Source organism: Notamacropus eugenii, chromosome 5, assembly GCF_028372415.1.
Source record: "Notamacropus eugenii isolate mMacEug1 chromosome 5, mMacEug1.pri_v2, whole genome shotgun sequence".
Lineage (NCBI taxonomy): Eukaryota > Metazoa > Chordata > Mammalia > Diprotodontia > Macropodidae > Notamacropus > Notamacropus eugenii.
The window spans coordinates 393,940,902-394,012,990 of NC_092876.1; the positions used below are offsets into that span (position 1 = coordinate 393,940,902).

General features: G+C 36.6%; 1 protein-coding gene across 3 annotated transcripts; it reads left to right on the forward strand.

The window, feature by feature from the left end:
- Positions 1-2,271: 2,271 nt before the first annotated feature.
- Positions 2,272-40,972, forward strand: MXRA5 (matrix remodeling associated 5). 3 transcript variants are annotated; one of them, XM_072614465.1, is made up of 7 exons: positions 2,272-3,029; positions 5,908-6,119; positions 15,223-15,352; positions 15,572-15,962; positions 19,750-24,867; positions 29,774-30,674; positions 37,907-40,972. In XM_072614465.1, the coding sequence occupies exons 2-7, from the start codon at positions 5,920-5,922 to the stop codon at positions 39,813-39,815; spliced, it is 8,649 nt and encodes a 2,882-aa protein (XP_072470566.1). In that variant the 5' UTR covers positions 2,272-3,029; positions 5,908-5,919; the 3' UTR covers positions 39,816-40,972. The 3 variants fall into 3 exon arrangements, with proteins under 3 accessions (XP_072470566.1, XP_072470568.1, XP_072470569.1); XM_072614467.1 differs by lacking the exon at positions 2,272-3,029 and adding an exon at positions 3,964-4,351; XM_072614468.1 differs by lacking the exon at positions 2,272-3,029 and adding an exon at positions 3,964-4,275.
- The last annotated feature ends 31,117 nt before the right edge of the window (positions 40,973-72,089 follow it).

Sequence of the window (72,089 nt, forward strand, 5' to 3'; positions counted from 1 at the left end):
TTTCTCCATAAGACATGCAAGTGGAGATGTCCAGTAAGCCAATTGAGATGGGAGCCTGGGGTTCAGCCAGTATATAGATCTGTGTGGTATAGTAAACAAAGCAATAGATCTTGAGTCATGAAAACCTAATTGGAATTCTGCTTCAATACTTAATAACTGTGTAATCCTAGGGAAGTCACCTTGTCTCTGTTTCCCCCTCCTTCCCTCAAATGTAAAATAAGTATAATAATATGAACCTCCCAGGTTTATTGTGAGGATCAAACAAAGCCATATCTGTAAAATATCTCATAAATCTTAAAGATATAAATGCAAAATATATTTATATATACATATGTTAGCTATTATTACTATCATCATGGACGTAGAGACAATAATTCAATTAATGAGATTTGATGAGATTACCTCAAGAAATAGTGTGGTAGGAGAAAAGAAGAGGGATCAGGACAAAATATTGAAGGGTAGCCACAATTAGAATGAATGACTTGGATAATGATCAAACAAAAAAGAATGAGAAAGAATAGTCCGAGAGAAAAAACAATATTTTAAACTGAAAGGCTGTTTCAAATATTATATCCTTTTCTAAGTAAACCTATAGCAGTGTAAGGTCAAAAAAATGTTAACTACCTTGGTCAATGGATTCATGGATTTAAAGCTGGAGAAATCTTACAGATCATTAAGTTCAAATCCTCATAAGTGAGGGAACTAAGCTGCAGGACATTTTTATGATTGCTAAATGACTAATCGAAGGTCACAAAGGTAGCAGAGCAGATGTTTGAATTTAGATTCTCCAAATTTAAATTCACTGTTGTTTTTGAAAGCGTTGGAAGTTTGAGAGATGAATCATATGTCAGCCTTGCAGATATATTTTGCTTCATAGATTGTAGCAATACAAAGAGATAAAATGGCAACAGAAATGTCCAAAAGTACCATTTACTTCTGACAATCAGGGATCAGTGATATTTATTTCTGTAGTAGATATAATTAAGGTATCTGCCTGTCTCCGATGCTGTTTGTTTAATTTCATCTATGATTAAAATCAGTTCTGCTATTTTGCTACCTTTTTCCCATCCTGAATCACAGGAGCTTTGTACCTCTCCTTCATTCTATCCTCAGACAGCATAAAACTATATACATTGTTTTGCTTTCTCAGGTACCTGGGTAAAAACTACATCAGGAACTCCTGAGAGAAATCAAAGGGAAAATAAGGTATCTCTCCCCACAGACCTCACACAAGATAGGAGCAGATTTCTACTTAAAAAAAAAAACGAAACAAAAAAAAAACTTGTCAGATTATTTGACTTTTACAAAAATCTCATGAGATGGGAATTAAGTTAATTATTTCCACCTTTTGGGCAAAGACACTAAGGCTCAGAGGAATGTTAAGTGACTCACAGCTAGCAAGTATAAGGAGTGAAGTTCAAATCCACATCCTCTCAAGACCATCAAATGATCAATTACACTGTGATACCTCTCTTCAAAAGGGCAATCCAATTATATACACACATTTTTGATCCATTGACTATACCAACAATGAGGAATTGCACGGAAAAATGTGCCATAAAAATGTCAGCAGAGTGAAAAATGACCAGCAACAGCACAGAATAACGTGAGGCGTCTCCATTGAGATAGTCACAATGTTGAGACATAGGAGGCTCCTGCACATACAAGGGGAATCACTTGTTGAGAGTTTACTTGAGGACCTGGACAAGACTGCATAGGAAAAGAATATATGTGTACAGATTGTGACCTGCACCAGTGAAGGGACTACCTACTGGACCAGATCACAGAGCCACTGAGATCATCAAATTATGGAAACAAAAGAAGCACTCAGTAAATATTTGTTTATTGATTGATTTCTGTGGACACCATAAAGGAAACAAATCGTGACTTTTCCTTTTACCCACCTTTTACCCACTTCCTCCTTTTTCCTGAACTTCACTCTTTCCTGTAGAAGATAAGCTCTCTTAGTGACAGATTCCACCTCTTACTTCTTTTGTCTCTTCTGTACTCTTTTTCCCAGAAATTATACCTGTAGCCACCTTTATTCCCTTGGGGACTGGGACAATGGGCACAAAGTACATCTTTTTTTTTTTTCTATTTTTTCCTCCCTTCTTCTCTCCCAAAGTTATCTCACCTACTCCCCATAGGAAACTCAGTTTCCTTGCAGATAATTCCCTCAATGCCAGTAGAATCATCCCTAGGATTCTCCTACCCTAGGAGAAGAGATCAGGACTAGCGTACTCCTACTTCAACCTCACCAGCAGAGAAAATGGGAGGGGGAAGTAAGAAGAAGAGGAGGAGGGAGGAAAGGAGGGAGGGCCAGTCTCATATTGCAAGACTTCAGTCTTGCTCTCTTTATGCTAGTTTGGAGGAGTCTGATCCTGCCTGCACACGGGCTCTGAGCTGTCTGCCAGACAAAACTCACTCCTTCACGGAGGAGTGAAAACTTTGTTACTTCTTTCTGCCCTTAAAGGAAAAAAAGAAAAGTTTCCAACACTTCTGGGAAAAGAGCTCTGGGCAAAGCAGCAGACTTTCTGAACGGACTCCGATTGAATTCCTCTCATTTCTCCTTCCCCGGCTGGGATTTCTGGATTTTCTCTGGGAAAAAAAAAAAGGAATACACTTCAAAAGGGCATCTTTGTTGTTGTCATTGCCACTTGTTGATGTTCCTTCAGCTGTGTAAGTTAAACTTTAGAGCAGGGATGCTTGCATTCTTCTCCCTTCTGGATGTGGCAAGATGAAGAGGGGTTCAGAAGGGTGACCTCAGACCCCAGCCAAGGAAAGGGACCCTGACGTTTGGCTCGTGGCATTGTCTCCCCCTTGGGTGGGGCAGGGTGGAGGTGGTGGTGAGGCGTGGACTTTGGAAAACGCTGGTGCTGTGGAATAAAAAGCCCAGGAGCCCAGAATTCGTGGAAAACACTCATTCCACAAGTCTTTCCCATGAGTTCCTAGCTTTTGCCTCCTGGCACCGTTTGAAGAAGATGGGGTCTGCAGACTGATGTGTGGGACGTCGCTTTTCCAAACTGCAGGTAAATGTAACTGTTGGGGGCTTTCCTCATACCTCCTTCTCCAATCCTCACACACATTTTCCAGCTGGTTAGGAAAGGAGAAATGCATAAGTACAGTGATCAAAGTGGCTTAATCTTGATAGTGAAAGGAAGATAAAAAGGAAGAGAGGGAAGAAAGTCTTGGGGTGGCCCATGTATTATCCCTAGAAGAAATCTGGGAGGGAAGAAATCTAGGGAGAAGACTCAGTTTTAACTGCTTCCAGCTATTTTTCTTTTACAACCTTAGGGGCTAGTTAAAATCCTCAAACTCTGCAGGGTATATGCTGACTGCAGCAGAGAACAGTTGTGTCTACAGAGACGTTGGATTTGAATCAGGTCCTCTTACAAAGCTCTGTAGCTTCCAAGATCCCTTTGCGCACTGACTATATACATACACATGCAAATAGATATAGCTGTATCTATATGCATATGTGTGTATAAACGTGCCTGTGTGTGTGAGTGACTTTAAACACACTTTTGTTTAGACATATATAATGCTCTCTTGCTCTGAGATGCTAGAGAATCGTCAATGGGGTTTCCAGGTGGGGCAGAATTTACCCTTGAAATGGCCAAGAGAGGGAGAAAGGAAGGAAGATACAACTCGCCCACTTTCCACTGCGCTCTCCAAACACCGAGAGCATCCCCACCTCCCACCCCCACCCTCAATCTCCGTTCTCTTCCCACCGAGGTCAAAATTTCAACCCTAGAGAGGAAAGTAAGCTAAAACCCAGACTATGAGTTCCGCGACGCAGAAACTAAAGCTCCAGCGATTATTCTCGCTTCAGCGAAGGAAGCTGGGGAAGTCATCAGCATGCCCTAAAGGGAGGATGAGACCTGGCGTCAATCCGGGAGAGAAGCTGCTGGAGAGCCCGCTTCAGGCTGCCCCTGTTATTAGTATTAGCGTAATTTATGGCGCTGCGCTCCTTGCGCACGAGAGTATAGGATCTGGAGCTCGTCCAGAAAGAGAGAGAGCAGGCCGACCCAAATAAATTGTTCGCCTCCCTGAGAGAAAGGAAGTTTGACTCATTCCCTCCCCGCCCCAATTTGTCTCTGGTTAGTGGTGCAGTCTGGAACAGCCTCCAGAGAACCACCAAGAGGCTTTGGAAACTGGCTGAAGACCCAGGATGTGCAGCTACTGCTCTGGGTCCTGAGTTCTTCCCCTACAACCCCAACCCCCGCCTGGAACCGAAGCCCAGTGAGATCCCTGTGGATTCTAGCTAGCCAGACGGTCGGTTTCCCTTGAGTTCTCCAAAGGGGGAAAGAGGATTGGGAGGAAAGACAGGCAGAAGAGAGGAGAAAAATAGGTAAAGTGTGGGAGTCACTGCTGTAGGAAGCTTGAAATGAGCAACAATTGCCTTGCCTTCATCTTTTGATCAGACAGCCAGCGGATTAGAGAAACGTTGAATGTATTAACAGTACGCTTTCAAAAAAGGCTACTACTACTTATGTCAGATGTGAGTAGCAAAGGGACTTACAGAAGTAAAGTACTCTGGTCAGAGTAGAAACTCTTCCCCTGACGTGGTGCCAAAGTTCACCTCTAAAGAACCAGATCTAACTATTCCCTCTGTATAGAACAGCCTTTCTTGTTCCTCATCATGCCTAAGATGGGAAACAGTTTGGAGCAAAAGTGGTTTCCTGGATCATGTAATACTTCTCTCCCCCTTCTAATTTCTGTATTGTTTTGTTTCCTTTTGTTCCAAGTGGTAAGGGTGGGTGGGGAGAGTCATTTATCTGCTGTGGATTTTACAGTTTTCAAGGAGACTGGGGAATATAGCGATATATATATATATATATATATGTATATATATATATATATATATATACATACATATATATATATATATATATACATATATATATATATATGTATATATATAGTTTTCATTCCGTATGAAGTAGAACTATTTTAACTTAAAGCAACACCTATCTTAAAAGAAATAGGAACATTAATTTAAAAAATTCAGTGTAATGATCCTTAGACCACCGTTATAATATTCTTATTTCCAAAAGGTGCATCGTTGAGTGAAAGATGAAAAGTAACTCCCTGAGTATTTCTATTAATGCTTTTTTTTAATGTCTCCAGTCCTGTTGCTCTTTTAAGTGTCCTTGGTCTCTGAAGACCCTTCCACTCCTGAAATTCTGGGAAAGATAGCTCTTTGCTATTCTGCTCATAAAAGTTTCCATAGAGGAACTCGAACAGTCAGCCACACTATGATGTCCCTTGACAAGCAACCTCTGATATGAAATAGTGCATATGGTTCTTTTAATGAAAAGAACGGTCTTATTCAAACAAAAATCTTGTGAAAATAATGTCTTTCCACATCCTAGCAAGGCTTTTATTGGTTCATAGCTGGAAATGTCATGAAAGGATGAAAATAGCAGCAGATGTTTAAGAAACTCTTTGACGGAAGAACTTGCCCCTGGGTAACTTTATCAATTATCACAAATGATGTTGAAAATTTTAAAAATATATCAGTGAAATCACTAGTGAGTAGAAGAAATGAAATTTCTTTTGTAAAGATGAGGGTTGTAGTAGTAAATCACTTTTTGTGTAAGAGAGAATCATAGTTAAATTTGAGGATTATAAACAGAAATTTAAAAAGTAACTAACTACTCTGAATTTGTGGGATATAAAACAAAATGTAAGGAGAAAGTTAAAATATATGTTGCTTTTCTGAAATGACATAAGGGTGCTAAACACCCAGTTACTATTTGAAGTCTAGGAAAGTATTTTAGTTTAATATAGCTTTAGAAAACAGTTTTAGAAAAAGAAACCAATCGCATTTCAAAACTAAAAGCATATTTTATTGTTGTTGTTGTTAATATTATCGTCATCACCATCATCATTGTTATAAAACAGGTACCAAAAACAATGAAGTTTGACAAGATGCAGAAGGCAACTTTGGAGGCACTATCCGTGGTGCTGATCCTGTTTTGGGGACATCCTCAGGATTCACTTGCATGCCCTCACCCATGTGCATGCTATGTTCCTACAGAAGTTCACTGCACATTTCGATCTTTAGCTTCAGTGCCAGCAAGAATTTCTAAGCATGTGGAAAGAATCAATTTGGGGTTTGTACCACAATTTTCTAAGAACTTTAAAAATATGTATATTTTTGTTCTTAATAACATCTTAATGATTAAATATACGTGGGGAATAGAGGGAAGGTTTTATGTTAAATGCTGTGCTTTCATAAAATCAACCGTAATTACTTCTCATATGAAACTTGGTTTTACAAAGTCTAAAAACAAGGATGTTTCTTACCAACCTCAATTTGGTAAGACGTTTTATTGCCAATATCAATTATAAAGATTTGGTTTTGTCTTAAAGATTCTGAGAAATTAAAGTAGATTCTGCCAATTTCTTTAAATATGGGATGACATAAGTAACCTTTTGAAAATATTTTAGCAGAGTGAAAAGAATGAGTGCAACACTGTGACTTTTTAAAATTCATCTAGGTGCTTGGTACTGACATAAAAAATGTTGATATTAATTTATAACTATTTGAAAAAATCCTCTTTTATGAGTATTTCTATGTATTACACCAAATTGAACTCTTATTTTTTCCTTCTTTTGAATTTTGCTGTTGTGATTTTACTTTTATTATTTTTGCTTATGAGTTGTCTCCAGCATAAATTCTGGGATCCTTTTAACTATGGAAAAGTAGCAGATAATTCAGAAATTTCAGAAAATAGGAAAATAAATGCCTGAGAAACTTCCTTGTTGGATTATTTTCTTGGAAATGAAATGCTGTAATTTTTTTAAAGGAAGTAATAACCTTTATAATTATAGAAGTAAAATTTAAATATGCAATAATGTTAAAGAGAGTATAATTAGATTCAGCGGTCATAGGTGAAACAGTAGAGTGAGACAGTAAAAGAAAGTCAAGCTAATTAGGAAAAGTTTCCAAGTCTAAGGCAATAGATCATGTAATACTATTCTTAATAACGGTGTAGGAACCCCTCATGGTTTGATTCACCTGAAAATCAGACAGGAGTAGTGGTAACATACTCTGGGAAATATTTCCATTTCTATGGATCTGACATTTGTTCATGTTTCTCACTTTTCCCATAGGGGAGATAAAGCTTGTTTAATGCCATGGAATACGAGTTCCATAATTTGGTTTACATAGATGAAAAAGAGACTTAGATTCCTTGTCCCTTCCCTCCGCTTCTCATCTACACATGATCTGCTTGTCTGCCCTTCTTATTTAGGAGATATTCCATCCATGTATGTAACTGGAAATATAACTAGTAAACATTTATGAATGCCCATTCTGCATGTTACCCAGTAAAGGATAAAACTAAGCAATTCTCTTGTGAACAATGATTGAAAGGTAGAATTATATGATTTTCCTTCTGACTCAATTGAGAAGAAGTAAGGAGAAATGTGATTTGAATCTTTTCAAACAATTAAAGAAGTATTGGATATGACTCCTTTAATGGAATACTATCTTTGCATGTGCTAGAGTTCTTGGAAAATCAGATAATAATAGTGATGACAGCTGAGTTGACCCTTTGCAACCCTTTATAGTTTACAAAAGTCTGTTCTCACAACTGCCCTTGGAAAGTCAAAAGGACAAGGATTCAACCTATTACAAACACAAGCTTCAATTTCCTTTTCACATGTATCCATAAGTTCAGTTTTCTCATTGTCAAACTTTTATTTACCTTTCCTGTAGAAAGCAATGATTACTTTTATTGAACACCACAGATAAAGATTTAGAAATGGAAAGGAGGGAGCAGTTAAAAAAATATTGAATAAAGGCAGTATATTATGAATGCTTTTCCACATAAAATAGCAAAGATAACAAAGTGGAAGCTCACTGCTGGGTTTGTTTGTGTGTTTGTTTGTTTGTTTGTTTTGAAAGTGAATTGCAACCTGATTTTTTTAATCCTATGTTAATATTGTAGAAATGCGAACATTTAATTCAAGAAATGAATTGCTTCAAAATGTATTGCTTCTAGATGTAAAATTCTGGGGAAAAAAAGGATGAATATAATTCTGTTCTACCATAACTAAGTTTAACCACTATATTGTTATCTTGACGGGAGGAATACCCCAAAAGAGAAAAAATGGCATCGTGCAATGTAACAAACAAGAGGAAAGGAGAGATGCATATCTACTGAATACAAAACTTAGAATCTGAGTTGTCTTTTTAGTAGTTTGGAAAGGCTTTAAAACTTTCAAGAGGAAGCTGAAGTTATTGGCAGGATACTGAGGAAAGGTCATATTACTACACAGCTGCACACAACATACCCAAGCAGTGTGTAATGAGACATCTTCTATTTCTATACAAGATGCTCTGGAAGACTCTCCTGTAAATTACTTTCCAAATATAAGGGAAAAAAAGGGACTCTTGTCTCCCTGACTAGCCATTTTTATTTTTCAGAAGTGGTTTCATTAAACTTTTTTTGATACCTTTCTAGAATTTTTTAAGTGCCCCATAAATAATAAATTATGCATATGATTTCCCATGTAGACAACATTGCCCTGCCAGTCATAAACAATTATATCCTTTTTATATCAGGAAAAGAGAAAATTTGCCCCACCCTCCTTATTCACAGATTGCTTTCTAGGCAATTTTTATCTTTCTAGAATTTGAATACATCTTCCCATCCATCACTTCAACCTGGAAGCTTCTTCAGCTTTCTGCTTCCTCATGAAAATAGTTTCTGGAAAATTATATAGGAGTCATCAAGGTTGTTCTTGACATGTCCCATTTTAGCACAATTAGTGGGATCATATATTGAAATTTGGAAGAGATCCTAGAGGTTGTCTGATCCAACTCCCTTATTTTAAGAGGAAATTAGAACTCACAGGGGGGCAAAATGACTTTCTCCAGATTTTACAGGTTGTAAGTGACAGAGTCTTGACCCTTGATTCCATGACTGTGAATGAATCCAGTCCCTTAGAATACATTGTCTTTCAGGCCAAGGCAAATGGACTCACTCTTGCATTGAGCCACTGTACTTGTGAATAAAGGTGATTCACTCTAGCTTATATATCTATGTTGCCTATTGAAATCCTTGATCTTCTGCTTCTTGGGGGCCAGAATGTGAATTATCAAAAATTAATGTTTGGTTAGGTCCTTCAAAATAGGTTCATACACTGACAGAAGAAAGTAGATGAAGGAGGGGAGGACCACAGGAATTGAACCTAACATTTCTGGAAAACAATGTACTTCCAATTCATACTAAAGGTGCATTCTCTACTCCAATATAGCATTCTTTACTGCATTCCTGACCTCTTTCCTTCTAAAATGACTTCTTTCAAATATAGTGTCTTCTGGAACAGTTATTCTCTCTGTTGTTCCTTTAATTCCCTCTCTATAGGATTAAAACTAAGGAGAAGGTGTCTCATAGTGGAAAGAACATTTTATTATCATGTCAGATGGGGTTGATACCTCTGCTAATGTGGGTCAGATCAATGATCCTCATGTTCATTGCATATAAATGAAGACCTAAGATGATTTCTAAGATACCTTCTATCTTTTGTTGCAAAGAGGTCCTAAGTTTGCAAGGACATGTATGGCTAAAAGACCCACGGGGAAATATAACTTAGAAGTAACAAGTTATGGCAATTTTCCTTTGATGATATTTCTGTTGTTATTATAATAAGAAAACATGTACAGTGTTATATCTAATTTATATCCGACAAAGAGATACAGAAAATATTATTTTAGAGATGAATAAATGAAGGCTTTATGAAGTTAAGCAATTTACTCTTTTTTTTGTTGTTGTTGTTCTGTCATGTCCAGGCCTTTGTGGTCCCACTTGGGGTTTTCTTAGTAAAGATACTGGAATGGTTTTCCACTTCCTTCTCCAGCTCTTTTTATAGATGAGGAAACTCAGGAAAATAGAGAATTTGCCCAGGGTTACACAGCTAGTAGGTATCTGAGGCCAGATTTGACCTCAGCGAGTTGAGTACACATGAAGAGAAGTCTTTTGAATTTAGGTCCAGTACTCTATCCACTGCACCACCTAGTTGCCCCTTAATTTATGCAGTCACACACTTATTATTAGCTATGACTTCCTATATTTATTATATCCAGGTCTTCTGACAAAACATCCCAAACTTGCTATATGACAGATAAACAAACAGAAGCCTGAAAGGTACAGTAAATAGTCAAGAGGAATTTAAGCATGCCTTTAAAAACTTTATTTCAAAAACAAAACTTGATAAATCATGGAGCAAGAATTAAGTGCCACATATTCAGATACTAATGAGCAGATGTAGTAATATAAATTATTGATAAAGTCTATTAAAATGATCATCTGGCAGATGTGATTGAATGATTAGTTAATTGTCACAGAATCATAAAAATCTGTGCTTAATTCTTGTTCTTATACATGCTACCTATGTGACCTTGAGGAAAGTCCATTGACCTCTCAGTTCTCCTAGGCAACTCTGGCAGAGCAGATGCCAACCCAAATCCATAGAGAGAGTTTTATTACTGGGAGTTCCTACATGCATGAAATCACAGATCTAGTCTCAGCCTTCCCTACCCCTCCAAAAAGAAAATCCTTTTCATTTTAAATCCTGTATAACTCCTACTTGTATAATTACATATATGGTCTCACATATGTCCTCTGTTCTTCTAAAATTCATAATGCCAAGAATGACTTTGTCTATCAGGAAGAAAAAGTAAAAGAGTTTAATGGGCACAATAAGATAATAAGCTGTTGACACAAGTCAAGTTTCTTGATATTTCTAAATCTCACTAATTATTTATAAGATATATATATATATATGTGTATATATATATACATATATTTAAAGTAATCAGTATCCTTCTGCATAACACCTTACAGGACCTTAACATGTCTGAAGCAGAAGGGATCTGGAAAGTATTTATTCTAACCCTATGATTTTACAGATGAGGAGAATAAATGTTATCTAAGTGGTTCAGTGGATTAATCATGGGGCCTGAAGTCAGGAAGACTTGAGTTCAAATCTGCCCTCAAGCACTTAACACTGTTTGCCTTAGTTCCTCATCTTTTAAAAAGAAATTGAACTGGAGAAGGAAATGGCAAACTATTCCAGTATTTTTGCCAAAAAAAAATTCCAGATGGATAACAAAGAGTCATACAAGACTGAAATAACTAACCAACAACAGCAGAAATAAATAGTATCTAAAATGCTAAGTGACTTGCCACAGATCAGAAGACTAGTAAATGGTGAACTCAGGTATTCTGACAACTGCACCAGCCACAAGGATCTCCTTGCCTTTTACTTCTAATTTTGTTATTCTTCTGTTTCCTTATGTTTATTTATCATCTATCTTGATTATAACACCCTGCCTTCTTTGATCATACTTTTTTTTCTTGCCCATAGAAAGACCTGGATTCCAAGGAAAAAACATACACACCTATGATGTCATCTAGAAAAGAAACTTACCTATAATCCTGTGATCCTACTGATCACAGCTAGTTATAGATGTTAGATCTGGAGCAGAATTTAGAAGCTATGAATCCCACTTCTTCTCTTTAGAGATAAGGAAACTAAGACCTGGCGAGGTTAAGTGATTTGTTCAAGTGGAATAGATAGTGGCAGAACCAAGATATGAACTCACCTCCTCTGACTTCAAATCCAGCATGCTGTTTTTCTATTATACAATGCTATATTCAGCCTGCTTGAATTTACTTAGCTTAGCAAAAAAAAAAAAATAGTTCAAGAAAAATGTGTTATGGGGTAATCTACCTCTCTCATTTGAGTTGAGTTATGTTTTAGAATTACGATCATAGGTTTTAGAACAGGATGTTGTAGTTGTCAAGTTTGTTTATATTTCAACCTACAGCAATACTATAAGTTCTCAAGTGTGGACCTTTGTCTGAATCTAAACTTCACAGAAAAATATTTCCTTAATAAAAGGATTTGTTTTTTAAAACTTGGACTCAAAAGGCTACACTGAAGGACCTAGAAGGTCACATGTAGCCTTAGGGCCAAGGGTTCTCCATTCCTGCATAGGATTTCTAGTGTAAAACCATAATTTAGAAGGTGACTTTTTTGGGCAGGGGAGGAGTGGGCTTGGTTTCTTATTGGTACTATCTTACTTAAGCTTCGTGATATTGAGTTTCATACAAACTGCTAGTTCATTGATTTCCTGGGCATTTCATTGAAATCTCCATACTGCAGAACAGATATAAAAGACAAGGTAGTCCCAAGACAAACATTAGGAATCTGTGGATCTGAATTCATCAAGTAGGTGATATTATTTAAATAAATCTTGAAAGGCATCAGGGTGTAGTGACCGTAGAGCTGGCCTTTGAAACACAATAGCCTAAATTCAGAACCCACCTCATTCGTATATAGATTGTGTGGTTCTGGGCAAGGCATTTGATTTCACAATGACTCTAGGCATTCCCTAAGTTTATATATTATAGGAAAGTTGCCTCTCTGAACTGGTTAGAGGAGTTTCCTTCTAAGCATCTCCCTTCAACAGTAAAATTGTGGGTCCAGGCCCCTAAAATGTTTGCTACTCTTTCTACCAGAATGAAATATGTCTTTATGAACAGTACATTGAAAATAATATGAAACTGAAAGTCAGACACTAAGGCTCCACTGAAGTCATTGACTAACTGAAAGGAGATGTTCAATAGATAGAAAATAGTTGAGTGTCATAGTACTTGTGTATCAAAGGCATAATTCTATTGGAAGGAGGTAGAAATCCAGGATCTCAGTTTCTGTAGTCTCATATAGAAATAACCTGTAATACTATCTGGCAACCACTCTTTCAAGCGAATTGTGAACCAATATTTATTCCCCATGTGTCTGAGTTAAATGAGGCCATCAGAGAGGTATAGAAGCATTCGTATTAAGACAGAGAATCCCAGACTTCTAAGAACAGGGAAGACACTTGTACATACATTTTCCTGACCTCTGACTTCATTACCTTTCACTGCCTCCTTCATTCTTAGCTTACTCAGATTCAACTTGGAGCTCAGAGAGCAAGATTAGCCTTTCCATTAGCAGCAGCAATCCTTTGTGGCTGACTTCCCTGTTATATACTCTGCACATATGGCAGGAATTATCTATAGGTGCATCTGCTTCTGCCAACTACTATGTGTTAATATCCTTCCCACCATACTTGCCTGACTACTTTCAGTCCTAGACTATTAGTCTAATAGTCAGGAGACCAAGCATTAGACTTGGAGTCAGAAAGAACTGGATTTAAGCCTTCCTCAGATACTTGCTTGTGATCTGGGCAAGTCACAACCTTTCTGTGCCTCAGTTCTCTCATTTGTAAAATGAAGGGGTTAGACTCAGTGGCCACTAAAATCTCTTTCAGCTCTAAATCTCTGATCCCATGATTTTGGTTCTACTACTGACTAGTTGTATATTCTAACTAGAGTTTATTTGCCTAATTAGAAAACTGTGGACATTAGAGTAGATGATTTTTAAAGTCCCTCCAATCTCCAACATTCTACAAATATAGTACTTAACTGGCATGGATTTAGTTCTGGCTGAACCAGTTCTTTCTATCTGCAACATATTCAGGAAAATTCAATAGAAGCTCATAATGGGAATAGAGAACTTAGTGAATTCAGGACATTCAAGACCAGTGTGTGAAATGTGACTAAAAATGGAGGCTTTGATATATATGCACACACACACACACATATATATATACATATATATATATTCTCTGTGTGTGTGTATGCTTGTAAGAAACACACATATATATTCATATTTATTGTATGCATTGTTTTGACTGTTCCTGCCTTTGTTAGAGAACAGTTTTAGGTTGAGATAACTAAGAAAGGAATGTTTGAAAACCTTGTCCATTCAGATATTTAATAATGCCATCTTTTTTTTCTTTTTCTTTTGGTAAGTGTGTATTATATAATAATGTGAACATTAAAGTGATCCTCTGAAATCATTGAAGTTATAGCACAGAATGGTTTTGTTGCTAGGGATTATGTCTCCTGTACTCATAATTTTATAGCTAGAAGTTTCTTTCTAATGTTGACTATAAGAAGAAATACTATGTATGCTTGAACCTATTGATTTAAAGATTAGTAGCCTAGTACTAAACACATCTGTTTCCAGGAAAATGGGGCAAGTTGTAAACAAAGCCTTGAGGAACTTAGTACCTAGCTATTCTCTCTCTCTCTCTCTCTCTTTCTCTCTCTCTCTCTCTCTCTCTCTCTCTCTCTCTCTCTCTGTGTGTGTGTGTCTGTCTCTTTCTCTCTCTCTGTCTCTCTCTTTTCCTCTCCCTCCTCCTCCTCTCTCTCTCTTTATAGACACACATGCACATATGCACACACACATACACACACACATTTTTCCGGAGTTTCAACATTTAGACAGTCACCACATGTCCCTTCTTAGCCAAATAGCTCTATAGCTCTACGAAGTAAAATCAGAAAATTTTTGGTCTGTTGACTTAAAGCAAGTCTGCAATGTTTTCAAAACAGGTTCTCTTGAAGCAGAATAGTTTGGCATTGTCTTCCCCCAAGTTGATATATATTGTTCCAGTTTCTGCCCCCTTTCATTTCAAAACTGAGTCTTTAGTGACTGAATTTTAAAGTTTTCAGAAGTGGGAATAAACTATGATATGGATTGTCTAGCCTAAGAAAATGTTGCTGGTAAATATATTTTCAGATTCTGAATTTTTGTAAGTACCAATGACTATGATCTTTGATCAGGGCATCCTGTGATGCATCATGAAATGAGATTTTCTAAGGCTGCTTCTTTAGTCTCTTTTTCTGCTGACTACATGTTACTACCTGAAAGGAGGCAGCATGGTGCTTCTGAAAGCCTCTCTTGTCAATCCAGAATTGGTCAGATGTCATTCATTACTGCCACTTCTGAGAAGCATTTTAATGAGGAAACATATGGATCAGTAACAATCAAAATTTTGGTCACATTTATTGCTTTTTTAATTTAAAAGCAAAACAACAACAAAGAACAATGACTGGTTAATTGAAATGGTAAACGTTAAAGTAAAAATTCCAGTGACTAGCCTCCAATCGAATATAGCCTCATAAAGAATGCTTCATTTAGCTTTTGGACCCTGCATTTCATTGAAACAAAGGTAGACTGGTGTTCTTTAGGATCTGAGCCAATATAACTTTAAAATTTCCAGCTAGTTAACTTGCACCTGGGCAAGCAGACTGGTGGATATTACATGTGTGCATTCTAACAATGTACTGTTTCTTTATTCTCTAGGTTTAATAGCATACAGTCCATATCAGAAAACTCATTTGCAGGCCTTACCAAACTGGAGCTGCTCATGATTCATGGCAATGACATCCCAAGCATACCTAATGGAGCTTTAAAAGATCTAATCTCCCTTCAGGTAAAACTCGGAATTTATGAATACAACTAATTACAGCCTATGCAATCCATTAACAAGGACTGAAAAAAAATAGCTTTCTTTAATGATCAATAAAATGGCCATTTCTTGGCATTTAAAGAGGAGGTGCAAAACAATTACTTCACCATTCTTTATTCTTGCTCCATATTCTTTTCTGTGATATTTAAACATGAACAGTAACATTCTTTCCTGTCATTGTAGGTCTTCAAGTTCAGCTACAATAAATTAAGAGTCATAACAGCACAGACCCTCCAGGGTCTTTCAAGTTTAATGAGACTACACATTGACCACAATAAGATTGAATTCATCCATCCACAAGCCTTTAATGGTTTAACTTCCTTGAGGTTACTCCATTTAGAAGGAAACTTGCTTCATCAGCTTCATCCTAGCACGTTTTCCACATTTGCCTTTCTGGATTATTTTAGACTCTCTACAATAAGACACCTTTACTTATCTGAAAATGTCATCAGAACTCTGCCAGTTGGGATGCTATCAAACATGCCACTTCTGGAAAATCTTTATCTCCATGGAAATCCATGGGCTTGTGACTGTGGGTTAAAATGGTTCCTTGAGTGGGATGCAAAATCTAAAGGTAAGACTTCAATATATTTTAGCCAACATTTAATAAGTGCCTACTTCTCATACTATTATTTGATTAGACTCAATAGATATTTATTAAGTACCTACTACATGCAGGGCTATATTCTGATTGTCTGCTGGTAAGATATTACAGTATTCAAATTATGCTATCTAGGCATCCACAAATCAAGCTCCATACACAGAAGTCAAGTTTATGCATCCATACTTGAGTGAAGCAAACACACACACAAACACACACACTCTGCTCAATATGAGATGGATAGATGAAATGTTTATTAAGTTGTGCTAAGCATTGGAGATACAAATAAAAGCAACCAAGAATGTTCATTCCAAGAGCTTATATACTAACGGATGAGTGCCATACATAAAGGCAAGCTGGAGTGCAAGGCGTAGAGATGGTCAGAAGTGATGTAGAGGCGTTGTTCTAGGGAAGATTAGAAAATACTTGCTTTAAGAGAGCTTGGAATCTCAGGGAACAATGAAAGGTTCATATTGGAGGGGACTGAGAAATGGCTGGAAAGCAGTTGAATTTAGGGAATGTAAATTAGAATTTTTCATTCCCCCCCCCAAATCAAATGGATTGATTCCCAAAATAGTGGCTCCTCATCACAAACCATGTTTGTCCTACACTGAATAGGAATTCTCACTAAATTGTAATTTTTCAGTTTTGTGATTTTAACTAGATCCTTGACTGCCAAATAGTTATGCTCTCAAAAGCTCAAAAGATGCTGAGATGGCATCTATCAAACAATTCTTACATACTAGAGAATTACATGGGATTCTACTTAGGAAGAAATATACAGCAAATGTTATGATAGGAGGAAGGTAGCATGGAAGAGTAAGAAAGTTAAAGAAAAGTTGAAGAAAATTGTGCAAAGCTGGAGCATATGTATATTTTTGAATCTGTGGCAGCTAAGGTGGGAGGTCAGAGATAGACTGTCTTCCTGGTTTTCAGTTTCAAAACACTTCATTTTACAGGAAAGCTTTACGATTGCTTTGTCTTAAAGGAAGGCCACGATTGAAGACTTTCTGTAAGCATAGAAAAGAATTTATGCATCATTGCAATGGGGTTAGCCTCATTTTGTGTTTAAGTCACATGATGAAAGTGCCTGAAACACATTTACATGTTCACTTTTGAGATGAGAGTGGTAATATTTAATTAACTGATGCAATTAAGTATCTTCACACTGATTCTGAAGGTATCAGAGTTTAAACTGCTATAAATATTCAGGGGGAAATAGCAATAATAGACTTTAATGATTTAAGATTTGAATTTAAATAAATTACCTCATTTGATCCTCTCAATAACTCTGTTGAGGTAAGTACTAAAGTTATTATCCCCATTTTACAGATAAGAAAACTGAGGTTGAGGTGAAATTACTTGACCTGCATTACACAGCTACTAGGTGGCTAAGACAGAATTCATATCCAGGTTTTCCTGATTTCAAGTCCAGAACTTCATCAGCTATATCCCATGTTGCACTGTGGCATCCAAGTCAATTAAAATCAGCAAATATTTTTAATCACTTACTCCATGCATGGTGCTACAAAGATGAAATTGGCACAGACTTCAACGACCTCACAATCTAAATAGATGCAAGACAACGTGAACATGTAGAATATGGAAAAGTCAAGGGAGAATACTTCAGTTATTAATCTGAGTGGGTGAAATCTTTATCATATCTTTACAGTATGATTTAATTTTCTACTTACTATGTCAACAGAAATATCTAACTTTCCAGATTATTTAAGATGAAAATAACTCTAGCTAAAAGACACGAAAAAAGTTAAATCTGACATATTTCTCACTAGGACTTTCTCCTTTGAACTTAACATTGTTTTAATGACTTTGTCAGATTGCAATAATTTGTGCAGCTACCTTGATATCATATTCCTACTTCCCTACGGATATTGAATGCATAACGGGTTGATCTTAGAATCACAGATGATGGACTGGTAAGGAACCCAGAGTCATCTGACCCACACCTTTTTGTTAGAGACATCTTAATGCATTCATTTTGTTGGTTATATAGCCTTTTCTTTAAACTTCTGCCTTTCTAAATAAAGAAGGTTCAGGGTTTAAATTGCCCAGGTGAACATGAATTGTCTGCCCCTCCCCTATATCTAACTTTTGTTAATGTAATTATTATTTCCTCATTCATACATTTATCTAACTGGCCTGAAGAAGTAATGACCTCTAATATGGCCATCTACATATAATGAGAAAATATTCAATACCTTCACACATTCTAACTTTTGTACCTAAGTGCAAATATTGATTTCATACTAATTGCATTGACTTCTTAGATTTGCTAGCTATTTTTATTAATTTGACTATAACATATTAATGCATATTCTGCTTCTACTTGTTTAAATAAGCAATGCTGTACTATATTTGGAAATATGATAGACCCAAGTGATACCACTATCTATATCTATATGTTATGGATAAAATACTATCTCTTGCAACAGACACTAAACTTTTAATTTAGTTTTTGGTTGTCAGCATTTGTCCTACTTTAATTTTTCCTAGAAGGATTTACTCTCTTTTTAACTTTCTTAATTTCCCAACTGGTACTAAACTACACACACACACACACACACACACACACACACACACACACACACAGATTGAGCGTAGGAGTATTTTATTTTTGTCTTTCTGTCCACAGTGCATATCATAGTGCCCTGAATATATTATATTTAATAAATGCTTGTTAAAATTAATTTACAATAATTATTGGTCTGAAAGACAAATCATAATTGCCTAACTGTCCTAATAAGTGTTTTCTTGTAGCTGAGTCCTCAAAATATACATTAATTCAGCAGTATATAATTTAGCAGTAATAATCATTTCACTTGGAAATTGTACAATGGCTTCAGATCTCTCCCTTGTCACCTGGACCACTTATCTTTTAGACTCTTTTCTGCTCATTAACATTTATTATTCTGTTCTGTAAAGTGGAAAGGAAAGTACGAAAGCATCAGTTTTCTAAACAGTCAGTTTAGTGACTGTTCTGTTTCTGGCTTAGTGAAGACAGAGGCTGAAATATTAACAAAATTTTGTTTTGGATTATCCATGTTTTTCAATTATTTGTTTTACTTTTTCATAAATAGTCTTTTGATAGATCACCATCCTTTCCATAGCCAAATTGGAAATTATACAGGAAATAAAGGAATTTTACCGATGGAAGTGATGTTAAATATTGTCTAATCTAATGCTATTTGCAATGTAATCTTGTCTCTCAGTTTAGTTCTTGCACTATTTCTTTAATCCTTCATTGGATTCATGATCTTATCAATATGCATTCCCATTTATGCCTTCCAAATGTATATAATTTTTATTCATGTCCCGTGAAACACTTTTCAATACATGATGCATTTATTTTAATTTGTGTGTAGCCACCAAGATGAAGATTATTCTAATACTCAAAGTCTCAGAGGCATTGTAACACAGTGAATAGTTTGCTGTGTAGTGAATAGTTGGCTGGACTTGAAATTAGGAAATCATTGTTCTGAATTCCAGTGTAAATACTCACTAGCCATATGCTCATAGGTAATCATCTAGAGATTCATTTCCCTCAACCTCTAAAATAGAGATATGAGTATTTGTACTACCTGACACACAGAGTTGCAATGCAGAATGTGATTTGCAAAACTTAATATTTAAATGTGAATTATTATTCTTACCAGACTGCCTCTGTGAATTACCATTCTTTGTGGAATAAACTGATTATCATTATTTAGTTCATTAAATTGATTCAATTGCTTAATTTTAGGGATTTTGAAATGTAAAAAGGACAAAGCATATGAAGGCGGCCAGCTGTGTTCCATGTGTTCCAGCCCTAAGCAGCTGAACAAGCAAGAGATTCACAATTTGAAAGACATTCTTTGTACTAAGCCCATCATACAGTCTCCTCTCAAACAGAACTTCAGTAGCAGCAGCAATGAGGAGGAGGGTGAAGAGGAGGAGGAGGAGGAGGACAGCTTATTCTCTCTGGAAGAGGTTCAGTTCTCTCCCTGGAACATCACTTTAAATATGACTGATGAGCATGGAAATACAGTGAATTTGGCTTGTGAAATCAAGAAACCCACAGATGTTTCAAAAATCCAACTAAACCAAAGTGATCCCCAGGAAATTGATATTAATGCTACTATTGCCTTGGAATTACAGTGCCCAATGAATCGAGAAAATTATGAGAAACTGTGGAAATTGATAGCTTACTATAGTGAGGTCCCAGTAACATTACAACGGGAGATTCTGCTCAGCAAAGATCCCAAAGTGAGTTATCAATACAGACAAGATACAAATGATGATGCCCTCTACTACACAGGGGTGAAAGCCCAGATTCTTGCTGAACCATCATGGGTGATGCAACCATCTGTAGATATTCAACTGAATCGGCGCCAGAGTACTGCCAAAAAAGTATTGCTATCATTGTACACCCAGTTTTCACAAATAATCCCAACTAAAGACCTGAGGCAGCAGAGGAGCAAAACCTGGGTAATGATTGAACAGGGTGAAAAAGTGAAAACAGCTCAAACTGTGGTTGAAGGGTCTGTCTGCCACTTAAGCTGCAACGTGAAAGCCTCTGAAAGCCCTGTTCTCCTGTGGGTGCTTCCCAACGGCTCCATGTTGAAGGCTCCATTTAGTGAACAAGACAGCAGATATTCTGTCCTTAGCAGTGGTCAGCTCATCATAAAATCTGTGGGTCGTTCTGACTCTGGTTTGTACCAGTGTGTTGCTCAAGTGAGGGATGAAATGGACAGAATGATATACAGAGTTTCTGTCCAACCCTCTCTCATCCAACCAACCAAAAGACACATAGCAACAATCGAAAAAAATCCTGAGGAACCAGTAATGTTGCCCTGTAATGCTCTAGCAATACCTGATGCTGAGCTTAGCTGGCTCCTGCCAAATAAACAAATATTGAATGGATTTTCTAATTCAACACGTGCCTATATGTTAGAAAATGGAACTTTATTCATCCCTAGTAGCCAAAGCAGTGACAGTGGTTACTATAAATGTATAGCTATCAATCAACAAGGAGTGGACCATTTTATTGTGAAGGTGACAGTGCATAAGAAAGGAGCAAACAAGACATCGAAAAGAGGCCAACTAAGAAAGCGCCTAGGTTCTAAGACTGCTTCCAAAATAAGAGACAATGTAATAGAGGATGAAGGGGCTTCAGGCATGGAAGAGACAGATTATTCTGCCAGGAGAATGCTGACTCCAAAAGACCAAGAAATATCTAGTAAGCCAAAGAACGATGCTGTCTTTAGGACACAGAATAAAAAAAATAAAAAAGGCAGGAGAAAAATGAAACATTGGAAAGATTTAGAGAGAACCCCAGAGAGTAATGTTGCAGAAGGTCGAAGAGTGTTTGAATCCCGAAGGAGAATAAACATGGCAAACAAACAGATTAATCCCCAGCACTGGGCAGATATTTTGGCCAAGGTACGTGGAAAAAATCTTTCCAAGAGTACAGCAGCACCTGATCCTGATTCTGTCATTAAAACAACAATGGCTTCGTCCGTGAGACAGAAGACTACACTTCCACCTCCTATTAGCAGCCCCCCATTGAAAAATACTGTGCAGATAGCACCTAATACAGAAGGGTCCTCAGCATCAGAATTTCTCTTCAGTGAAGATGAGCTAGTTTCAGTCACAGTTTCTTCAGTAAGTACTGAGAAGAGTGATTCTAGAACACTTTTTGCTGAACCAAAAATAACACACACTTATGTGGAAGAATCAATAGCGTATGGGGCTCTGGGAACTCCTAAAACTCCGTATGTTGCAGAAACTCCCTCTAAATGGGCTGAACCCACAGCAACAACCTTTTTACCTTCTCAGTCAACTTATTCTCTACCACATCTGGATGTTTTTTCTGAGGACTCAAACAATGAGGAAATAACACAAAGTTGGTCTACAATAGATAATATTGATTTCACGGCAGGTTCTGTATCAAATCAGGATGAGTTGCCATTGGATACCATTATCTTGGCAGAGTCTGAGGCTGTGACATACCTTTACCCAGACTTGAAAACAGATCCACAGCTCAGTGAAGGTCATGGTGAAGATCCCTCCTCCATTCAATTCATTCCAATTCACCCAGCAGGAGTCAGTGAGCCAAAGAATGGCTCAAATGCCTTAGATCCTCCAGCCTTGCCATTTGAAGACCTACTATCTGGGGACCACAAGATCCCAACACATCAACATCCAAAGGTAAAAGTCAAGAAAGTTCAAACAACTGGCAATGGGACAGACATTCATGACAACTCCTTAGTTCACCAGGATACTGATGAGAAATATGAGATCACACAAGAAGGACAAAAACTGGAAAAAATGTCCATGAGTAACACAATTTCTGAAAGGTCTAGACAAGATGCTGTATCCACAACAGCAGTATCTGAATTCTCATCTAATGTTGTAAGTACTGTTATTCCCCTTATGGAGCCTGAGCAGATGACATCTATTACTACTGATGAAAAGCTTACCACAACAGCAGCCATTGCAACTGTCTATACAAAGAACATTCCCACTAGTTCATCAGTAACACAACATCCCCGGAGAAGGCCTAATGGGAGAAAAAGATTAAGACCTCACAAACTGCATCGGAAAAAGCCAATTCGGCCAACTACTTTTGCTCCAGGAGAGACATCGTTTAGTCCAAGAATTCTTGTAACTGAACCAAATATTCTAGACAAAGTAGATATTTCACGTGTTTCTGCTCCTTGGATTGAAAACAAAACTACTCTTTCAAAACAGTTAGAAAGGAAGAAATATGTAGAGACAGTTACAAAGGGAGTATCACGTAGAAAATTTTCAAAGAGACCAAAATTAAATCAGGCCCCAACTACCCTAGTAACCTCTTTTGGTACTGAAACAGAAACAACCAATTATCCTACAAGTAAACTCACTGTACCTATGACAGCCACTATGCAAACTACAGACCTCCTTGCTACTGCTCCTCTGACAACTGAGGCCTTACATAAGAAAAGACCAAAAGAGTATATAACTACCACTTCTTCTACCACAGAAATACATCTATCCCACCATCCAGTACAGGAAACAAATTCATACACGTATAAGAATTTGTTTGATGTGGATTCCGACAATGAAGAAATTGAAAATGATAATAGAGTCACAGATAGCAATGGCTATGAAACCAGAACTGTAGCCCGCAGTGAATTATTCCATGGTGTTGTATCACCTTCTGATTCAGTTCACTCAGAGATTATTAAATTTCAAAAAGAATCCCTTGGTCTGGGGTCTTCAAGTATACCAAGTTGGGTGCCTAAAACAATAGTTCAAACCACACTTTCTCCAGTAGTATATCCAGATGTTCCTGTAACTAACTCTCAGGAAACTAGTAAAGATTTATCAGTTTTCAAAGAATCACAGAGATCAGATTTTCCTTCCAAATTTGTAGCATTAACTGAAGTCCCTGAGCCATCTCAGCAGGAAGAACAATATACCTCCTCTGTTCCCTCAAGCAGGAAGAAAGAATATCCTTCAAGTCAAGTAGAAATCACTGCCCAAGAAAGTCATGTTGGACAAGATCCTGAGAAGACTGCATCAGCTGTTACCCATTCCATGAGATCAGACAATCATGTTGTCACACCTAAAACATCTAAGGAGGTGATATCTAGTATTCCACCATCTCCATCTCCAGTGGAACAGATGCCATCTCCAATTGCTTTGGTACCTTTTACAGAATCTATAACAGTACCATCATTACATTTTTCAAGCACTTCTACTACATCTACCCAAATACTGATGGAGTCCAAAGAAAACATCATATTTAATCATGTTGGGGCCCCAGAAAGCAAAACACCTCAAATAGAAGAAAAGAAAACAAAGTTAATTTTCAGTCCTAATGAATTTCCCACACCCAATTTTAACCAAAATCGAATTAATTTGCCTTCCAAAGAAGAACACTTCAAGGAAATACAAGGCAGTAGTTCCAACAATCGCTTACTCCAAGGTTCAGATCCTCCTTATCATCCAGGAAGGATGCCTGTCTTCCACCAGCGACCTGTCATAGTGCCTGAAAAGCATGAGCTGCCAAGAGTGACTATAAGACCATCTCCTGTAACAACACAAGGATTTTCTAGACACTTTATAACTTTACAACCACCACTTTCTTTTACTAACAAACCAGAGATAACATCCTACCCTTCACAGAATAGTCCTGAGAAAAGACTCTCTGGAATGACCACAATGACCATCCCATTGCTGAGGCCCAATCCAATCATTCCTAGTAGATCTGGTCATCCAGGGACCAACCAGTTTAATACCAGCCCCACAGTGTTTGGAAATAATTATATTCCTGAACAAAAAGTTTCAGTTACAAAGATGCCAAGTCCTAGAATGCCTTACAAAGCAAATGAAAGATTTCCTTTTCTGTTTAATAGGAATCTTACCTTCACACAAGTAGGAGTCACTCCTAAACCACCAGCAACTATTCTGCCAGTCTCAGTGACTACAAGAGAGAAACAAATAACACCAGGTTCACGCAGTCAGATTACAACACAGAATACCATTCACAATGTCATAGGTATTGCTGGAGCACCTTCGATATTCCATGGTCCTACTACTAGATCACCACCTTTGATTAATTTAAAAAATACTCCTCCAGTGTTTCCTACTAGGAGGACTATTCCTCATACAGCATCTACCATTCATTCCTACAGAAATGTCCATCATAGTAATTCTAAAATCACATTTAGTGGAGGACCTCCTGCTCCTAGTTTCTGGGCACTTGGAGAGAAGCCCCACATCATTACCAAGTCCCCTCATACTTTATCCATCATTGCTGAAACGGATGTTATCCTTCCATGTGATGCAACTGGAGAACCCAAGCCTTTTGTTACTTGGACAAAGGTTTCTACAGGTAAGATATTTAAATATTTCAATTCAACCATCTCTAATGATGGATGAATCCCAAAGGGGAGCCTATTAGAGAGCTTCCTGTAAATAAAAATATCTAGGTCTATTCAGAAAAAGAAATGATTAGGCTAGATTGAGGAGATCAGATGACCTGCTTTCTAGACATCCCATGAGTCTGGGGACTCAGAAAGCATCTCACTGGCAATTAATACCCTCTAAGAAGAATAAAATTAGTGTAGCCAGGGAAAAGATGTGATTTACCAAAAATACTCTGGACAAATAATCACAAAATGCTGGAACTGTTCTAGAAAGGATGCCCCCTCTTTCTGCTTAGTGTTGTGAAATTTCTTCTACTAAAGTCTTACGCCCGTGTGTCATCACAACATGGAAATGACTCTTAATTCTCCAAGGATATGCCAGAAGTAAGACTCTTAGGATTAGAGTGGAAAAGGAACCACAGAGGTCATCTATTCCAATCTCTTCCTAATTTCACAGTAAAAGAAACTGAGACCTCAGAAGTTTAATTGACTTGCTCAAGGTCAAACAGAAGGTAAATATCAAAATCAGGACTTAAACCCAGGACTGTTATATTGCATGTTACACACACACACACACACACACATGCATGCACATGCACATGCACACACACAAACACACAAGCTTGGACTGTTGGCTCTTGCTAGGGTTTACTATTCTATGAGGACAAATTCAGTAATGAGCCGTGTTTCTCTCAGTTAAGAATCAGCCTAACTACATGTGGATACACTTGTCACTAGAAGATAGGCCACCAGGTGATTTACTTTTTTCAGCTATAGAAACTCATGAGAAATATCAGGTGTAGATTAATTGCAATCTGGATCAGTAGATAAGATACCTAGTCAATCAAATATTGGATCCTCAGGAAAAGAACCCCATGAGATGGAGAGTTCTCTTTATCTTTCCTCATTGGCCATGGAAAGACAATTATTTCAATTTAATTTAAAGATATTTATTTCAATTTAAATCTCATTAAAAAAATTTCAGAACCTAGAAGTGTTTGCAGGAGATTTATTCAGTGATGCACAATCAGAACATGACTACAGAAACTAATAAATATTTTGTCATTGGGAGAATAGAACCCCTTTTGAAAGTGAGAAAGACCTCTCTATTCTATGGTTCAAGCAAGCAAGAAGTATTTATGTGCCTTCTATGTACTATGCACCGGGGATACATATACAATGAATGTGATGAATCCAGCTTTCAAGGATCTTACATTCTAAGAGGAGAGACAAAATACATACATATATATATATATATATATATATATATATATATATATATATATATATATAAATATACAAAATTCAGAAAATATATAAAGAATGAATATAAATGCATACAAATTAGTTAAAACAAGGTAATTGTGGAGGAAGCACATTAGCAGTTGAGGGGATCAGAAAAGGCTTGATGTAGGTTGTGTTGCTTGAGCCAATTGAAGAAAGAGAGGGCTTCTATAAATCAGAGGAAAGTGGGGAGTGCATACTATTGTATGAGGGATAGTTAATGCAAAGTTATGGATACATAAGACATAGTGTCCTATGTGAGGAACAGAGAGGTCTGTTGACTAGATCACAGAGTCAGGGAGGAAGTCATTTTCCATGAGGCTGGAAAGATAGATTGGGAGCCAGGTTGTGAAGCAAAGAAAACTGAGAATATAAACAGCTAGGAGGAAAATCAGGTCAAGTAGTGTAGAGAAGAGAAAGTTTCTATAGGAGAGAGTGTCAATAGTGCCAAGTGTAATAGACAGATCAAGAAGAATAAGGACTTAAAAGAGACCTCTAACATGGAAATTAGGAGATCATTGACAACATTGGAAAGAGCAGTGTTAATCAAGCGGTGAAGTCAAAAGCCAGACTGCAAAGGATCATTCAGCAAGGGAGTGGAAAGGTGGAGGCAACTGGTGTAGATAGTCTTTCCCCCAGCCCATCCAAGGAATGTAGCTAGAGTGGGGGAATAAAGATAGATTGTGATAGATTTAAGTGATTATAGGGCCTGGTGAAGTTTTTTTGGTTTTGTTTTTAAGAAATGTTTGGAGATAGTACAAAAGGAACAAATAGAGACAAATTAAAAATTAGTGGAAAAGGGAGAATGATTAAAGCCCCAATCTGCTATAGAAGATTGGAAAATGATTAGCTCAAGTACACATGAAGAAAAATTGGCTTTGGCAAAAAGGACTGACTCATTATTAGATACTAGGGAAAGGTGGAGAGAATAGAAGAAGATATAAGAGGTTTTGAGCTGAGAAGAAGCATTAGAGAGAGGCAATGCAGAATGGTATAATTTTGTCTGTAAAGTGAGATGTGAGGTCCTAAGCTGAGAGAATAAGAAGGGAAGGGAAGTAGGAGGGTTTAATGAGAGAAGGTCTGGGGAAAATCTTGTGAGAAGTGAATATTTGATTCTTTGATTTGTTCCTCAATTTAACTGAATTATAGAGGCTAAGACTTGATCATTTCATATTTTACACTGGATTAAAGTTTATTCTCACAATCTCTTCTTTGAGACCACAAATTGGCACAGTGGAGGAGCAAAGAAGTTTCCCTTCACTCATATGTGTATGCACATACACATGTGTGCGTGTGAATGGTAGGAATGAAAGGGTAATGGTGAAAAATTATTCAATTATATTCTAACATATATACATGCACATATGTACACATATATTTATGTGTGGATATATGTTATCTATATATACATACATATGTGCATACTTATAGCTGTTTCAGTTATGTCCAACTCTTTGTGACCCCATTTTGGGGTTTTCTTGGCAGATATACTGTAGTGGTTTGTCATTTCCTTCTCCAGTTCATTTTATAGATGAGGAGCTGCAGCAAACAGGGTTAAGGGACTTGCTCAGGGTCACGCAACTAGTAAGTGTCAGAGTTCAGATTTGAACTCCATTGAATCCATTATTAGGTGATTTTAATTATTAAAATGTTCTTCCTTTTATTTGTCTTCTAAGTTCCTCTTATTGGACTAGTTCTGTACATTGGAAAAGAGAGGTTTTTGGCTACCCTATGGATTTTTGATCAATGGAAAACCTAACCATACAGCATTTTGCTGTAGGGCAAAGAGATATGATTGAGTGAGTTTAACCCAACGTCATCATGCTCAACATGGATTTCCAGTGAGAATACTTTTTCACCATTACCCTTTCATCCTTATCACTCACATACACACATGTGCCTGTATATACACATATGAGTGAAGGGAAATTTGTCTGCTCCTCCATCATGCTAATCTGCAGTCTCAAAAATGAGAAAAGATGACATTTTTCATGAAGATGATTGGAGGTGGCCATGCATCTTTAATAAATCTGCACTTACACAGTGGTAAGTGGGTATTGCTCTGGAACTTATAGACCAATTGTGCAGGGCTATTTTTACTTTAAGGAAGTAGGGTGTCATACTGGATAGCATTATGAACTTGGAGTTAGGAAGAAAAGCATGGTTCAAATTCTATTTCTGACACTAGCTGTATGATGATGAACTTAGCCTACCTGCGTCTCAGATATCTCTGTATGACTTACATACTAAATCACAGATGAGTTAAAAATCTACTTCCAACATTGATGAAATAACAAGTCTTTGATGTAAAGATGTTATGTGACTGTGCAAAAATCTGTGATTTATCATAAGTGTCTTTGGCTTGAGCCAAGACATATCTCCTAAATCAAAGAGAAGAAAATAAATTCAAATAAATTCAATATAAATTCAAAAAATAAATTCAAAGAAAATAAATTCAAAATAAATTACTAGAGGGTGTGGTGCTAGAATTTTCTTTCTTCTACATAAGATCATAGGTTGTAGAACTATCAGGGACCTTATAAATCAAGTCAAACAAAGAGTGTACCACTGAATATTTGAAAACCAACACTCTTAAAATTAAATATGCTCAAGACACACTTGTAAGTTTAATGTGTTATTAAAATTTTCTCCATCACTTTCTTAAGTCTGGACCAGAGGTCATAACTATGACTTGCATGCCAAAATTCTATTGCCTCCTGTGTTTGTATGGCCTACATGCTAACAATGTTTGCTGTTTCAATTTTAAAATAACGTTTTATTGAATTTCAAAATATAAAGAAAAAAATTCTTAGCTCACAGTCTGTACAAAAACAAGAGACAGTTGAATTTGGCCCTCTCATTTTAAATTGCTTATCCCTGGTCTTGACAATCAGCAAAATAACTATTTCTGCCCTGATATTTACCAAGTTCTGAGGTATAAATGCTCACGTTTCAAATTTAGACATTAGAAATTTAACAGTTGACTCTCAAGAGCCAATAAGAAGTGGCTCCAGCATTGCAAGCCCTCCCCTGACCCATCCACATTTTGACGCATGAAGTAGATAATGTGAGCAGTTTCCATCAGTTTCCAGATGAAGAAATTAAAGCTGAGGCAGGTGATTCATACATGGTACTAAACATCTGGAGTAAGGGTGGGATTTCGCCCAAGATCCCTTGACTTTAAATCCAGGGCTCTGGATCTGGGAAAGCCACTTTGCTTCAACCCTCATGAATTGAGAGGCAACAGAGTCTAGGGAAAAGATCAAGATTCAACTGCTAACTCCAACTAGCAAGGCACATCTAGCTCTGCCACTGTTAAGTGTTTCATTAGCTACATGATTGTGGGCAAATCAATAAATTCTCTGAGACTTAGTTTATTCAATTATTAAAATGAGGTTAATAATTTTACTATTTATCTCAGACAGTTCTGTGAGGAAATTTGCAAACCCAAAACGCTGCATAAATATGGTTAATTATAATGGGAAGAATGAGATAGATTGGGCAATAATAAATGGTAGTTATTTTAATGGAAATCTTGTTATACCTTGCTAATTTTCTTCTTTTTCTTTTTTAAAATAACCCTCCTAGGAGCTCTTATGACACCCAACACAAGGACACAACGGTTTGAAGTATTGAAAAATGGCACATTCATTATTAGGAATGTCCAGATCCAAGATCGTGGTCAGTACATGTGCACTGCAAAGAACCTTCATGGTGTAGACAAAATGATTGTTACTTTATCGGTGACAGCTCAGCAGCCCCAAATATTAGCTTCCCATTATCAGGATGTCACAGTTTACCTTGGAGACACAATTGCAATGGAATGCCTGGCCAAAGGAACACCACCCCCACAAATTTCTTGGATCTTTCCTGATAGAAAAGTATGGAGGAGTGTATCAACTGCCGAGGCCAGAATTATGCTTCATGAGAACCGTACCCTAACCATTAAGGAGGCTACCTTTTCAGATAGAGGAGTTTACAAGTGCATAGCAAGTAATGCTGCTGGGGCAGATAGCCTGGCTATCCGCCTACATGTTGTAGCTCTACCTCCCATTATTCACCAAGAGAGGCAGGAAAACATCTCACTGCCTCCTGGGCTCAGTATTCATATCCACTGCACTGCCAAAGCAGCTCCTCTCCCTAGCATTCGCTGGGTGATCTTTGATGGCACCCAAATTCGTCCTTCCCAATTCATCAATGGGAATTTGTTTGTCTTCCCAAATGGGACACTTTATATCCGCAACATCTCTCCCAAAGATAGTGGAAACTATGAATGTGTGGCAGCTAACATGGTTGGGTCATCCAGGCGAATGGTTCACCTCAAAGTGCAGAAGACTTCTGCCAACGCCAAGATCACTGGGAGCTCACCTCACAAGACAGATATCACTTATGGCGGCACCCTGCGCCTGAACTGCAGTGCCTCAGGGGATCCATGGCCAAGGATCCTCTGGCGACTGCCCTCTAAGAGGATGATTGATTCACTTTTCAGGTAAGTGACAGATACATTTTGTCACTTAATTCTTTGCAAATGATAGCCTAATTATTCCTCTTACAGAGAATACACAGAGTTCTATGGAGATTTTTCCTCCCAGATACATTGGCATTGCTCCTCTAAAAGGCAAATAATGATGTTTATTGGCAGCTAGGTGGCACAGTGGATAGACCACTGAACCTGGAGTCAGCAAGGCCAATTCAAATCTGAACTCAGGTATTTATTAACTATATATGACCCTGGGCAGATCATTTAACTTCTGTTTATCTCTCTCCTCTTGAAAAAGAATTCCTTCTCCTATCCAAAGGAAAGTAAATTTGGATGACCAGAGAAACCCCAGTTAACTTAAGGTTTACAGGCAAGATTTCTTTCTTTCTTTCTTCCTTTCTTTCTTTCTTTCTTTCTTTCTTTCTTTCTTTCTTTCTTTCTTTCTTTCTTTCTTTCTTTCTTTCTTTCCTTCCTTCTTTCTTTCTTTCTTCCTTCCTTCCTTCCTTCCTTCCTTCCTTCCTTCCTTCCTTCCTTCCTTCCTTCCTTCCTTCCTTTCTTTCTTTCTTTCTTTCTTTCTTTCTTTCTTTCTTTCTTTCTTCCTATCTTCCTTCCTTCCTTCCCTCCTTCCTTCCTTCCTTCCTTCCTTCCTTCCCTCTTTCCTTCCTTCCTTCCTTCCTTCCTTTCTTCCTTCCTTCCTTCTTTCCCTCCTTCCTTCCTTCCCTCCTTCCTTCCTTCCTTCCTTCCTTCCTTCCTTCCTTCCTTCCTTCCTTCCTTCCTTTCTTCCTTCCTTCCCTTTCTTCTCTTGTCTTTCTCAAAACCTTAAGCCCATTGCACTCTGAAGCCCATACACTGAACAACAATAGATCCCTCTGCAAACTCTACTTAATGCCTCTTGGCTTAACTTCAGAGTGATTATCCATAGTAACTGTTGCTCTTTCCCTCCCAGCTTCATTTCCTTGGGTTTTTTTTTTCCTCATTGAAAGCCTCATTCCCTGATTACTTCTTAAAGAGACCTATTCACTGAATGGGTGTTACCTCAATCTGAGCGAGTACCTGAATAGGCCCATGTCTCCCATTGCATCCTGGGCCATCTCCAGTCATCCTGGTGAATATCTGGTCATTGGATCCAGGTGGCTCAGGAGGGGAAAGTGAGGCTGGTGACTCCCTCAATCAAAACAAAGTCAAGTACAAGTCATGTCATCATTTCTCTGATGTCATGGTCCTCTTTGAAATTGAAGGACAAATACAGCAAAACAATAATACCTGCAAAATAATAATACCTCCCTCCCAGGGTTGTTGTGAGGATAAAATAAAAATAATATTTACAAAGACTTTTGTAACCCTTTAAGCACTACATATACACTAGCTATTGTCATGATTGAGTTTAATTGCCCCTTAAAATATCTCTACGTACTGGATAAATATCACAGACATTTCTACAAATAAATCTCATTCAGTGCCCTCTGTCCCAATATATATGGTACAGATTATTTATACCAAGAATGCTGTTTGGAAAAACATGCTCTTTTATTTTTAAAGAATGATTGGAAACTATTTTTAAAAGTTTGTTCATCAATTTTTCTCATTATCACTGAAATAGGAGATACACAAAATTTAATTTAAAATGAAGTGCTTCTCAAGCATTATTTATATCATGCTTACCGAAAGCCTTTTTTTTTACTTTCACATAAATATCCCCACTAACTGATAAGAAAGAACCATGAGATGTTGATGTATTCAGATGGAAATACAAAGGATGTTAGAGTATTTAAAAATTTTAAAAAAGGAGTCTGTGATTAAACCACTACTTTTCCTCCAAAATGTCACACATCTCTTCCTTAGCCTGAAAATAGTAACATAGTAACATGGTAAGTGGTAAGTAAATGCTAACTACATTAAATACATCCAGCTCCACCCTCTCACTCACCTCCACCTCCATGGAGAAGTATGGTTTATGTGAGCCATTTTGTTGTATAACTTGGCTTGCACTAGGATACTTCACAACCCTTCCACTAGGGCCAAGGGATTATCACCTAGGAAATATGTATATAATGGCTAGGTTCCAGAGTATCAGTTTACACATGGGATGTCTTTCTACTGAGTTTAACCTCTCTTGATCACTTTCCACGAAGGAGACATATCCTGACACAACTTTCTGATATTCTTTAAACATTTGTACATCTGGAATATCTTTTTCAATTCCAGTCAGTTTAGAATTTCAGCCTGCAATCGATAAAAATCTATTCCACCACCACCTCCGAAATATTCTAGTTGAAAATACAGAAACTAGTATTTGGTAGATTTTTAAAGGACATAGCATCACAGTTATTCAGTTGGCTTTGGTGCAATCAATTGGCATTCCAAAAGGAAAAAGTGAGACCTTGCAATTCCTTTAACATGTAAGTGAACTCTTTTAAAAAAATATCTTTTAACATTCATAGGCTCTCTCATGATTATAAGTGAGTTGCCTTTTCCAACTGTAGTGGGCCTAAGGTGTATGATTTTCAGTGTGGCTGAATATATCTTGATGATTTGTAATATCTGGCTTATTGTGACTATTCATCATTTTATTTCATGTCATCATTTCTGAATCAAAAGCGCTTTTAAAACATTTTCTAAACTAGAGCTTCCTTTTCTCCCAAAGTAATAGTTTCTTTTTATAATGACTTACTGTAGATGTACTCTTAAATATCAATACAATAAACTATGCTTAATTTGTAACAATTTATATTTAACAATAATGAATGTCACAGTAACATGCACTTTGATTCTGAGATCAGAATTCCACCTCTGACACACATAAATCCTTGGGCAAGTTTCTATACCTCTGAGATGCAAATTTCTTGTCTATATAATGGGGAGGTGAAGGTACGTTCCAGCCCTAAAACTAAGATCCTGTAAGATTTCATTCCCTTCAGAATTCTTTGCCCATTGGATTCAATTCACTTTTCCTTATGCATATGTATGTGATTTATACAGTTGTAATTTCCTTTTTCGGGGGGAGAGGCAATTGGGGTGAAGTGACTTGCCCAAAGTCGCATAGCTAGTAAGTGTCTGAGGCCAAATTTGAACTCAGATCCTCCCCACTCTAGGGCCAGTGCACCTGCATCACCTAGCTGCCCCCCTACAGTTATAATTTCTACATACTCAGATCTCCAAATTCTATTTTTTATTCCCATTACTTTTCTTCATAAAACATTTCCATATTTATTTATGTGCCTTATATTTTTCACTCTTAAATACATTCTGGCACTCCAGCCTCATCTTTATTTAACCATACCTTTATTTTGAACGTTTGATTTCTTACCAGTTTTTTGGTATGTTTGTTTTTTTACTATGATAAATGAAGCCACTATAAAAATCCTTGAACAGATAGAACCTTTTGAATTTATATTTGTTAAAGCACTTGAAACAACAGTGGAATTATTAAGTCAAAGGATATGGTTATTTTGGTAACCTTTACCATATACTCCAAAATTGAATTCTATAATGATTCTCCTAGTTTGCCACTTCACAAGCAAAGTATGAGTGTATCTATGTCTTCTTAACCTTGATAGCAGGCTTTTGATGAGTGTTAATTAATTTTGTGCCAGTTTTATGGGTATGAGACAGAACCTCAAGTTTATTTTAATTAAATGTATATGTAAATTATTCATGGAAAGGCATTGTGGAAAAATAAATTGACTATGAGTCAGTAAGCCCTGGGTTCAAGCTCTGTTTCTAAACTATACTCACCCTGTGTCACTAAATCCCTCAATCCTCCAGGCAACTAAGGCTGTAAATTGGAAATTTACTGACTGATCTTCTTTGTTAGACTTTTTTAACCAAGAACTCCCTTAACTGATGAATTTCAGGTTTACAGTAAATTACTAGTAAGTCTGACCATTTCTCAAGTTATTGTTAATTATTTGTGTCCTCCTTTGAAAATTATCTGTTATTCTCCTTTGAGCACTTGTCTGCTGAGACCTGAGAGTTGCCTTTGTACATTTTTACCAGCTCTTTACATTCTATTAAGTTTTATTTATTGTATTTGCCATAAATATTTCCCAATACCTTTTTGTCCTTTTTACTGCCTTGTTTACATTTTACAAATATAATGTAATTATTCATATGTATCTTTTTAATTATTCAATCTGCTTATTTAAAAGAAAAAATATCTCCCCTTAGCAATTGAAATCACTTTTCCATTTTTATAATGCTTTATTTTTATGCTTGTCTATCATCTAATAGGAATTTCTAAGAAATATATTATGAGATGTGTCTAAATTAATTTCCTTTGCAAAATTCCTAATTTTTCCAAGTCTTGAAAGCAAGGATTGCTTCATTTTTTATCACTTTATCCCTTGTGCTCAGCATAATCCCTGACACATAGCATATATTTAGTAAATGTTTGTTAATTGATTGATTTCCCCACTAATCTGTGTCAGTTTCATTGACATAATGTTAATCAGGACCAATTTATTTAAACAAGATGGGTAAAAAGCTATTTCTGTAATTAACGACAGTAGTTTGAATTCGATCCCATGTAGAGTCTTGTTCTCATTTTAGAACAATGATGCAACAGAAAGGAAGGAAAAAAACAAACAAAACTTTAGACATCAAGTTGGAGATTGGAACTAGACCTGTAATTCCAATTCAAACATCACAGAGCAAATTCTCTTAATGAAGTATTTTGTTCTGTGAAGTTTGGAGTCAGTCAAAGAGATGCACTTGAGGACCTAGAGTGTATGTGTGTGGTCTGGAGGCCTCAGGATCCCACCCCTGCTATAGAGAATTCCCCATGAGTCAATTTCTTCTACCAATACAGATAGGCATTTTCTCCAAAAATTTTAGTCTTAGAAAGTTTCTTGAGAGTTTTAGTTGTATTTCTAAGGTCGCATGGTCTGTAAGTATTAGAGACAGAACTTGAAGCCAAGAATTCCAGACCCCAGGTCCTGATCTCTCTTTGTGATGCTGCACTATCTCTCTTTGAAGACATGAGTGATATTCTTTAAAATGTGTTTAGAATAAATTTTCTGAGGGCATTCTAAATACCCTGACTATATATCACTTCAAAATATCTGTGATTTTGTCAGTATTGGCAACGTCACCGATACAGATCCCCAAAACCACTTATATAAGTGGTTTTAGACTTTTATAAGACACTGTGGTCAAAAATATTCAATAACTGAAGGTCATGCTTTGAGGATCCGTCTTTCCCTATTTAACTAGGCTGATCCTTGGGGAACAGCCAGCCATACAATTGCTTGCTATTTTGTGTAAAGACTCTCCAGCCTGGTAAACCTCTCAATGCTGATTTCCACTGCAAAATTCTCAGAACTTTCATGATGTAATGAAATACCAGAATGTATCTAAGAGTGATAAAGGAGGCATATAAATAACTATGGAAAAGTTTTATGAAATAAAACAATGTTAATAAAAATAGAACTAGGAGATCCGATTATATAGACATTGCAACTACATAAAACAATCACATACATATACACAAGGAAAAGTGAAATGAAACTAATGGGTGAAAAATTCTGATGGAAATGGAAAGTTATAGGATTTTAGTTTTAGCGCTGGAATGAACCTTCACCTCTCATTATACAGCCGAGAAATTTGAATCTCAGAGGTTAAGTGACTTGTCCAAGGATTCATGTGTGTTGGAGGTAGAATTTAAATTCAGGAGCTCTGATTCCAGAACTAGTGAACATGTTATTGGTGGCATTCATTCTTTTTGAATGCAAATTGTTGCAAATTAAGTGTGATTGCTTCTACTGATGTTTAATGATGCTTCTATAATAAATCATTATAAAAAGAAATTATTACTTTGAAATTATCCTTTAACATTCATGTTTTTTCATGGTTAGAAATGCTATTATTTTTTCAAATGCAGTAAACCTAAAGTGTGTGGTTTTTGGTGTGGCTGAATATATAGATGATAATAATATTCATGGCTTATTGTACCTATAAAGCATTTTCTGTTCTCTGAATCAGTGACATGTTTAAAATATTTACCAAGCTAGAGCTAGAGGAGGGAAGACATCGGGGAACAGGAGAGTATTTGAAGGGGCATCAAGTGTTGATAGGATTATCATTGTTTTGTTATGTAGAACTGGGGGCAATGAAAGAAAGTAGAAGTGGGGCAGATTTCCCAAAGTGGCAGTGGTATTTCTTTCACTGCAATTTTCCATTTGGAATTAGGGTGACCACTTTCCTAAGAGGGTGTAAAAAGAAACTACCTCTTCTGGTACCATACCAGATGACTCTCTGAGGTCTCCTTCAACCATAAGATTCTGGTATGGTAATCCTCTGCCTAGAATGTAGTAGATATTTAATAAATACCTGTTGGTTGATTGATTTATTCTTAATCTGGATACCTCTGAAGTTAAATTTTCCCTACAAACTTTGCCTTAGACTTTGTAAAAGGTTGGATGTCAAAAACAATTCTAAATCAGTCAGCTGCATGTTGATATTTACAAGAATCATACTGACATAATAAAAATCTTTCTAGTGATGATCACGGTGATGACATGCCCTTAACAGAAATCCATTTTGTAAATTTTACCTAGAGGAAATGTGGCACATGGTCACCTTCTGTTTTTCCAAGGTGAAGACAAACTAATGCCAGAGTTGAGGTTTTAGTTGGCAAGTGTCAGTCAGTTCTAGTTACGGTCGCCTGTGGAAGCTTCCTTTTGCCAGGTGCTAAGGAAACTTAATTTAGCCTCAAGATTCTGTGCAGGAATATTTTTATATGATTAAAATTACAGCTGCTGCTATGCTGTTTTTAGTATTATGAGATATACTGAAAACACAGTCATCTTGAGTCAAAATAATGAAACAATAATCTGTTCCTTTAGGAGAAAGAAAAATAAACTTCAATTTCCTTGAGGTTAATTTAGATTCAGTTTCTTCTTGACTGTGGCATTTCTTTTGATATTATTGTTCAAATGAATCATTTGCCAAAGAAGCACTTGTACTAGCAAAGCTAATATCTGACTAAATCTCAAATTCTTGAATCAATGGTTGGGTCAGCTCAAGTTCAGAACAGACCATGGAGGTCTCTGGTGCAATAAATCATTTTAACATTTGGATACAATTCCCTTAAGGCTACGAAACCCATTTGACATTTCCCAGTTGTAGCTGATGCATGACTCTTTCTCTAGGAGCCCATGTTTCCTTTTTCTTCTAGTGAGCAGGGTCAGGATGTATGATCAACATTCTTACATCTTGTTTTTTTTTTTTTCTTTCCCATTTAGCTTTGATACCAGAATCAAGGTGTTTGGAAATGGCACTTTGCTAGTACATTCTGTCACAGATAAAGATGCTGGGGACTATCTGTGTGTTGCTCGGAATAAAATAGGTGATGATTATGTTGTTCTGAAGGTGAATGTGATGATGAAACCTGCTAAGATAGAACACAAAAAGGAGAATGACCATAAAGTCATCTATGGTGGGGACCTCAAAGTTGACTGTGTTGCTACAGGCCTTCCCAACCCTGAGATTTCCTGGAGCCTTCCTGACGGTAGTCTGGTCAATTCCTTTATGCAGTCAGATGACAGTGGTGGACGGACAAAGAGATATGTTGTTTTTAATAATGGAACACTCTACTTCAATGAAGTAGGAATGAGGGAGGAAGGAGATTATACCTGCTTTGCTGAAAACCAGATTGGGAAAGATGAAATGAAAGTTCATGTCAAAGTGGTTGCTGAGCCTGCAGCCATCCACAACAAAACCTACTCCATTATCCATGTTCCTTATGGGGATGTTGTTACGGTGGCCTGTGAAGCGAAAGGAGAACCTACTCCAAAGGTGACCTGGCTTTCTCCAACCAACAGATTAATTCCAATCTCCTCTGATAAATATCAAGTGTTTAGGGATGGCACTCTTCTTATTCAAAAAGCACAGAGATCTGATAGTGGGAACTATACATGTGTGGTGAGGAACAGTGCTGGGGAGGACAGGAAAATTGTCTGGATCCATGTTAATGTCCAATCCCCTACAATCAATGGTCACCCTAATGCCATAACAACTGTTAGAGAAATAGCTGCAAGAGAGAGCCGAAAGCTCATTGACTGCAAAGCAGAAGGCATCCCAGCACCGCGGGTCTTGTGGGCGTTTCCAGAGGGTGTGATCCTTCCAGCTCCCTACTATGGAAACCGCATCACTGTCCATCGCAATGGCACATTGGATATTAGGAGCCTGAGAAAAACAGACTCAGTGCAGCTGGTGTGTATTGGACGTAATGAGGGGGGTGAAGCCAAGCTGATTGTACAGCTCACTGTAATGGATCCCTTGGAGAAACCTGTTTTCCACAACCCTGTCAGTGAAAAGATCACTGCTATGGCAGGTCATACTATCAACCTCAACTGCTCAGCTGAGGGAAGCCCTGAACCAAGCATTATTTGGATTCTTCCAAATGGGACAGAACTACACAGTGGGAAACACTTACAGAGATTTTATCACAAAAAGGATGGCATGCTGCACATCAGCAGTCTTTCAGCTGCTGATGCTGGAGCCTATCGTTGTGTGGCCAGGAACAAAGCTGGTTATACTGAGAGACTAGTGTCTTTGAAAGTTGGGCTGAAACCAGAAATTAGTAATCAATACCCAAACCTGGTGAGCATCATTAATGGTGAAACCTTGCAACTTCACTGCGTTGCTCAAGGAAGTCACAAAGCCCAAGTGTCTTGGACATTGCCCAGTGGCATGGTTTTAGAAGGCCCCCAAGTCATGGGGCGCTTCTCCCTTTTAGAGAATGGCTCATTGACTGTGCATGAGGCTTCTGTGTTTGACAGAGGAACCTATCTGTGCAAGATTGAGACAGAGTATGGCTCTTCTGTCATGAGTGTTCCTGTTATTGTAATAGCATACCCTCCCCGAATCACTAGTGAGCCAACACCTGTCATTTACACTCGGCCAGGGAACACGGTGAAAATGAACTGCATGGCTATTGGGATTCCTAAAGCTGAAATAACGTGGGAGCTACCAGACAAATCACATCTGACAGCAGGAGCTCAGTCCCGCCTCTATGGGAATAAATTCCTTCACCCTCAGGGCTCATTAATCATCCAGCACTCCACACAAAGAGATGCGGGCTTTTACAAGTGTACTGCAAAAAACATATTAGGCAGTGACTTTAAAACAACTTATATTCATGTGTTCTAACACACATTTCTACACTGATGGACTCCCAAGAAACTGCAAAACAAGCACAGAAAGTAAAGTGTCATTTAGAAAAGAAGGCTGAAAAAGGGAATACTGTTAACACAACATTGTCATGATGGATGAACGCCCTGTTGGTTTCATAGGATGACTTGGACCCTTTTCCTTCTTGCCAAAGGAAGTAATGTAGACACTTTAATGGGGAGCCAGCACCTTTAGGGATTTCCTTTAGTGTTTACAGGATATATGTGGTTTCATGTGATATTTCATGGTACCCAAGACATCAGCTACATGTTAATGTTTAAAGCAAAGCTACCCCCAGTGGCTTGACAAGCACCTTAAGGATACCAAAGAGGTATTAACTATAAATGAACTGCGGTGATCGAAGAACAAAAGTGCTTTGTTACCACATTGAGGATGCATCTTTTAGTTACCTCCTTGCACATAATCAACTCTATCAAATGATTATTCACCTACCTGCTATTCTGCCTACCATTTCTTCAAAATCAAGATGCCTGATCATGGATTTAGAAAATGAATGATCTACTTCTAATAAAAGGTTTTCAAACATTAACCCTACAAATTATGTATGAAAAGACTGTTTGAACCATTCTACAGGGGTAGATTTCAATCATATATTTTTATGTTTGTGTGTGTTTTTTTAACCTAGACTATGAGACTAAAAAGACATACAATGATCTCTGTCTCATTTTCATAAATTATTGGTCTTTACAAGACTCAGATATATGACTGCAGATGTGGAAACCTACTTTCAGGTCCTGTCCAATGTCCCCCAATTTCACTACCCTATTATTTTGCTACTCACCTCTCCCTTTACCTGCAGTGAGAAAAGGACAGTGATGTTGGATTTCTCATAGCTAGAAGGGGTCTTTTGTGTTATAGTATGAGAAGGAAGTAGCTTGGGACAGAGAGGAAGACAAGCTCTAACACTGCTGAGAATGTAGATTAGAGCCATCTAAAAAACTTCTGCCTCTTCTCTGTGGTGTCAAAGGTATGCACACCAGGTCACCAAGTTAATCATCCAGAACCTAATCTTAAATAATCCTGGATAGTGGGTTGACAGTTATTTCCATGACTGCTCTGTGTTGATATGGTCACTGTACTGTACATTTTATAATAAAGAAATATTTTCCAAACAAGATGACTGTGATTAGAAAAAAGGTTTGGTGTGATTGCTTTTATTTAAATATTAAAGAATGTCTAATAGATTTGAGCTTAAACTTCTTCAGCCATAAAATACTTCAATAATTTTCAGAAGCATTTTACTTGTACCTACCATGATCCCTATAATACTGTTCTCAATATAAATTTTTACAGATAAAGAAACTAAGTCATACTAAGTGACTCCATATTATATGAATGGAAAAGTGGCACAACAAAGAAGTATAGCAGACAGGGATAGTTAGATTAATATCAATTACATCTCATTTTTGTCTCCACTGCTGCCCATTCAAAGGAGAAGAACAAGAGCAGCTTTCTCATAGAGTAAAAAAAAAAAAAAAGATGAAAGAGGATTTTTCTTTGATGAAGTGAAGACTGAGGGTAGAATGACATTGTAATATTCATCCAGTCTAGAAAATAGCCATTTGTCTGTTTTCAAGTAGAATGGAAAAAGGAACACAAGCCAGACTTTCAGGGTTGTTCTGAGTTATTTTTGTTGAACAAAATATATTTCCATTGCTATGATAAACACACTGAGAATACCAAGAGACAAGAATGCATGGAGCCAGCTCATACCTGCTCAGGAGAGCAGATAGCTGAATTTTCAGTGTGTTCATTTGCACCTCAGAGATCATCAAATGCTACAAATCAGGACATGGTTTATTTTATTGATTGTCTAGATTTAAGGAAATGATGGAGAAAAGGTTACTAATGAAGATTAAACTTACAGTTTATTGTGTGTACATCTGCTTCCCTCTCAGAGAATCAATTGTTAAACATTTACCAGCATATCCCTGCAAAGATGTATAAGTCATGTTCATTTTCAGGGTTCCATTTTAGGTTCTTGTGGTGACAAAGTTCATAGGATGGCATATAGAGTGATATACTCTAGGAAGTAATCCCCTTCCCCTAAATGGACATGTAGAGGCAATAAGGTGTGTGTATGTGTTTGTGTGTGTGTGTGTGTATAGGGAAGAGAGGAACATGAAGTTTAGTTCTAACACTTAAGAGAAGGAGTTGTCTGAGGTCACCCAGGAAGATTCCAACCAGTGACATGCAAATCCAAATGACATATAATATCAACAGGCACACAACACAAAACCAACGAAAAAATTTCTCTGAAAATTTTCAATAACGGGGCAGAAGACATTTCTTCAGAGGAAGCTTAGGGTAATTCTACCTGGAAAGAATGCTAAACCAGATGTCTTCTTCAGGTTGCTTGCAGTCTGTAAGTCTATGATTAGGGGAAGAGAATAGTAATACTTAAATCTATTCTTGTCCAGAACAATGACATATATATCTTCTTAAATTTTAACTGCATATGGTTCTGCAATCATTTCTTAACCAAAGATAGTTTCTTCCTAATGACTAGTTTCTGACATCTGGTGCTTGTAAAGGTCTTTGCTAGCCATAAATTGGAAGTATTTGATTGCCCCCATGTTTTCAATGAAGAAAAACACATGCTCTTTAAAATTTGGTTCTCAATTTTATCTTCCACTCATCTTCTGGGGCTGTACTAAGTCAGATGACTTTATTTTTCCAAGCTACTGAACTGCATCTATTATCCTACTCATTTTTTCATTTAAAATTCACATCTTCTGAAAATGAGAGCACTTTAACCATACTACTTTAATGGAAATTTATGCTTTTAAATGCTAACTTTTTCATGTACTTTTATATTATCAGAATTATTGATACTTAGTAGGTACTTAATACATGTTCATTGCTTGTATCATTTACCTCTAACCCAAACCATGTGAGGTAAGTAGGATGGATAATACTTTCTAAGTTTCATTAATGAGAAGATGGAGGTTGAAGGGCTTATTTACCTGAATTGAACATTCAACTCCTGTGCCATGTCCTGTGGAAAGCATCTCCTCCTGATGCCCTTAGTTGTGTTCTCTCTTTGAGTAGTGGTGTGGATAGAGTGATGTAATTGGAGAAAGAAAGGCATTAGTTCCAATTCTGCCTCAGTTACTTACTAAAAGTCATTTAACTTCTTCTGCCCTCAGTTTCTTCATTTATAAAATAGGAGTAATAACAGTATCTACCTTCCTCCTCCAGGGTTGTTGTGAGGATCAAATGAAACTAATATGTGTAAAACACTTTGCAAATCTTCCAATTCTATGTAAAGGTTAGCTATTATTTTTATTGTAGAATTTATTCATTTTAATGTTGTAATCTCTAAGTAGAATGTATGCTCCTTGAGGACAGTATCAATTTTGTATTTTGGTGGGGGGAAAGGGGGTTAGAATTCTAGCACATAGTGCTGTGCCTTGCACATGATAGATAATTATTGAATGTTTGTTGGGTTGGATTGCACAAAGTCACAGGTCAAGCCAGTGACAAAGACTGCACTACAACAGCACATCCCCTGATTGTTTAGTTTTAAGTTTAGCACAGATTAATATCTTGGTGATCTCTTCTTTTATAAATAAGAGGTCTAGTAGTCAGTGCAGTTGATATTGTACTGGATTTGAACTTAGCAAGACCGATATTTAATTCCTGGCTCAGACACTAGTTCTGTAACCTTGGGCACACCACTGAACCTCTGTTTGCCTCAGTTTCCTCATCTATAAAATGGGGATAAATATAGTACCTACCTTAACAGGGTTGTTGTGAGGATGAACTGAAATAAATATGTAAAGTCCTTTACAAAACTTAAAGGGCTATATAAATCCACTATGCCACCTAGCTGCCTCCAATTATTCCTTTACCAGAGGACATGAATATAAGTAGAATACCATTTTTGCTTTTTCCTCATTGCCCCTCTGATTTCTTGGTCACTTAGGGTAAGTGAAAGCTAGTAAAGAAGGTTGTGTGAAGTTAAAATGCTAAGGTAATTATTGACTTTTTAAAAAAAATTTCCCCTTTTCTGATTCCCTACTTTATCTTATCTTCATATTATCTCCTATCCTATACATCTATCTTTGTATCTCTTTTTATAAATGCAAAAAAAATTTTCTACTTCCCAGATTGTTTTTGGTGACTGTCATTTTCATAGTTTTTAAAATACCATTTTGTTTTTTGCATCCTTGATCAATATTAATAAATTTTGCTATATACTAATACATTTCAAGTTAGTTGCCATTGAAAGGAGAGTGAAATCATCCCAAATAAAGAATAATTTTACAATACTCCTCTTGAGAGTGTTTTCACAATTGGAAAAGTCCTTTTTGGATACAAATAATGGAACATAGTGATCTGGGAAGAATCAAAATTGGGAGCAAACTAAAAGACAATGGAAAGAGGCATAATGGGTATTAAAGGTGGCAGAATCTTATTGTCAGTGATAAAAAATGCCCAAAATACAAGAAAAATATAAAAACATAAAACAGAGGACATTACTCACTGCAAAAGGAGGTAGACTGATCATGTAGTGAAGGTAAGGAATAAAAAACAAACTATGTGCTCCACTGATACACAAAAACATTAAAAGACCTAGAGCAAGGGCTCTTTCATGTTGGGTATATGGTCTATTGAAGATTTTTAAAAGAACATGGATAATAATTATACAAGATGAAAATGGACAAATGGGTTGGAATCTCCAATGAAGGTGAGAAATATCTCATATTGATATCATGGATCCACTGGACTATCAAATGTAAGAGAGTAATATACAATTTTAAGCAGTTGTGAAAAGAATATGAAGTTTTAGCCAAAGCTACATCGAATCTTCCATTTATGGAATTTAGTAGTATTTATTTTGGAAAGAAATACATTTCAAAAGTATTTTTGGAATATTACAGATTAGATAAATCTTTTATGTGTGGTAAAATCATGACAATTCATAGGTATGCTTATTTGCTTGTGAAAATCATGAAAATGAGAATCCATATTGTGAAGTCTACCAGTTCTCTCTAGTTTTGCTTGTAAAATGTCTTTGCAAAAAGGGCAAGTCACATGAAAAAATTTCTCTTCTATGCAAAGGATTAGTTGTATGCAAAAAGATATACCCAAAGGAACAGAGGAAGAAGAGAACAGCCAATGCCCACCATCGGAAACAGGACCAAAATCCATTGCACCACTCATTTCAATGCAGACTTACTTTTTTATTGTTGATTTTGGAAAGTGAGATATTTGTGAGGCCAGGATTTAAATTAATGGGGGTGGGGGGATCATTTTTTGAGATTTTCCTGCCAAAAAATATCTGCTATACTTAGTATGTTTAAAAATCAAGGAAAAAGAATGTTTCTTGACAACATCAACATTAGAAAGCCAAGAGGACAGTGGAATAAAGACCACCCAATGCCACAATATATTGCTGAAGTAATGCAATAAATTCAGAGGCTAGAAATGTTGGATACCACATTAGGAAAAAAATAAGTTATGATGCAACATTATGCACACATTTTGTAAGAAAAATGACTTCTTAAATGTAGTTTAGTCACATAACCAAATATGCTAACACTTCTTCTGTCATCATTGCTACCACTGGGGAATGTTATGCAGTATTACTTTGTAGTTATAAATTAGCATAGCTTAAAGGGATTCTAGAATAAGATAATTCAATCTCTTTATTTTTACAAATGAAGAAACTAAAATCCAAGAGTTAAAGTGAGTTGTTCAAGACCACACATTTTATTAGTGACAGAGCCAACAGCAAAACCCAGGTTGCCTACTGTTTATACCTTGCTTTTTTTCAGTCTTCCATCCCAACCCTCAGTCTTGACAACAGTTCATATTCACCAAATCCATTCAAGTTTTCAAAAACATTATGGTGTCATTAACTGACTTATCAATAAAGCAAAGCTGCAACTTTCCAAAGGTTTCGGAGCAGCACCCATATGTTTCACCAAAGACACACAGGATGAAGGTATCAGGAAGATTTATTTTCAAAGAGATTGTTTTTCAGGCTTGTCTCTCAAGGTTTCTCTATTATGCTATGAAGCAGAGTTGTCAAACACTCAGAAAATGGCCCAACTAGATTAAAATATAATTGGAAAATATTTCACAAAACAAATAAAAATAAAAAATAAAAAAATATGATTTTAATATGAAGTTTTCTAAGGAAATGTGCAGCCCAAAGGCATATTTATGTACCTTTTCACTCCCTCCCCACCCTTGCTTTTATTTGAGTTTGACACCTGTATCAGTAAGCACCCTAACATACACAATGGGGCGTGCTATCACAGGTTCTTAGATCTGCATTCATAAAAGGAAAGCAAATTTTAAGGGGTTAACAATCACTTTAATCAAGCACATGTATCATTCCTTTAACTGAGCACATTTATCATTCACCTAACTCAGGAGATTCAGCCTCCTGAACTTTAAAAAAAATACAGAGAAATCAAAAGATCAACAGACATGGCTTTCTCTGCCTGAATTCAACAGACAATTGGACCCCAACTGTCTGACCATAGTTACCAGCATAACATCTGGGTTTTCACAGCTAGGGGGCTCCTTAGTGGCTTTTTAGAGTCCTCATCTGGCAGTCAAACCTTACAAAAACTAAGCTCCGGTAGAACATCAACTCAGAGTATTGATACCTTTTTTTAGAGCCAGAGGGCATCACAACACTTGAGAAGTACTGCCTCATTAACGAAAGGCTTGGTCCTTCCCACAAATCTTCCCTAATCAAACTCCCCTTAATAGGCAAACCTATTAATGGGTGGGAAAGATCTTTAATCACATTAAAATAATAATACAAGTATTAATAATAATTTTATTAATTAATACAATAATATTGTTTCTAGTTAAAGAAACTCTTGTTTTTGTACTTTATTCCTTGTAAAGACTCTTAATTGGTAAAGGCAAAATTCAATCACAGACACTTGATTATACTAAAACAAAAACAGCAAAAGATCCTATTTTGATTGCCATCATAACACTGCTGTTGTGAGGTATATACCAGCTCCATCATTACTGAAAATTGATCAAAGACTTCTTGAGCCAATGTGAGTTCTGCCTTGGGTCATACTTCATCAGCATCAGTGTTATAAAAAAGAAAGAGATTATCCTTTTATCAGAAAGGATAACTACACACACACATATATGTACATATACATACATGCATGCGTATTATGAGTATATATGTATATATGTGTGTATATATATTATATATATGCATACATTCAAATTTTGTGCTCCAAAACTCCAGATGTTTTCATCTAACTAATATCTGCCAGAGAAATAACACCTAAAATCATACCTAGAGGCAACTTGGCAAATAGAGTATTATTCTTGGAGTCAGAAAAAGCTGAGTTCAAAATCAGTCTGAGACACTTACTAGCTAAATGACTGTCCCCTTCAGTCTTCTCAAAGGTAAAATGGGGAAAATAATAGAACCTACCTCCTAGGGCTGATGTAAGGATCGTCAGAATATTTGTAATGTATTTACCATAGTACCTATAGGGAACACAGAAGACATTTAATAAATCCTTTCCTTCCTTCTTCTTTCTTTTTTTTCTTTCTTATGTAAGAATAAATTCTGTTTTCTAGCAAATCTGTCATTTTTCAATTAATATAGTCTTAATAGGATCAAAGATTTAGAACTGGATAGGATCTTAGAAATCATCTAGGGTTATCCCTTATTTTACAAATGAGGAAAATGAGGTCCAGAAAAATTAAATGACCTTTCCCAAATCATACTCATATAAGGAGCAGAGGTATTTTTCAACCCCAGTGCTATGACACCCAAACCAGAGTCTTTTCTATTGTGTTCAATTGCATAAAGACTGGAGTTCAAATACTACCACCACTATTTGCCTGTGATGTGACCTTGGGCATGTCAGCTCTGGGATAACTCATTTTCCAGATCTATCAAATGAGGAAGTTGAATTAGATCAGCACTTTTTAGACTGTGGATTTCAACCCCACATAGGGCTTTGTAACTGAATGTGGAGGGTGAGAAAAATTTGGCAACACGAAAAGGCTTCTGAATGTACAACAACCAAAAATGAATTCAAAATCAAATATGTAATGAATCCAAGGTTTTTTTGGTAGAGTGTTTTGCATCATGCAACTTCACTGCAGCCTTGGTTATGAAAATACAACATGTGTGCTTTGTACTGTGCATGCCATCACACCAAGCAACACCAACAAATGCTGCCAGAGGCACATTGGCTCAGATTGGAGACTATTATATATTTTGAAATGTGGTGTTTTTACTGTACATACAAAATTTTCTGCTCTTAAAGAAACATAATAGTTTATTTGCAGCAAATGAAGACAATATTTTTGTACCATCATTCCTTAGCATGCAAGTATCAAATTTGTATATCTTGGATTGTATTATGTTAGAATGTTTGATTTTTAAAATTACTGTTTTCTCCTTCTTTTACAGAATCATAAGTGTTTAATTGCAGCAAATAAAGACAAAAAAGCTCTTTAATAGTATTTCTCCACCATAACTACTGTGAGTCTATTTGCATGAATGTCAGTTTCTTAAATTAATTGCAAACAAATATAATTTCATAAACTTAGACTAGTATCATTTGAGGAATGCTTAGCAATATTTATATTTTAGGACAAAAGTATTTTTCAGTTATGGATAAGTGGCTAAATTTAGATAGAAGAAGAAAAAATATTGTAGAAAATGCGGCAGTCTTCTCTACGAGCTTGTGGTAAACCTAAATTGACAAGAAAATGAAAATATGTTGAATTATTTTTGCAATATGGACTTACTTCTAATAATGATGATGGTGTGGGAAAACCTTTTTGCTTAATTTGTAATGAAGTTTTGGCTACGGAGAACATGCAACCAGTCATACTAAAATGGCATCTTAATACCAAGCAAGCAGTGTACTCCAATAAACCAAAGGAATATTTTGAATGACTTTTGAAATCTTCAAATAAAGAAAGAACAATGTTTTGAGAAATTTGTTACTATCAACATAAAGTATTTGCTGGCATCTTATGAAACTTCTTATTTAATTATATAAACTAAAAATTCCTACGTGACAGGAGAAGATCTTGTGTTACCTATTAAAAAGTTAGAAATAGTACATGGGATTGAAATTCATAAAATTCCTTTATTAAATAATACTTTTCCCAAGAGGAATTTCTGAAATTAGTAATGACCAGTCCCAGCAGCTTATTACCAGGCTTAAGGGCAGCCCAAAGTTTGCAATTCTGTTGGATGATATAACTGATATGGCACAGTCACTACTTTGTGTAAGATGTTTATGAAGGAAGCATACATGAGGAATTATTGTTTTGCCACAATTCGGAAGGGCAAACAAGAGGGGAGCATATATATCTTACAGTCAATGAATTTTTCAGAAATGAAAGGTTACAGTGGAAGAACTGTGTCAGAGTCTGTACAGATGGTGTTGGAGCAATGATGAGTGAGAATTTTGAATTTGTAGCAAAAGTTAAAGCAAGTGGCAAAGAACATATCACGTTTATTCACTGCAAGATCCATCAGGAGGCAATCATAACTCTCTCTCTGTATATACATATATGTATGTATGTATGTATGTATATACATATGTGTGTATATATGTATATGTGTATGTATACTGTTTGTTTCCAAACATTTGGACAGACATGACCTCCAATTGCAAAAGATTATTACTACATGCAGAAGTAAGGTGGCTCTCAAGGGGGCAAAGTTTAAACAGATTATTGAAATTGAAAGATAAAGCTATATTTTTGACTGAGGAGAAATTCAATTTTGTTAATTTTTTGTCATAGCTTTCAAAACTGTTATTTATCAGACATTTTTCAAAAGTTCAATGATTTAAATGTCACTTCAAGAAAAATTAGAACATATTTATAATAAAAGATAAAATTGAAAGTTTATTTAAAAAGTTAACATATGGAAGAATAGGGCAGAAAATGTTTCTTTAGAAATATTTGCAGCTAAAGATGATTTTATAATTGAAAAAAAACCTTCCCAAAGCTTTAGTTGTAAGAGTTATAATTGATCATCTGAAGTCCCTAGAGACATAGTTTTCGAAATATTTCCCTTCAGATTTTGATTCTAAAAAAATTAAGTTGGGTTCATAAAGAAAATGATGTCAGCCATCTGTAATTAAAAGTTCAAGAAGAACTTGTTGAGTTATCAAGCAACAGTAATTTAAAACTTGAGCTTCCTAAAAAAAAAAATTATTGTTAAGTGAATTTTGGTTTGGGATTAGGACAGAGTTTCCAACAATTTCTGAAATGGCCCTAAACCTATTTCTGCCATTTGGTACTACGTATTTATGTGAAGTAGCATTCTCAACATTGACAATTATAAAATCATAACATTGACAAAGTCTGAAAAACTTTGAAGATGCTCTGCATCTGGCAGTACCAAATATTCTGCCAAGACTTAATTCTTTATGCAAAAATAAACAAGAAGTCATCTCATTAGTATGCAAATTTCCTTGTATCTTTAAATAAAGGAGAAAACTACATGTATACCAAAGAACTGTTTTAAAACAAATTTCTTTGTGATTTATTATCAGTAAACATTTGATTTGTTTGCCTGTTTTATATACCTCTATACCTGGGGTTGTGTAAAAATTTCTCAGGAAAAGGAGGTGGCTAGTAGGAAATATTTAAGAAGCCTTAGATTAGATGATTTTTAAGATTCCTCCCACATCTGTCTTATGATGCTATGACCTAATAATTCCATAAATTAATATTCTCTACTTTAAAACATGATTCAGATTTTTTTCATTGCCAAATTCACAACAAAGCAGTATGGGGATATAGGATAAACATATAGAAGAAGGGAACAGGATTTTTTTTAATATTTTGATTTACACCAGAGTCAGATATGAGTATCTTTCTAATTGCTAGGAACTAACAGCTTGGAACTCAAATCTCAAAAGAGATTTTATTAATACATATTATTATAACCTTACCAAATCAGAGTAATCAATTAGGTAAACAGAACAAGCCAAGAGCAGCCTTCATAGAGAAATGGAGGGGAAGAGAGCTGAAGTCATTCACCTTGGAGAGTGCTTTAGATGGCTTTGTTCTCTCCCACCTGACACTTTTAAAGGAGCTCCTCCATGAGAGTTACTACTAAAGAAAGGAATCATTGTTTACAAAAGCCAGAATGACTTTTGCTTACCAAACTTTCATTGTCTATCTAAAAGGATGGCTAAACTTGCATTAAGGCAGCTCAGAAAGTCCAGTGTCAAGATAGCTTAGGGACCAAGGGTGATGAGGTTTTTATAGGGAAAGGTTGAGCTCCACTCAGAATCTTTGAGATCATGAGTAAGGTAGAATGGATCAACTAAAAAGGTACCCATTTGGGAGTTTAAAAGATCCAGAGAAGAAAGTGCAAAGAAGGAGGAGGGAGCATGGTTTCAGTTATAGATAGCTAGTTGAACAGAGAAATGTTAGACTAGAAAACATTTTTCCACACTATCATAATTCCTCAAGCTTTTAAAAATTTTTTCCCTTTACCTTCATCCCCCCTCCTCAAGATGGCATGCAATCTGATACAGGCTCTAAATATACATTCCTATTAAACATATTTTCACTTTAGTCATATTGTGTGGAAGAATTAGAAGGAATGGAAGGAACCATGGGAATGAAAAGCAAAACAAAACAAAACAAAAAAGGAAATAGTCTGCTTCACTCTGCATTCAGACTCCATAGTTATTTCTCTGGATGTGGATGACATTTTCCATTATGAGTCCTTAGGAATTGTTTTAAGTCTTTGGTTGTGGAGAAAGGCTAAGCCTGTCTAAGTCAGTTATCACACACTGTGGCTATTACTGTGTACAATGTCCTCCTGGTTCTGCTCAGTATCAGATCATATAAGTCTTTCCAGGCTTCTCTGAAGTCTTCCTGTTCACCATTTCTTATAGCATAATAGTATTCCATTATTTTCACGTACCACCACTTGTTCAGCTATTCCCCAATTGATGGGCATCCCCTAAATTTCCAGCTCTTGGCCACCACAAGAAATCCCTCAGACTTTTGATGGTCTCATTGTTCTCTCCACCTAAGCCTTGTTCAGGTCTCTTTAATTTGTCTGAAACAAAATCCTTAGCCTAATTATAATGGCTGGAAAAGGCCTTGGTAGTGAGGTCACCTACTCTATCAAATGCCTTAAATAAGGGCCTAGAGACCATACTGCCTGGAGGTTGTTTGACCTATAACAGGCTAAATTTCCATATTTTCCTCCTTGAACCTACCACACCCATGCTAGCATGGGCATATGGTCTCCTCCAAGACCATATTCTTTTATGCTCATTTTGTTCTTATGTTCCATTTGGTAGGCCTTCACAGACTCCAATCTTATGGGCAGAATGTGATCCTAAGTCCAAAGAACACGTGGCGCCTGTCCCTCTCCTAGCTATTGGTTTAACAAGCTCCCCCCCTCAGACTGTTGAGTTGTCATTTCATGTTGACCATATGCAAACATCATATACAATAAAACAACAGAAACTTCATTCCACCTATAACAGTGGGTAAGCATCACAGAAAATCTTAACTACTCATTCTAAATCATGGACTTAGAATAAATTCAAATAAGAAACACTTCACTATGTTCCAATGTCCATTAAAAACCTTTTAGGCAGTTACATGGCTTGGCTATAAGCTGAACTAAAATTGCAAAAGTTACCGTGACATTCACATTGTTGAAATGGTACTATTTCATTACACAGTTTCTCCAATCTTAGGAGTAATTTTATTACTTTAGAGAAAATAAAGGGGAGATGGAGAAATTGGACATTCGAGGTCACTGCTGAAAATCTGAATCAATTGCTTTTCAGAAACACTATATCTTTAGCCCCAAACCTAACTATGTAAGGAAGAAAAAGATGGTGAAGTTTTATTTTGTTTTGTTTGTTTCTTAGAACTGTGGACAGTTCTATGGCTGATGGCAGCTGCTTTTTACAAGGAGCTATTTAAAAAAAAGTTACTGGTTAATTAAACTAAAGATTATATATTTACACATATACATACATATATGTACATACACACAAATATATAGATAGATAGATAGATAGATAGATAGATAGATAGATAGATAGATAGATAGATAGATAGATGTTTTTGAGAGATAGCCAAGGCCTTCAGTGAAATCAAGATGCTGGAAGGAGGGGGGAACTCCAGAGTCATGTACTCAGAAAGGTCAAGCCTCTGAACATCTGACAGAGACTCCATGTGCAGCAGACTAGCTTCTAATAGAGCTCTGTTTAAGAGACCAGCAGGAAACAGGCCTAAAGAGAGCAGCATGATGATACCATTAGATAATGTCAACAGCCCTGCAGTGTCAGATATACAAGTTACTACTCTGTGAATATTCATCGTCCAAAAGTGATGTCTACACGTGTGCTCCTTTTTTGGCTACATATGTGATCTATGTGTGTGCCTCTCTATGTGTCTTCCATACCAAATAAAAATTTGGACCACTAATGTCTGACCTTTGGTAGAATCTTTCAAGTTTATATTAACATGATTAGCCATAGCCAGGCACACCAGGCATTAATGCCAACATCATGATGTCATTTTGGTTTCCTTCAAAGTGCAAACAACAACGTTTCCTACAAATGTTTGGTTAAGCTCACCACAAATGATGCATGCTCCAGGTTTATGGAAGAAATGTTTTATTGCTATTTGTGTTACTGTTTTCTTTTGTTAATTTTTTTTTAAACAATTGTATTGTCTGGCTGTATATGGTTGCTGTTCATCCTGCATTCTCAATGACATCGTAAGGGTAGTGTCTTGAATTGCATGTGGATTGGATTTAAGTGAGCCAGAGCTATACAAAGCTGTCAGCCTCACTCTCTTTTTCACAGTCATCAAAGTCCAGAAGTAAGATGTAGTAGTCAAGATGACTGGCCATGGCCCAGGATGCATTGGGTGATCTTCGTTTTTTTCAAATTAAAGTTTTTCTCAGGTCTGTACATTAAAGGTAAACACATGAGTGGGGGCTCATGAGCTATGACTTTGAGTGACTGCAGACAAATAGAGCATCTTCAACCCAAGTTAGCTGTACTCTTGGAGATCTGCCCTGTGAGTTAGGGGTGTCCCCAGGTAGTATAACGAAAAATCTTTAATTATTAGTTAAGTACACTTTCCTTGAATTTTTGTCAAATAGGCTCATTCACACCTTTTGCTATGTGGTTTCTGCTGCTGGTGCTGCTATTATCCATAGCAAACTGCCAAAGAGGAAGTTATGTAATGAAAAAAAAGTCACACATTTACTCCTAAAAATCAGGGGCATATGGGATGATAGAAATATGCACACAAATATGATACTGATAATAATACATTGTTTATAGTAAAGAAGACAAGAGGTGTTCATTAGAATGTTTGACTGCTCTTGACATAGTCTTGATGCAAGGAAAACAACCGTTGATTCAGCAAGGGTTTTGCCAACGTAAGCAGTGTAAAATTGAATCCTTTGAGTTTGGTTAATTGCTTCAGTACTAGGGTGGAGTACCACTAAATCTTTCACTTTTTACCAAGAGCACACTAAAGCCCTTCCCACATACCTATGGCATGAATCATCGCTGGAACTGAAATTCCAATAAACTTACCAGGAAAGTAATAGACAAGATGAATTGCACTTTAACACAGTCAGTGGTTGTCAGATTTTTATTTTATTTTCATGGCTGTAACCATGGTGACTTATAAAGTGAGTCTAAAAGAAAGTCGTAACAAGAAATATTGCAGTCAATATGGGATCCCCCTCCACTATATATTTTAAAATTTTTATTACGATGTTATATTTATGTATAATAGCATGTCACATATGTCATACATTTTGAAACATTTAAAGTAAAAGTCATATAACAAAACAACATATCTATTCTATCCAATGAAGATAGAAAAGATCAAACAGATAGAAAAGAACCCAGTGATAAAAATGATAGATTGTCCATATGAAGGAAAAAATGAATCAAGGCAACACGTTTCCATGCCTGGAAATATTTCTTTTTAGTGAAACAAAAACCATAACATGAAATATGAAATTTAAGGCAAAAGCGTTTGAAATGTAGATGATCAATAACTTTATTGTATTAACAGGTGTACCTCAAATTACACAATTGATGTTTTCTAAAATATTTCAAGGAAATGACATTTATTCATTGCACCATCTTCCAGAGGGAATTTGCCAGTCAGAAGTGTGTTGGTTTTTATTAAAGAATATTGGAAACATTCCAGAACATCAAATAGGTTAATATGGTCAAAGAAAATAATTTTAAAGTTGGAAGGGACTATATTGTCTAAACCAGAAGTGAGGAACCTGAGACCCCAAGGCCACATTGGGCCCTTTAGGTCATCAAGTGCTCCTCAAATCCAAACTTCATAGAAAAAAATCCCCTTAACAAAAATATTTGTTCTGTAAAACTTGGACTCATTTAAAAGGTTGTACCTGAGGATCTAGAAGGCCACTTGTGGCCGGGAAGCCACAGGTTCCCCACCAGTGGACTCTAAATAGTACTTGAACAGAAACAATCTTTCCAGCTCTACCAAAGGGCTATCCAGCTGCCATTGACAACCCAATCTACTTTGGAATAGTTCTAAATGTTAGGAATCTTTCCCTTACATTAAGCTAAAACCTATCTTTCTGCAGCTTTCAGTGGTTGTTCCTAGTTCTACCCTCCAACGCTCAGTAAAACAATCCCTTTTTCTCATGGCAGGTCCTTAAAAATAGTCAGCAATCATGATTTCCCTTATCCATCTATTCTCCAAGCTGAATATCCTCATTTCCCTGATATGTCATGGTCTGTATGGCCATCACCATTCCAGGAATGCTCTATAACTCTCCAGTTGGAAAATTATCACTCCCTCAACTCCCAACACACATCTTCTCACAGATAACTTTACTTCATACTCAATGAAGAAAATTGAAGTTTCTCTTTCAGAGTTCCCTTTTCTTCATTCATCCTGATCTGTCCTATATCCTATCATTTACATCAGTTACTGATAAAGAAATGGCCCTTCTTTTCACTAATGCCAACATCCAGACCTTTGGTTACCTTTTGTACAGTAGTCTGTAATAGATTGTCCTCACACAGGGTCTTTCAATAATCTTTGGTTTCTCCATTTACTGATTGCTTCCCTACAAATATGCTTGAATTACCCATTTTTTGATCGCTTTTTTTTTTTCACCACAACCTTCTCATTTCATTCAGTCAGCCAATTCATCAACAAGCATTTATGAAGCACTTGCTGTGCTCTAGAGGCTATTCTAGGTGTGGAAGCTACGAGGAAAAAGCAAAAACAATCTTCTTCTCTACTTTAAGCATTTGCTGCCTAAGTAATTGGCCTTTAAACTGTTCTGCCTCCAATTTCTTCCCTTCTAAGTTATTTTTAACACTGCTCCCTGGTCTGATCATGTTATTCCGTGTCTTACAGACCTCCAATGACTTTCTATTGGCTACTGAATAAAATTAAAATTTCTTAGACAAGCATTTAAAACCCTTCAAAAGCTAAGACTCCATTATCTATCAAGGCTTATCTCATACTAGCCTATACCATGAATTCTTCATTTCAGCCAAAGTGAACTCATCATTCTTCAATTTTATCACTGTCTCTCTAACCTTTATGTATCTGCACAGGTTGTTCCCTGTGCCTTCCAAAGACATCAATTTCCCTTCAGAATGCACACACACACACACACACACACACACACACACACGTACACACACACACACACACACACACACACATTTCTGTTCATTGAAAAGGTGTAAGCTCTGGTACCCCCTCTTCCTAATACAGCATTTAGTTTGTCCCTCTCTGTCTCTTATTTTCTAATTTGTATCATAATGATTTGTAAACATGTCATACAATCACAATTACGCTGTCAGTTTTACAAAAGCAAGATTATATCATTAATCTTTGCTTTTATCCTCTTTCTTCTGTACTATGCCTAGAATTTGGAAAAAAAAATGTATCTTCTTTTTAATAAGTACTAAATATGCTGTTTATTGAATTTACTCCCTGGATTACTTAAAGTGAATGTTTCTATAAGGTTTATGCAAGTAAGTCATTCCAAATAAGATCATGCAAAGTTAATAAATTGATCTGCCTCAGGACTAACATACTTGTCCTGGTTTTCACATCACTCTCTGACCATTAAAAAGAGACTTACCACCATCAATGAACTCCCTAGGAAAAAATCTCCAGGGCCAGATGGATTTAAAAGTGAATTCTAGTAGACATGTAAAGAAGAGTTAATTCCAATACTATATGGATTATTTGGGAAAACTGGCAAAGTTGGAGTCCTATCAAATTCTTTTTACATACAAATATGGTTCTGCTCCCTAAACTGGGAAGAGCCAAAACAGAGAAAGAAAACTATAGACCAATTTCCCTAATGAATATAGATGCAAAAATATTAAATAAGATATTAGCAAAAAGAATACAGCAACTTGTCACAAGAATAATGCATTATGAACAGGTAGGATTTACACCAGGAATGCAGGGCTGGTTCAATATTAGGAAAACTATCAGCATTATTAATCATATCCACAACAAAACTAACCAAAACGATATGATTATCTCAAAAGACAAAGAAAAAAAACTTTTGACAAAATACAGCACCCATTCTTATTGAAAACACTGGAGAAGACAGGAATAAATGGAGCCCTCTTTAAAATAATAAGTAGTATCTACTTGAACCTATCAGCAAGTATTGTATATAATGTAGACAAGCTAGATGCATTTCCAATAAGATCAGGGATGAAACATGGATGACCATTATTAACATTGTTATTCAACATGATACTAGAAATGTTAGCTTTAGGAATAAGAGAAGAAAAAGAAATTGAAGGAATTAGAATAGGCAAAGAAGAAACTAAGTTATCTTTGCAGATGATATGATGATATACTTAGAGAACCAAATAAAAAACTACTTGAAATAGTAAACAACTTTGGCAAAGCTGCAGGATACAAAATAAACCCAGATAAATCATCTGCATTTCTATATATTAATAACAAAACCCACCAAAACTCAGCAAGAGATAGAGAGAGAAATCCCATTTAAAGCTATGGTAGACATTATAAATATCTGGTAGTCCACCTGCCAAAACAAACCCAAGAACTATACAAACACCATTACAAAACACTTTTCACACAAATAAAGTCAAATCTAAGTAATTAGAAAAGCATCAGTTGCTCATGGGTAGGCTGAGCTAATATAATGCAAATGACAATTCTACCTAAATTAATTTATTTATTCAGTGTCATACCAATCAAACTATCAAAAAATTATTTTATAGACCTAGAAAAAATAATATCAGAATTTATATGGAAGAACAAAAGGTCCAGCAAATTAAGGAAATTAGTGAAAAGGAATGCTAGGGAAGGTGGCCTGGCCATACCAGATCTCAAATTGCATTATAAAGCAGCAATCATCAAAATCTCTTGGTACTGGCTACGGAATAGAGGGGCCGATCAGTGGAATAAGTTAGTACACAAGACACAGTAGTCAATGATTACAGCAGTGTACTGTTTGATAAACCCAAGGACTTCAGCTTCTGGGATAAGAACTCACTGTTTGACAAAAACTGCTTGTAAAACTGGATAATACTGTGTTGGAAACTGGGCATAGACCAATGTCTGACACCGTACACAAGAATAAAGTCCAAATGTGTACATGATCTAGGTATAAAGACTGACACAATAAACAAATTAGGGGAGCTAGGGATAGTTTATTTGTCAGATTTATTGAGAATGGAGAAATTTATGGCCAAAGAAGAGATAGAGAACATTATGAAACGCAAAATGGATCATTTTTATTACATTAAATTGAAAAGTTTTAAACAAACAAAACCAATGCAACCAAGATTAGGAGGGAAGCAGAAAACTGGGAAAGAATTTTTACAACCTGTGTCTGTGATACAGGCCTCATTTCTAAAATATATAGAGTACTGAGTCAAATTTACGAGAATATGTTGTTCCCCAATTGATAAATGGTCGAAGGACATGAACAGGTAGTTTTCAGAGGAAGAAATTAAAGTCATATGAAAAAATGTTCCAAATCATTATTGATTAGAGAGATGCACATCAATACAACTCTCAGGTACCTCATCAACCTATCAGATTGACTAATATGATGAAGCAGGAAGATGATAAATGTGGAAGATGTGGGAGAGTTGGAGCACTAATTCATTGTTGGTGTAGCTGTGAGCTATGAGTTCACCATTCTGGAGAGCAATTTGGAACTATGCCTAAAGGACTATAAAAATGTGCATACCCTTTAACCCAGTAATATTGCTTCTAGGGCTGTATCCCAAAGAGATCATAAAAATGGAAAAAGCTCCTGCATGTACAAAAATATTTATAGCAGCTCTTTTTGTGGTGTTCAAGAAATGGAACTCAAGGGAATGTCCATCAGTTGAAGAATGTCTGAACAAGTTGTTGTATATGAATATAATGAAATACTACTGTGATATAAGAAATGAACAGGTGGACTTCAGAAAAACCTGAAATGACATATGAACTGATGCTGAGTGGTATGAGCAGAACCAGGAGAACATTATACAAAGTAACTGCCACAGGGTGCAAGAACTGTCTCTGATACACTTAACTCTTCACAGCAGTGCAAGGACCTAAAGCATTCCCAAAGGACTCTTGAGGCAAAATGCCATCCACATCCAGAGAAAGAACTATGGAATCAGAATGCAGAATGAAGCAGACTATTTTTTCTTCTGTTATGTTTTGTTTTTCTCGCGGTTTCTCCCATTTGCTTTAGTTCTATGCAACATGACTAATGTGAAAATGTGTTTTAATAAGAATGTATGTGTAGAATTCATGTAAGATTACATGCTGTCTCTGGGAAGGAGGGGAGAGGAGGGGGGAGAAAATTTAAAACTTATGGACTGATTGTTGAAAACTGAAAAGAAATAAATTAATTTTTTTTAAAAAGACTTTTATCAGTCCCATGTGCAATCCTACTTGCTTCATGATCTTCATAGCTACAATAGGTAATACAAGAATACAAGAAGGGTACAATAGGTATTGTCCAGGCCCTATAGCCAATACAGCAGTTTAGACTTGGTCATAGTATGGGACACTAAGAACTCCAAAGTAAACATCATGAATGATCAATAGTGATATGTGTCATTTCACTAGATTTGTGAGCTCTATTTTTTGTAAGTTTTCTACAGCCTTCAGCAATGTAGACCTCCATTTTCCTCAATACTTTGGAATCTTATGGTTGTCTTACTCATGTCTCTCTCCCTATCTATCTGAGTATCACACACACACACATTATTAATTTACTTGTTTGTTTCTGGTTCATCTTCTGCTTCCCACACCTTATGGTTATTTGTCACCTAAGACTCAGTCCTAGGTCCTCCTTTTCTCTATATACTCTTTCCTGTAGTGATTGCATCGACTTCAATGAGTACATTTTCAACTTCTGTACAAATTATTCCCAAATCTATAACTTCAACTTGGCTCTCTCATAAAATACAAACCCATATCCCTAAATGTCTCCTAGGTATTTCTACTGGTATATATCCCTGACAACTTAAACTTAGCATTTGCCAAGTTGAACTCATTGTGTTATCCCATAAGCCAGAATTTCATCCAACTTTCCTATTTCTAGTGAACATATTTTAGCTACACAAATTTATTTTATACTCTTCCCAGTCCCTACTAGACCATATCAAATCTTCTGCCAAGTCTTGTACTTACATATCTCAGTACAAATACAAAATGATCTTTACAGCAATAAAGACTTAAATAATAGAGAGATATTACTTATTGTTGGATTTTGCTTGTGTTCATCCTTCATTGCCAAAGAAGACCATGCCATCAGAGAAATGATGACATGACTTGCACTTGACTTTGTTTTGAGTGAGGGAGGGCTGTGTTGGGCATTACCTCACCCTCAGTGAGTACTTGCATAGACCTTGGCCTAAAGGGATCAAGGTCTCTCAGTGCATCCTGGGTCATCTCCAGTCATCCTGATGAATATCTGGTCACTGGATTCAGATGGCTCTGGAGGAGAAGTGAGTCTGCTGATCTTGCACAGCCATCTCTCACTCAAAACAAAGTCAAGTGCAAGTCATGTCATCATTTTTCTGATAGCCTGGTCTTCTTCAGCAACATAGGACAAACATAACCCTGTGAGTAGAGGCATCCATCTTTATAGGGATCCAGCTGGGCAACTCAGCTCCTCCTGTCCTGTCTGCCTCCTCCTCCCTTTCCTTCTCCTCTCCAAAGGAAGGTAAATTTGGATGGCCAAAAGATGCCCAGTTGACCTGGGTTTTACTGGCTAGATCTTTTCCCTCCCCTCCCCTCCATTCGCTTCCCCTCCCTTTTCTTCACCTCCCTTCCCTTCCTCTCCCCTCCCCTCCCTTCTCTTCCCTTCCCTTCACCTCCCCTCCCTTCCCTTCACCTTCCTTCCCTTCCCCTCCTCTTCCCCTTCTTCACTCTGAAACTTGAACACCACTGGGTGCCCCTGACTAAATGCTCTTCTGGACCCTCCTGTCTGATAATCAATAGTAACTGTTGCTGTTTCCCTCCCAGCCTGATGTCTTTCTTTTTCTTTGTCTCATTAAAGGGGCCATGCCCTGGCTACTTCTTAAGCAGGCCTCTTCAATAAATGGGCGTTACCTCACCCTAAGTGAGTACCTGTCTAAAGGGGTCATGGTCTTCCAAATGCATCCTCTGTCATCTCCAGTTATCCTGATGAATATCTGGTCACTGGAGTCATATGGCTCTAGAGGAGAAGTGAGGCTGTGGACTTTGCTAATACAATAATAAATATCTAAATTAATTTTAATATTTAGTACTATACCATTCAAACTTATTGTTGTTGAGTCATTTCAGTTGTGTACAATTCTTCATGACCCTATTTGGAGTTATGCAAAAAGAGTTGTGACTTCCCCAGGATTGCATAGCTAGCAAGTGCCAGAACCCAGATTTGAACTTAGGTTCACTTGATTCTAGCCTTCACACCACCTAGCTGCCCTACCAATCAAAATACTGAAGGATTATTTCAAAAAATTAAACAAAAAAGTAAAAAAGTTGGCTAAAGTAACAAAAGGTCAAGAATCTCAGGGGACGTACTGAGAGGAAAAAAGTGAGAAAAGGAACTCTTTCAACATCATTTTCTAAACCGTACTAGAAAAGTGATAATCAAAACAACTTAGTCCTGGTTAAAAATAGAAAAGTTTATCAATAGGATAGATTAGATATATGAGACATAAAAGCATTGGACCATAGTAGCATAGCTTTTGATAAATCCAAGGATACCAACTATCTGAGCAATAATTCATTATTCAACAAAAGAAAGCTGGCAAAACTGGAAAGTAGTCTAGCAGAAATTATGTTTAGACTTACACCTTATACAATATACCATAATAAGTTGCAAATATGTAAGTGGCTTACATATTCAAGCTTGTATGATGAATGAATTAGAGGAAATACAACTAGAAACATTCTACAACTATGAATTGGAGAAGAATTAAAAATTATTAATTAAACAAATAATAAGAATGACCATAATAGAGAAAGTTATGATTACACACAGTTTAAAGATTTTTTTTAAATACAAACAGAATTAATCCAATCAGAATTATAAGGTAGATAATGAACAGGAGGAAAAAAAATCTCCAGAAAATTCAGATAGAGATCTGATATTCAAGATATATAGGGAACTGATATAAAGATATCAAAACAAAAGTAATTCCCAGAAAATAAAATAATGAAAAGGTATGAAAAGGTAGTTCTCAAAAGGAAAAGAAAGCTGAGCAATCAGTAATATGAAAAAAATGTACCACATCACTATAAAAATGCAAACTGAAAAAATTCCCAGCCTCTTCTTCATACTCATTGAATGAAGAAAGATGACAAAAAAGGAAATACCAGTTATTAGAGTGCTACGAGATTGCTGGGACACTAATGTGGGAGGAGCTATGAATTGATCCAACTATTCTAAAAAATAATTTGAAATTCCATCCCTACTCCAAATTATAAACTGTAAAAATCTTTTGCTCAAAGAAAAAGGAACCAATACGCACAAAATACTTGTAGTAGTACTTTTTGTTTTAATGCAGAACTGTAAACAAAGTTAGTGTCCACAAGTTGGGGGATGGCTGAACAAATTTTGCAAGATGAATGTCAAGGAATATTATTATATCATTTTGTTTAGTTGTTCAGTCATGTCTGACTCTTTATGACCCCATAGAATACAGCACACCAGGTCTTTCTATAGTCCACTATTCCATGAAGTCTGTCCAAGTTCATGTTCTCTGTTTCCATGACATTATCTAGCCATCTCATCCTCAGATGTCCCATTTTCCTTATCCCTTCAATGTTTCCCAACATCAGGAACTTTTTCAATGAGTCCCATTTTCTCATTAAGTGGCCAAAGTATTTAAACTTAAACTTCAGTATTTTACCTTTCAGTGCATATCCTGAATTAATATCTTTTAGTATTTTGTGACTTGATCTCCTTGCTGTCCAATGGACTCTTGAAAGTATTTTCCAGCATCACAATTCAAAAGTGTCAATTCTGTAATGCTCAGCTTTTCTTCTGTTCAAACACTCATGGTTCAACATTGCTATTGGAAAAAGAAAACATAGCTTTGATTATATGGACCTTTGTTGGCAAGGTGATGTCTCTATTTTTTAGTATATTTTCCAGATTTGCCATAGCTTTCTTTCCAAGGAGCAAGTATCTTTCAATTACGTAGCTATAGTCACCATCTGCAGTGATCTTTCAGCCCAAGGATATAAAATCTGACACAGCTTCCATTTATTCTCACTCTATATGTCAGGAAGTGATGGGAGCAGTTGCCAAGATCTCAGTTCTTTTTTTTTTTATGTTAAGCTTCAAGCCAGCCTTTACCCTCTTCTCTTTCACCCTCATTAAGAAACTTCTTAATTCATTTTCGACCACATCAGAGGTAGAAAATTGTCTGCATATCTGAAACTGTTGATGTTTCTCCCAGGAATCTTAATCCCAGCTTTTGATTCATCTAGCCTGGCATTTCACATGATGTACTCTGTGTAAAAGTTTAAACAAATAAGGTGACATTATAAAGCCTTGCCATTCTCCTTTTTCAATCTTAAACCTTTCAGTTGTTCGTGTTCAGTTCTAACTCTTATTTTCTGGCCTGAATACAGGTTCCTCAGGAAACAAATAGGATGTCTTGGTATTCCTATCTCTTTGAGGATTCGCCACATTTTCTTGTGATCCACACAGTTAAAGGCTTTAGTTTAGTCAATGAAGTATTTTTTTTTTCCTGAAACTCCTTTGTTTTCTCCATAATCCAGGAAATGTTGGCAATCTGATCTCCAGTTTCTCTGCCTCTTTGAAAACCAGCCTGCTGTTCTGGCAATTCTCAGTTCACATATTGGTGAAAACAAGCTTGCAGAATCTTGAGCACAACCCTTCTGGAATGTGAAATGAGAACAATTCATTCCTTGCCATTACATTTCTTTAGTATTGGGATGTATGTTGTTCTTTTCACTGGACAAAATTGAGTTTTTCAAATTTTATGGTATATTGAGTGCAGCAGTTTAACAGTATCATCTTTTAATATTTTAAATATCTCAGCTGGAATTCCATCACTTCCACTAACCATATTGTTACCAATGCTTCCTAAGGACTACTTGATTTCGTTCTCCAGGATGTCTCGCTCTAAATTAATAACCATCATGGTTATCATTTTTGCCAGAAAATTTCCCTAGATAGCTGTAGTTTATTTTTGGGATCCTTTATATTTCCCATTCTATTATTTTCTTCTACTTCTTTGTGTTGCTCATTTAGAAAAATCTTCTCTCTCCTTGCTCTTCTCTGGAATTTTACATTCAATTGAGCATGTCTTTCTCTTTCTTCTTTCCTTTTCCTTCATCCTCAACTATTTGTAAGCCTTATCAGAACACCATTTTGATTTCTTGCTCTTCTTTTTCTTTGGAATGATTTTTGTTGCTGCCTCCTGTACAATATTGTGAACCTCTGTCCACACTTCTTCAGGCAATCTTTCTACCAATTCGAATCTCTTAAATCTATTTATCACCTCCATTTCATATTCATAAGGGATGCTATTTAGGTCATTCCTATATGGTCTGATGGTTTCCCTTACATTCTTCAATTTGAATATGAATTTTGCAATAAGAAGCTCATGATCTGAGTCATAGTCAGCTCCAGGTCTTGTTTTAGCTGACTTTTAGAGATTTTTCCACCTTTGGTTGAAAAACACATAATCAATTTGATTTGTATATTGACTATCTGGTGATGTCTATGTGTAGAGTTGTCTTTTGGACTGCTGAAAAAGAGTGTTTGAACTCAATTAGTCTCTGTCTTGCTTCATGTTATGTTCTAAGACCAAAATTGACTGTTATTTCAATTATCTTTGATTTCCTTCTTTGGCATTCCAATCTTCTATAGTGATTGTGACATCTTTGTGTGTGTGTGTGTGTGTGTGTGTGTGTGTGTGTGTGTGTGTTTTATTTTTGGAAGACTTTATAGGTCTCATAGAATTGATCAACATTGGCCTCTTTGGCATCGGTGGTTGGTGAATAAACTTGTATTACTGTGATGCTGAAAATTTTGATTTGCATTTGAACAAATAATGATTTTGTCATTTTTGCTATTATATCCCAGTATTGCTTTTTTCAACCTTCCACTGACTATGACGGCTACTCAGTTTTTTCTAAGGGACTCTTTCCCACAGTAGTGTGTTATGATCACCTCATTCAAATTCCCTTCCATGTAATTTCGCTGCCACCCAGGATGCTGACGTTTAATCTTTTCATCTCCTATTTGGTCACACCAGTTTACCTTGGTTCATAGATCTTACATTTCAGGCACCTATGCAATACTGATATTTATAACATCAGACTTTCCTATCCAGATACATCCAGATACATGCATGGCTGAACTTTGGTCCAGATATTTCATTAGTACTAGAGCTATTCATAGTTGTCCTCCACTCTTCCCCAACAGCATATTAGATACCTTCTAACCTGAAGAGATAAGAGATAATCTTCTGATGTAATCTTTTTTTTTAATTTTACTAGAGTCAATGGTATTTTTTCTTTTTTAAAAAATTATTTTATTTATTTTTTTAATGTTCTACAATCACTACCATAAAACTTAGATTTTTAACCCCCTACACCTACCCTCCATCACCCCCCTCCCTCCCCAAGACAGCATACAATTCTTTATAGCATCTACATATACTTTCCTATTGAATATGTTTTCACTATAGTCATGCTATGTAGACGAACTAAAATAAATGGAAGAAATCATACAACAAATCAAAACATAATACATACACACACACACACACAAACATGATCTGTTACATTCTGCAAATGAATTTCATAGTTCTTTCTCTGAGTGTGGAAGGCATTTTGCCTTAGAAAACTATTGGGAATTTTTTTTTAAGTTCTTGCATTATTACGAATTTCCAAGTCTACCAGAAAAAACTCTTGCACACTGTAGTCATTGCTGTGCACAACGTTCTCCTGGTTCTGCTCCTTTCACTCAGCATCAGATCATATAAGTCCTTCCAGGCCTCCCTGAAGTCTTCTTGTTCATCATTTCTTATAGCGCAATAGCATTCCATTACATTCATATACCATAATTTATTCAGCCATTCTCCAATTGATGGGTATCCCTTTGATTTCCAGTTTTTGGCAACTACAAAGAGTGCTGCTATAAATATTTTTGCATATGTGGGACCCTTTTCCATTTTTATGATCTCTTGGGGATACAGTGTTAGTAGCAATATTGCTGGGTCAAAGGGCATTCACATTTTTGTAGCCCCTTGGGTATAGTTCCAAACTGCTTTCCAGAATGGTTGGATGAGCTCACAGCTCCACCAACAATGAATTAGTGATACAACTCTCCCACATCCTCTTCAACATTTTTCATTTTCCTGTTCTGTCATGTTTGCCAATCTTATAGGTGTGATGTGGTACCTCAGAGCTGTTTTGATTTGCATCTCTCTAATCAAAAGTGATTTAGAGGGTGGAGCCAAGATGGCAGAGTGAGAGCAACGACTCACCTAAACTCCTGGACAAACTCCTCTGGATACCTCTGAAAGGAGAATCTGACGAAACTTTGGAGGTACGGAATCCAGTGGGTGACAGACTTTGACGGATTCAGAGCCCAGGTTAGACTGGAAGGTCCACGGGAAGGATCTATTCCGCAGGGGTGAGCGCAGCATGGTCACAGCAGCAGAGCGGAAGGGACCTGAGAAGCCTGAGAGTGGCGGGCGGAACCAGCGGAGCAAGAGATAAGCCAAACCGAGCCAGTGAGAGCCACTGAGCGCCAGATATCAGCGCAACAGCTCCTGAGACCTTCAGCCTGAAGATTAAACTTCGGTAAGTCACCTACTTGAACTTCCGGGAGCCAGGATGGCGGAGTGATCAGTAAATGCTCTTTCCTCCCCGCCGATGACCGTTAAAGAACCATAAAATATTTCCCCAGAAAAATCCTGGATCAGCAGGAACAGCAGAAGGGGGCAAAAAGTCTCATAACACGAGAGGCTAGGAAAATAGCAAAGAGGGATTCCTCCTATTGTGGCGGAGGTGATCCGGAAGGACAGAGGACCCAGGGCAGAGAAAATTCACGCTGAGACCCAGGCAAGCCTCAGTGCTGGGAGAGGAGCCCCAGGAAGGGTGGGAACACACATTAGCATCTAGGCATGCCTCAGCCCTCCAGGGGAAAAGGGAGGACAATAGGGAAGCTGGGATCACCATCCCCTGACCTTGCCTTTGCCTCAGGTCAGCTGAGGAGATCTCCTGTGACCAGACCACTCCTCCCACACACCTAACAAGCTAACCCCAGGATTGATCTGGGAAACAAAAACCTGCTTTTAGCTTCTTCACACATCAGCTCAACACAAAGTTCTGTACCTTCTGACTGAAAGAACCAGAAGCTACAACACTCAGTCAACATCATGAACAGGAAAAAGCAGACGAAAAGTGAAAACACCATAGAATTTTTCTATGGGGATAAGGACCAAAACACAAACACCAAAGAGGTCAGAGCTGAGACTGTACTTCCACCTGAAACTTCAGAAGGGACTATGAACCTCTCGCAAGCACAACCAGCTTTCCTGGAACAGCTGAAGAAGGAAACAGAAGAAAAACTGGCCAATGATTTTAAAATTATAAAAAAAGAATTCACTGATGAGAACATCACTTTGAAAAGGAAAATTGAACAAATGGAAAAGGAAGTTCAAAAATTAACTGGAGAAAATAATTCCCTAAAAGGAAGAGTTAATCAAACGGAAAAGGAAACCCAAAACCTAATTGGGAAAATTGATCAAATGGAAAAGGAAACACAAAACCTAACTGGGAAAATTGGTTGAATGGAAAAGGAAGTACAAAAATTAACTGGAGAAAATAGCTCCTTAAAGGGAAAAATTGGTCACATGGAAAAGGAGATGCAAAAGTTAACTGAAGAAAACAATACAATGAAGATTAGAACTGGGCAAGTAGAAACTAATGATTCAATGAGGCATCAATAATCAGTCCAACAAAATCTAAAGAATGAAAAGATAGAAGAAAATGTAAAATATTTAATTGGAAAAACAACTGACCTGGAAAAGTGAGTTAGAGCATTTTTTTATATGATTACAGATATCTTTAATTTCTTCCTCTGAAAATTGCCTGTTCATATCCTTTGACCATTTATCAATTGGAGAATGACTTGTATAGTTGTACATTTCAGTCACTTCTCTATATATTCTAGAAATGAGGCCTTTATCCCCGAGCTTAGCTGTAAAAATTCTTTCCCAATTTACTACATCCCTCCGAATTTTGGTTGCATTGGGTTTGGTTGTGCAAAAACTTTTCAGTTTAATGTAATCAAAATTATCCAACTTGCATTTCATAATCCTTTCTATCTCTTCTTTAGTCAAAAATTCTTCTCTTCTCCATACACTATTCCTTGCTCCTCCACGGTATTTTCTTAACAAATATACTGAAGTAGTTTACCATTTCCTTCTCTAGTGGATCACCTTTTGTCAGAATGCTCCACTATGAACTGTCTATCTTGGGTAATCCTGCATGGCATAGCTCATACTTTCATTGAGCAGTGTAAACCCCTCCACCGTAACAAGGCAGTGATCTAGGAGATTTATCATGCCACAAAATAATTGCAAAGGAGGTAAATCACTGAACAATGGCAGAACTTGCATGAATTCATGAATACATGAAGAGTAAGATTAGCAGAACTAGATAAACACGACATACCTAAAACAATATAAAAAAAATAACTTTTAAAGACTTAAGAACTCTGATGAAGACAATGATCAGTCACAAATCCAAAAGAGTGATAATGTATGTTTCTCACCTCTTGGAAGAGAAGTAAAGGACTGTAAGTGCAGAATGAGACATGCATTTTCAGATACAATGTATGAATTTATTTAGGTTGGTTATTATTATTTGTCAAAAGCAAGGGTTTTTATTGTATGATTCAAAAATTGATGAGGAGGGGTTGGTAAGAGATACAAAAGAAAACAGAAAAAGGAAGAAAAACGTCAACAAAATATTCAAATATATACAGAAATAAAGAGAAGAAAGTTCAGAAAGGGGCACAGTATCTTCACTTTTAAAATGAGATGTATGTCACATATTGAATTTCTTATAAAATTCTTTTTTCTCTTCATTTCATATGGAAATGTTCATATTTGTTGATGCTTTCAAGTTCATAATTTAGAAAGGAATATTTTTTAAAAGCTATGAATACTGAGAACCCATTTGATGTAGACAACTTTTTCAAGGTTTGTAGCAAAGAAAAAATGCAAAAGTAGTTGAATGAGAGAAGGAGCAGAGGAAGATTTTTTTTAAAGATTAGGTAGACTAGCTCGTTTTTAGATAGCAGTGAAAGAAACCGTACATGTATGACATTGAAAGAGAGAGAAAGACAGAGAGACAGAGACAGAGAGAGACAGAGATAGAGAGAAAGACAGAGAGACAGACAGAGAGAGATGTCTATGGCAATAGATGTTAGTACATAAGCTAAAATTGTATTCATGTTGGTCTTTTTCCTCACACCCTTCATGGGAACTTTGAAATGAAATGATGCCCCGTAAAAGGCTTGTTTTTTTTTTTTTTTATGTTTTTCACTACATGATTAAACTGATTCTGCCAACTACTTTGCTTCTGTGATATGAACTTATAATCCATCCTTCTACTTAAGCAAAAATTGATTTCATTTTTAGCAAAATTTCAACACATATTACTTACTTCTAGTAGTATATCCCTTGCGATTTTTAGATAGAGCTTGCACACTAGGGTACAAACAATAATTTAAATTTGGAGACTTTTAGCTCCCTTTCTATAGCTCTAATACTCATGGAAGCAGAAAGGGACCTCACTAATCTAAGGGTCCAAAACAAGGTAACCAATGTTATTGCCCTTAGCAGGTTCTTTTGAATGCATTAGGGAATTCTTTGTACAATAAGAGCAGGTATGTTTTGCTTATTTATTTACTTACTTATTTTGGTTTCCAAATGAAGTATTTTATTGCTCAAATGAACTAAAATACTCAAGCAATTCTGGAGGCAAGTCTCACACTTTACCAGGCTCGTTCCGCAATTCGAAGTCCAATCAAATTCCCTCTATCAAGGACAGGGCTTGGTTGCAGTCTGGGTCAATCAATCAGTTCTTTTATCTGTTCTTTGACTAATGCACAAAAGTGAAGCAGCCTCCTTGACGCCGAGTTATACTCTGTTGTAAGGGTCGCATATCATCCTCTGGAGCTTTAGAAACTCTCCAGATGAGAGTTAGCACTAGTTTCACAGTCTTCCATAGGACCTTAGCCAAACTTATATCCAAGCTATAGTTGTGCTTACAGTATCTCACAAAGCCTCTGGCAGGAAGCCAAACAAGTCAGGTGTCGATAGCTAGGGGTAATATCTAATTTTAAGATAACATCCTCAGTCCCCTTCTCAACCTCTCTACTGGCAGCCTACGGGCAGCTAGGTGGTACAGTGGATACAGCACCAGTGCAGGAGTCAGGAGCATTCAAATCTCACCTCAGACACTTGACACTCGCTAACTGTGTGACCTTGGGCAAGTCACTTAACTCCAATTGCCTCATGCTGGGTCATCTCCAGTCATCCTGATGAATATCTGGTCACTGGATTCAGATGGCTCTGGAGGATAAGTGAGGCTGGTGATCTGCACAGCCCTGCCTCACTCAAAACAAAGTCAAGTGCAAGTCATGTCATCATTTCTCTTTTTTGGCAACAAAGGACGAGCACACACACACACACACACACACACACACACACACACACACACCAGAAACATAAAAGAACCATATAGGAATATTATGTGTTTTTCTTTGTTTCATGGATTGCCATGGACAAATAATTTATAAATAAATGTCTACTCTACTGATGGTGAACATCACCATACTTAACTAATTAGGTCCCTGGAGAGCAGACAGTCCACTCTCCTCAGTGTGGTAGAAACTGCCAAAATTTACCTTCATTAATCCAGACTCAATGCCATACTAGCATGACCTAGGGGAGTATGACTTCCTACAGCATAATTTTTCAGAAGTCATTCTAGAAAATAAATAATAAATAACTATATCCATCAATGAGCTATTATTTGATTAATAGATATATTCCCTCCAGGGACATATGCAGAAACAGATTGCAATGTTTCTGCGGTTTAGTAGAAGGTCTTTGAAAATGGCTGTGACCAATCTGTGTAGATTTGTTGCTTATGTTTTTTTTTCTTACAAAATTATTTTTTTTATTTCCTTTCTTTCTTTCTCTAGAATTTTTAATTGGGAAAGGGAAGCATTGAGAGGTGAGGAAAGGTTAGCAATACTGATATTCCCTCTTCCCTCCAAAGGAGACCATTGAAATACATATGTGTGTATGTGTATGTATATATGTGTGTATACATATACACATATGTATATACACATACACACAAAAAGAGCGAGAATGATAAAAAAAAATAAGCAGGACAGCTTTGAAAGTAACATGTAAAATTCATTATATACCTTTATAAAAGTGGTATGATATAGAGATTTGTTATTTTATGTGCTATCCTCTTTTTTGTGTATCTATTCATATGTGTGTAAATGCTCTTTTTTGATGTTTAACTTTAAAAAAAAACTTTTTTAAAAGGAGAAGAAAATAGAAAGAGAGTAGCTGTGGCCAAAATATCCATCCCTGCAACTAAACTAGTGGTGAATTTCATGAAATTTAGCTAGACAACCCTCAGGCAGCAGAAATACAT

Coding starts and splice junctions, on each gene's coding strand:
- MXRA5 (XM_072614465.1), top strand. CDS start 5,920: ATGAAGTTTGACAAGATGCAGAAGGCAACTTTGGAGGCACTATCCGTG. Junction 6,120..15,222: donor GTGGAAAGAATCAATTTGGG/GTTTGTACCACA, acceptor TTTATTCTCTAG/GTTTAATAGCATACAGTCCA. Junction 30,675..37,906: donor ATGATTGATTCACTTTTCAG/GTAAGTGACAGA, acceptor TTTCCCATTTAG/CTTTGATACCAGAATCAAGG.